The sequence below is a fragment of the Quercus lobata genome, chromosome 3 (assembly GCF_001633185.2).
Source record: "Quercus lobata isolate SW786 chromosome 3, ValleyOak3.0 Primary Assembly, whole genome shotgun sequence".
NCBI lineage: Eukaryota > Viridiplantae > Streptophyta > Magnoliopsida > Fagales > Fagaceae > Quercus > Quercus lobata.
In genome coordinates, this window is record NC_044906.1 from 26588748 (window position 1) to 26639260 (window position 50513).

The window sequence follows — 50513 nt, forward strand, 5'->3', positions numbered from 1 at the left end:
AAAAATCCACATGGCAGAATCTTAAAAGGAGAACCTAAGGAACAGCACCTAAATACTGTACCTAAGTCTTCCCCTTTCTATAATAATACCAAGTCAGGGTCTAAAGGTATGGTCTGGATTTTCCCATAATAGGAAACTTAAAAGATGAGAAACACATCTGTCTTTCCATCCTTCCCTCACACAAATTGGAGAACCTGCTTCTTTACTGAAATGGCAGCTCTAGGGCTTAGTTAATAGAATTGACTTTATAGACTGTTTGTAATGACATTTTAAGTGGTTCTTTGAGTCTTTTCTATGCTGGGGACTATGGAGACAGACAGATGAGAAGGAGATAGGTTGGCATCATTTTTGGGATATATGAGAAAAGGTTGCATTTTCCACATGGTGAATGATGTGGAAAGGTGGGAATCTGAATCTGCTTGGTTTGTTAAACATCGAACAGGATACCCAGAGTCAACCAGCTCATCTTTTTCATAGTGTAGAGAGGATATTTGTAGGAAGATGCGTTTTCTTTTTCTTTTGTGGTTGGATTTGTATAAAGGTTAGGCTTTCAGAACAGGGAGAGAGAGAGAGAGATATGAGGAGAACTGTGAATCTTTGTTAAATGGTCAAGATTGAGTAAGGGCATTTTTATCTAAAGATTTTTTCCTATGAGGGATCAGAAGAACTTGATATTGGTGCAGGGTGGAAACGTGTATGTAATAAGTAGTATTTTCCTTAAATGGTCAGGATTGAGTGATGACATTTTTATCCAAAGATTTTATCCTACAAGGGTTCGGAAGAAGTTGATATTGGTGCAAACATATATGTAATAAGTTGTATTTTCCTTGAAAAGCTGTGTAGATGACTGGGGCAACAACATTTTAGCTGAACTGACATTTTCTACCCATTCTTAAGAATTTCATTCTTGAATTAAAATCTTATTTGCAACGATATCCTCCCTCTGTAAGTTCATCCCTTGTATTCAGAAAAATAATTTTTGGGGAGGAGGGTGCAGGGATTGTTTTCTGTTGTTCAAAAAGGATGGGCTAGGAGTTCCAAAAACAAACATGAAAGAATGCATAAAATTTCACATCTGCTTCATAATCACTGAACAATTCATAGACTTAAAATAAATGCCTACAGTTTCTGTGAGCATTGATATAGAGGAGTGAAACTTAACCTGTCTACAAATGCTTAAAATGAATGCCTAAACAGAGTGACACATAGCCTATGCTCTCTGATGTGCAGCAAGCAATGTGCTTTGATATGGAATCATGTTGCAAGTTGCAGCTTTTTCCTTTTTGATTCCCAAGTTTAGATATACATAGATGAAGTTTCCAACTTATTATTGGCTGATAGTTCTGTGCCTTCTACCCTGGTAGCCTTATCTGGAAAACCCAACATATGGCCCTCTGAAGGACATGGTATAGAGGCTGAGAGAGAGAGAGATGCTAGTGAAACATAAAGGCCCTGAATGTTGTATTAGTGCATTTTATACTGTGTTATGACAACCCAGCTGCTGTTGTAATCTTTTGAAAATAACCTATACTGCAGGAGAAATTGAAAATGAGTTCATTTATTGTAATCAATATCATGCAATGCAGTAGTTAAAAATTTGTACTAAGTAAATGGTATGCCTCATTTAACTGCCAATTGGGATATAAGTGGAGAGGAATAGTGAATCTATCTTAAACCCAATGTGAATCGATTAGACATGATGGATTGATCAAGTTCCAGAAATCTCGCAGACATAAAAATAGTGTGTGGTTATGTACTAGTTACATACGCAATTGGGCACTCCACAAAAGTGGCAGAACAAAGAAACAAAGAAATTGATCTTTTAGGAGGCTTTTCCATTGACATGTTATTGCCCAATTGTCATTTCTTGGTCAAAACTTGATCATTAATCATTGTGCTTGCCACACGTGCTGAAAATTAGTGGAATCTGTATCATCCAATGTTTTTAGCCATTTTCTTGTTTATAATGGAAGTATTTGATTTTTCTGTCAATCTTGTAGGCAGCAAAAGAGTTTGAGTCTGAGCTTAAAAAAGAACCTGATTCCATAACAGAGCCTCCTGTCGAGAAACCTACGGCTGTCAGTGAAGAGGAGAAACAAGATATCAAGGTTTCAAGCACAAAGGAGAGTGTATGATATTTGTAGAAATGTCATTTGGTACACTGTTTCAGTTTTCCACTATTGTATTAATGGTTTTAGTAAAATTATTCATATCCAGTGTAGATCAGTCATGTAAGAAATTTCCTTCAAGTTTAAGATCATGCTTGCTAAGGCATAACTAGCTTATCTAGAGCTTTACATTGGGTTAGAAGACCAAGTTTTACATAGCAATTGAAGGTCGGCATAATCAACTACTCCATTATTTTCAAACCAATCAATTTTTCATTTGATTTTTCTCTGCTTCCCTAAGCTAATTTGTCTTCCAAAAAATATACTCGAGTATATTTTAGAAATAGTTGCCTGGATCAATGACGGTACAACCCAGTGGGGGGCACAAGTCTTTCTACTCTTGTAAATGTGTCATCTTGTTGTAGGGCATAATGATAATTATGTTGTACGGTCACAAAACACCCTCAATTTTCTTTATATATTATAATGTGCTACAGAATAGTGTACTTCTAATGTTACTTGAACATAAAATTGGTGGTGTTTTTGGTTTGTGATCATGTGCAATATCCGAGTTATTAAACTGGATGTTATATGTGTATATATATATATATATATATATATTTTGTGGATTAATAGAAAATTGGATGTTATTTAAACATAAAATTGGTAGTGTTTTTTTGGATTGAGATTATGTGCAATTAGGGGTGTTTATCAAACCGCACAAATTGTAAAAACCGCACCAAAATTGCTAGGAAAATGGCATAACCGCACCGTACTGCACTGCAAGTAAGTGCAGTGTAGTTTGTGGTTTTATAATTAAAAAAATCATACAAACCACATCGCACTACACTCTCTCTATATATTAATATAGTTATTTTTTAATATTAAATATATTATTAATAGTATAGTAAACCTAGTTTTCAAAAAGAAAAAAAAAAAGTTTATTAACCCTAGCAAGGGTTGACTAAGAAAGCCAACCGAAAATAAAGAAAAACTAGCTCAATAGTTTAAAACTTAGCCCAAAACAAAGGAAATAATAAGTTTGGACTGAGTAGGAAAAGCCAAAAATTTGAAAAATATATTGGTTTTAAACCATTCAAACTAAATACATGAGGTATTAAATTTGATAATGGTACATTATTTAAAATTTAAAATTTAAATGGTGTGGTAGATATAAAAACAAAACATTGACTATGAAATGAAGAGGATCCAAGTCCCTCTTTAAAGTATTATTTTTAGTTTAATATTAAAGGGTTATTGTTAAGCTTCTCTTTTTCCTATTAATCATTTTTTTGTGTGGAAATTAGTCAATACTCAATCCGTTTTTTTTTTACAACTATGGTTATTAGTGGCAATGGGCCTTGTGGTCCGTACAGCCCAGTTGCAAGGTAACATGGCTGAGCTTGGACAAGATTCTTTAGGCATCGTCAAGTTTTAGACTGGGTTCTGATTTGACAAATGTTGGTCTAAGCCGCTCAAGCTCGATTATAGAGGTTTATTTTTGCTAATTTCTTTTTATGTCCTTTGTTATTGTTTTATAACAGGGATTTTTGTTTTTTTTAATGTCCTTTGCTATAAAATAGAGACCCCTTTGCATTAGATCACAATCCAACAGGTTATATTGGTTAGAGATCAGCCCTTATGCAATTGAAAATGAATAAGGTTAGAGCCATAATTTTTTCTACAATATACTTAGAAGTTACAACTATCAAAAACAATTTATTAATGGTAATCAATAAAACGATTGAAATGATGGATCCATACAAGAATCAATAATAAATTTAAAAAATATTATACTCACAATATTATTCTTTAAAATTAGATCTAGTTGTCTCGAGCCGACATATTTATGTTCTTGATTTTTGAATCGGCCCGAATAAATATGCAAAGTAAAAACAAAAAACAAGAAGAGGCGAGAGGGTGGTTTTTGAGTACACTTTTAAGATGACAAACTTTTGAAGTTTTAACCTTCCACTTAATGGCAATATCATTTGAGGGTAAAGTTTGATAATACTTTCTTAATAAGTCTTAACCGCAGGATTAGTGTGGCCCCATTGGTTGGAACTTTCCAGAGGAATGAATTGAGAGGGGTTGTATCGGGAATTATGCACCCTCGTACGCACCATAAGTTTTTTTTTCTTCTAATTTTAGTAATAAGGAATGGGCACGACCACTAGCTGCACTTGGTGACAGAAAAATAATATTACCACTTTAAGAAAAGAAAATAAAAAGTAACAAAGATTGCAAATTTGTAACTTAGTATGGCTTTTCTCTTGCATTGTTTACAACACCAAACACGCGCTTTAAGAGTGTGTTTCTTTCGTTCAGCTAAAAAAACAAAAAGTGTGTTTCTTTCCTTCTCTTTAACAGGGGATGATATCTCTTTTGCCAGTCTTATACTACATTTCTTTCACCGACATATTATGGACCCACATATTAGTGAGAGGAATGCTGTTTAAAATCAGCATATATGAAACTTTCTCATGTGATAGGCACCAAAAGCATTCACATCCAAATATGTCACAAAGAAAAAAAAATTGCATTTTTAATTATCAAAAAGCTACTTTATTTATTTTATATTACTACTTTAATAATACATCCTATATCTCATGCTCTGTTCTTATATCACTCTATTTAAATCTTCTTTATTTTACTTTATTTTATGTTACAACTTTAACAATATACCCTATATCGGTTCTATACTTTATTCTTTTTGTGAGATAAAAATAATTGAGGGTATAATAAGCTAATAGACAAAGTTTGGCAACAAAATTAGTTGTAGCCTAAGGCTACAATTTTTTTTTTTTAATAAAAAAAATTAACACTGTTGCATATTTTAGAAATCTAATAGTTGGACATAATTATTGATTTTTGAACTTCTAGAAATTTTGCAAGGATGGAGGATATAAGAAGAAAATGTAATCTAATGGTGGATTTGTTGAAATTCACATTCAATAAGAAGATATTAAGTGAAGTTGTAGCCTTAGACTACAACCAATTTTGTAGCCAAACTTTATTCTAAAATAATGGTGTTTAAGATATAGATATGTTATTGTGGATATCTATTTTTAGATGCTAGCAAAATGCAAAAATCTCAACATGATTAGCACTGGCGGCTCCATGTATAGTCCATGGTGGTCACAGGATCACCTTAACTTGGAAAAAAAAAATTAATTATTATATGTAAATTTTAAAAATTTTATGATTTTTTATCCTTAAAAAAATATTTGGGACCACCCAAAATTTTTTTAGGCTCAAAATAATTACACTTCAACAAAATTTAGTAACAAATTTGGTTGTAGATTAAGACTACAACTCAACTCAACTCAACTCAATATTTTTTTATTGGATGTGAATTTAGGCAAATCTATTGTGGGGCCTAATAATTTGTGGCCTTGGCCCATTTTTACATTGGGGCCCAAGGCCCGAGCCGAGAAGGGATATAGCCGAGGACGTATAATAAAAGTCTAAGTAGTCTTGAGACATAGCCGAGGATGATTATGTCCTCGGCATTCCCAAGGTCCTTCTGAAAGAAAGGGTAAGAACGGTATAGGAACAGTTTTGGAAAAAATCTAAAATATCTATGTCAATAAAGAGGAGGACGCTGGATAGTATAATGACCAAGGACAAAGGGAAAGCTGTCATTACTGCCATTGAATACTCTGCACCTGACAGAATCATGCTCTTCAGCTTTTACAACCACCCCCAACCACTTTGGGTATGGGCTGATGGGACAAGTATCAGTCTTGGAAAGTCGATCCTACACGTGGACGTAGGATAAAGGGTACAGGCGAATATAAAAGGAGAAGCAAGCAATCCGAAGAAGGGCTGGGAAAAAAGGCCAAGAACCAGAGCCTCCCAGACCACCTCAAGGAGAAAGACTCCTCGAGCGAACACGGTTTAATTCTGTATAAACACCATGACTAACCACTGTCTGGTGATCAAGGCCTAGCCTTTCAAACCCACGCTCTACAAATGATATTGTTTGGGCCCTTTTACATGCGAATTCAGTATCATTTTGGGTCGTTACAAATCGAGTCCTTACAATTGGCGTCGTTTGTGGGAAAGGTTTGTGTCTTGGCACAGGTGGTGGGTTGAGACAATCCCCCACATCATTTCCAACAGCTGGTTGTAGTGTCCTAGCATAAGGTTTCACCAGGGGCTATGCCTCGTGGCGTCAGTAGTGCAGATGGTTCTAGGGGCTTGGCCGATGAGGTAATCCCCCTAAACCACGGTCCCACGCCATAGCCGAGGGGTTAATTCCACCAACTACGTAAAGCTAAGTTTTGGACAGAACCAAGGTATTGCATGGTACTCGGACTCAAACCTATGGGGAAACCAACTACTTAAAAAAGCTAAGTTTTGGACAGAACCAAGGTATTGCATGGTCCTCGAACTCAAACCTATGGGGAAACCAATTACTTAAAAAAACTAAGTTTTGGACAGAACCAAGGTATTGCATGGTCCTCGGACTCAAACTTATGGGGAAACCAACTACTTAAAAAAGCTAAGTTTTGGACAGAACCAAGATATTGCATGGTCCTTGGACTCAAACCTATGGGGAAACCAACTACTTAAAAATCAAGTTTTGGACAGAACCAAGGTATTGCATGGTCCTCGGACTCAAACCTATGGGGAAACCAACTACTTAAAAAAGCTAAGTTTTGGACAGAACCAAGGTATTGCATGGTCCTCGAACTCAAACCTATAGGGAAACCAACTACTTAAAAAACTAAGTTTTGGACAGAACCAAGGTATTGCATAGTCCTCAGACTCAAACATATGGGAAAACCAACTACTTAAAAAAGCTAAATTTTGGACAGAACCAAGGTATTGCATGGTCCTCGGATTCAAACTTATGGAGAAACCAACTACTTAAAAATCAAGTTTTGGACAGAACCAAGGTATTGCATGGTCCTCGGACTCAAACCTATGGGGAAACCAACTACTTAAGAATCAAGTTTTGGACAGAACCAAGGTATTGCATGGTCCTCAGACTCAAACCTATGGGGAAACCAACTACTTAAAAAAGCTAAATTTTGGACAGAACCAAGGTATTGCATGGTCCTTGGACTCAAATCTATGGGGAAACCAACTACTTAAAAAAGCTAAGTTTTGGATAGAACTAAGGTATTGCATGGTCCTCGGACTCAAATCTATGGGGAAACCAACTACTTAAAAATCAAGTTTTGGACAGAACCAAGGTATTGCATGGTCCTCGGACTCAAACCTATGGAAAAATTAGCTACTTTAGGAGAATTCTAAGTCGCTCAGTCCTCGGACCAAGTACTAGAAAAGACTAAGGCTACAGAGGTCATTAGGAAGATGGCAAAACGCCTTACTACTCAACGACCTGCAGGGGCTGTTCATTTTGGGTTACATATCCTCGGATGATTACTCCCTACACAGCACCGAGCATTCAGTCATCATCTCGTGCAGTATGGGGTATACAACCCTCTTTTAGGTCGGTCTTATTGTGCAAGATAGCTTCAATAAGTTCATAACAACATCTTTTTTCTTAATAAGGGTTTCGGCCCTAAGTATCGTTTTCTCAGGTCGGCATTATTATGCCAGACAGCTCTAATAAACTCATAATAACATCTTTTCCTTTTTTTTTTTTCTTAGTAAGGGTTTTTGCCCTAAGTATCATTTGTTCAGATCGGCATTATTATGCTGGATAGTTTCAATAAGCGTAGAGTAAAGTCTCTTTATTAACAGGGATTTCGGCTCTAAGCATCGTTCAGAGTATAAAAATGAAAAGAAGTCATACCGTAGTACGTCCATTCGTGGTATAACCATTGCAGGGAAGAAAGAATACATAGAATAAAACAAGGGCAACTTTTATTAATATAAAGAAGTAGTACAGCGTACAATGAAGGACTTAAACAAGCCTATATAGGAAACAAATTATCAGAACTAGAAAAAAAAAAAAAAACAACAACAACAAACAACAAAAATAAGAATTCTCGCTAAATTCTGCACTAGTAGCTACCATATTGAGAGGAGGACCTCTTTTGGTGGATGAGGAGAAGAAGAGAAGAAGGAAAAACACCAGGATGGATCTGGTGATGGGAAAGAAGAAGAAGGGGGGGCAAAAGGAGGCACCAGTGAAGGAATAGAGGAAGAAGCAGGGATACTTAGTCCCTGCATCAGCCCTGACTCCTAACACGTTGGTGCCATATTAGCTATGCTCATAGGAGAGCGGATGGTACTGATGATGAGCAACCCCAGCTCAATTGCACCAAAGGCTTGATGCGAATAGCTTCTGCTTCGGATTTTGGATGAAGGAGGATGAGAAATATCTTGAGTCTCTGCCAACCCTGTCCTGACCGAGCCATCTTAAACTTCGGAGGGACACGGTGCTTTTGGAAAGGATGTGGTCTCTTTACCCCCGTTTCTACCTCAGACATATCACACTATAAAATTTGAATGTGCTGATAAGGAAAACTTTGAGCGCAGCTTGAGGTTTAAGGCTTTAGAAACGTTAAAGGGTCTTTATGCAAAGGAAGTACCCTTCCATCTGGCTTCTTATATGGAAGGTAAGTTCAGTGGCATTTAATCCGTATAGATTTCCAAGAAGAGCTGCAAACGATATAGTGTCTGTTCAACTCCCCAATGTCATCTGTAACTGTCAGATTTGATTGGTCTCGTAAAGGAAATTTATTAAAGACGCGCCTCGTACACTGAAACGGCAGGGGCGCATTGTGTGTAAATCTAGAAGAATGTCTCGTAACCCGGCGCATTTCCTAAGCAGATAAAGAGACACCAACATTAATGAAGGGCAGAACTAAACGAATTGCAATAAAGGCTTGGCATCACCAAAACCCTCCTCTCCGACCTAGAGGTCGGACAGCAGGATTTTGAGGGGCTATTGTGGGGCCCAATAATTGTGGCCCTGGCCCATTTTTACATTGGGGCCCAAGGCCCGAGCCAAGGAGGGATATAGCCGAGGACGTATAATAAAAGTCTAAGTAGTCTTGAGACATAGCCGAGGATGATTATGTCCTTGACATTCCCAAGGTCCTCCTGAAAGAAATGGCAAGAACGGTATAGGAACAGTTTTGAAAAAAATCTAAAATATCTATGTCAATATAGAGGGGGATGCTGGATAGTATAACGACAAAGGATAAAGGGAAAGCTGTCATTACTGCCATTGAATACTCTGCACCTGGCAGAACCATGCTCTTCAGCTTTTACAATCACCCCCAACCACTTTAGGTATGGGCTGATGGGACAAGTATCAGTCTTGGAAAGTCAATCCTACACGTGGACGTAGGATAAAGGGTACAGGCGAATATAAAAGGAGAAGCAAGCAATCCGGAGAAGGGTTGGGAAAAAAGGCCAAGAACCAGAACCTCCCAGACCGCCTCAAGGAGAAAGACTCCTCGAGCGAACACGGTTTAATTCTGTATAAACACCATGACTAACCACTGTCCGGTGACCAAGGTCTAGCCTTTCAAACTCACGCTCTACAAATGATATTGTTTAGGCCCTTTTACATGCGAATCCAGTATCATTTTGGGTCGTTACAAATCGAGTCCTTACATCTATCATTGGATTACATTTTCTTCTTAAATCCTCCATATTTGCAAAATTTCCAAAAGATAAAATATTAATAGCTATGTCATCACTCAATTCTTTAAATTTCGAATTTTTGTTGTCTAAAATTATACATAAAAAATAAGTTTATAGATTAAATTGTAAACAACTTTTGATTGACACTAAATTTGACATGTGTTTTAAGAACATAAAGAACATAAAATTTAACATTTAAAATTTCAAAATATGTAACCATATTAATTTATTTAGTGAGAGTTGTAACCTTATGTTACAGTTTAGTTTGTAGTCAAACTTTTCTTTAAACTTTGATCCTTAACAATATATTAGGTCCTTACAAACAAAAAGAAAAAGCCTAAGAAAGATTTTATGGAACTAAAATTTTGAAAAAAAAATGTAATTTGCAGCATTGATAATGAGACTATCATGTAAAGATTTCAAAATAAGAAAATTTAAAAAAGAAATTGTAAGACTTTATGTCTTTGTGTGTGTGTGTGTGTTTTTTTTTTTTTGGCCAATATATGAAGTTTTATTTTTATTAAATTTTGTATAATTTAAGTTTCTTAATGATCACTCTGAAAAATATTCTTAGAGCTGTCATTGATGATTAGAGCATTGGATGTTTCGGGATTTTTTATTTTTATTATATAAGTAATTGGTGCTACAGACAGTGAGATGTAAAATAGCTAAAAGCCTAAAAACACGTTTTAGAGCAACGGATGGGAATGAACATCTCAAAATCACGTGCAAGAGGCATTACAATGACCTTAATATTTTTAACTTTCAATTATCTCATAAAATTATCATTTGTGAGTTTGTGATATCATGTATTTTCTTATTATATTACGAGAAATAAGTTATAATGGCCATTTGTTTATTGCACTAGCATTTTTCAACTCTTACCGCAAAGGATATGGTGCAACTTGCCAGTTGCCAAGCTCTTATAAGAATTAAGAAAGACTAAAACGTACAGTACTAATTTTATATCAACTACATAAGAATACATAATATATATATATATATATATATATATATATTTATATTCGTAAGAGTTTTGCTTAAGATTAATTGTACATCATGTTCATGTTATTATATTATTTAATAGCTTATTATATTTCTTCAAAATGGAGGATGATATATATAATATTACTGAAAATGAGTAATACTACAAGTACAAATTATTTTAAAATATTTTTACAAAAATGTTAATGTGACCAACCTTTTATTGGTTTTCATCTAGACTTACCATTAATATTACTTTTTCATTTATCAATAATCACTTACTACATCAGTAGTTTGTAAAAATTTTTGTAAAATAATTTGTATCTTTAGTATTATTCTTTATAATAACCGATCCATCTTTCTCTAACAAAAAGAAAAAAAAATTAACTACGTTAAGAGCTTTGCAGTTAGTGGTATTACTCGCTTATCTCAATTAGGAGAATCAAGATTCCAATCCTCCTTGCCAAAAGTTTTGTAACTTATGAGGAGAATGTGAGCTTAAATCTCCATCTTCCATTTATTGTAACAACTGAATAATAAAAAAAAAAGGTTTAAATCCTCTATTATTGTGAGGAAAAACAATAATATTGTGGTATAAATATCACTAGTCGCTAACCCGTGCGATGCACGGGAAATGTATTGAGTACAATATATAATTTAATCTTTGTTTATTTTACTACAACACCAAAATTGAATTTGTAAAATAAAATCATATAGCTAAAACATTTGTTAACAGCTATACCTTTCAGACATTTATTAAACTATATTATGATTATTATTATTATCAACTTAACAGTATTTTAATATATGATACCAACATGCTTCAAGAAAATGTCCAACACTGAAAACAATTTCGAAAGCAAACTCAACTAAACAGTTTGATGAATAAATATATTACAATCTATAATATAAGCCAAGAAATAAACTTTGAAACCAATATGAACAAAATCCACGTCAAACAAAACCATTTTGATCATTAAGAATATGACTCACTAAAGTCATGAAAAACACAGGATTCATTACCAAAAAAAAAAAGCATCTTTAGTCTTTATAGATTTTGCTTAAGTACCCAGATACGATGACACATACTCACACAAAAAGAGACATAAACACGGACAATTAAAGAAAAAATAAGAAAAACAAAAGAGACGTAAACACGGACAATTAAAGAAAAAATATAGGAAAAAAAAGTTAGGAATAGAAATATAAGATAAATATGGGTTAGCCTCAAAAAGAATAATCCATGGATATTCATTGAAATCTTCTAGATAATTTCTGATAATAGAAAAAATAAAACCCAAAAGTTATGATGTTAAAACTTCCAAAAGGCCAAAAAAAAAATTTTAAAAAATCAGAAGATTCAAAACTTCAAAAGTATTGAAATAAAACAATATATATACATATATATATATATATATATAAAATTACGCAATAGAGAAATACAATAGAAAGAAGGGAATCCATGATTATAGTTTTTCCACTTATGTATTGGACTCCTCTCTTTCTTCGGTCAATACATCAAGGTTAGGGTTATTTGATTTGTTCAATATAAATTTGAAGATTTAATTAAAAGATTCAGGCCCAACAATTAAATAAACAAAACAACAATTGACAAACTTATAAGAAAAAGCAACAAATCTATAATTTTTATTGAACAAATCAAATAATCCTAACCTTGATGCATTGACCGAAGAAGGAGAGGAGTCCAATACATAAGTGGAATATGTGAATTGTGAAGCATGAGCCGCCCTCAAAAAAAATCTTGAAGAAAAATAAGTTTTAAGGAGAAAATTTTGTTGCGGCAAAAATAAGTTTTTGGGGCTTAGGTTTTCTACGCGAGCAATTCTTAAATAGGAGAGAGTAGAGGCCGTGGGAGAGTGTCCTTATTTGGCTAGAAATCTAATTTGCATTGGAAAAGGAAAACAATGATGAGGTGGAAAATTTAATTTAATTTAAATATTGTGCTGACGTGGAAAATTGTGGGAGTTTCAAAAGTTTCGGTTTTATATATATATATATATATATATATATATATATATAGATAAGATATAGAATCTTTTCTACCAATTTTTCTTTTAGATAAATGTCGAAGGTAAATATGGAAAATGAATGACGGAGGTGGATATAAAAGTAAGACACGAAATATGTTTATTTATTTATTACAACAAATGGTAGAGGGTGGATATAAATGCTAATTCTATTAATAAAAGAATCCAGTGGATATCATAGAGTTACTAAACTCTTGTAATATCCATAATTAATTGATTTGTAACATAAAATGAAAAATTATAAGAGAAATTGAAATAAGTTTGAGAGAGGTCCAAATTATTTAGCCCAAGAGCAAAAATTATTGTCAAAAAGTGCTCAACACAAAAAAAAAAAAAAAAAAAAAAAAAAAAAAAAAAAACAAAAAACAAAAATTTCAAAAGAAATTTGTGAGTTCTAGTTAGCTTAACTGGTGAAATTTTTAGTTTTTGGACAAAAGATTTGGGATTGAATCCTACTTATTCCTAAAACATTTTAGTTCAAATCCTACCATATTTGCATATGAAAATTTTTTTTGCAGGATTTTTACAAAATAGGGTAAAATAAAGTTAACATCCCTAAGCCTTGGGCTAATACTAGTTAAGTCCAAGAATTTTTAAAATTGCTCAACTTGATCTCTGATTAATACTGTGAGAGAGATGAGAAAAATAAGTAACGGTTTAGGGTTTAAGTTGGATTTAGAAGCCAAATTAGTTAGTTTTGAAAAGTCTTAAACTTGGTTAGCATTAGCCTAAATTTGCTTAGCATTAGGGCATTTACATCAGCTCATGCAAAAATTTCTGTCTGTTTTAGCATAAGAACCTACATTTTCTATTATACATGCCCACTTTTCAAAACACTTAACATAAAATTATCTATTTTACACTATATTTTATTAAAATATTAATTTTCTTGATTTTTTATAATTATTTCTTTTTCTTCACACATAACAAACATCGCCGACTCTATTCCTTCATTGTTGAGATACGTAAAGAAAAAAAAACAATTAAATATAAAATGAATAATGCTAATGTAAATTTATAGAATTACTATAAAAAATTTGTAAATTTACATAATTATACATGGATTATTGTGAGTCATTTTTTTAAAACTATATAAATTCTACACTATTTTATAATACGAATTTTGTTTTACGAAATATTATGTAGATGTGAATGCTCTTAGCAATCGTGTCTTAAATATATTAGAGCCCATTTATTACCGTTGTTTAAATAACAATTTTCAGTATTTAAATAATATTACAAGTATTTTCACACATTTTTTCACTTATATATATTTTCAAAAAATATAAACAACATTACTAGAAATCTCTTATCAAACCCGCCTTGTACTATGCAAAATATAATTGAAGAAAAAACACACATCACGCTCTTTACAAGCGCGTGGTTCTATTTGTTACTCCATCGCACAGATAAAATAAAAATTAAAAAAAGAGAAAAAGAAAAGAAAAACAATCCAACTTTCCCATTCGTCTGTATCTGTGTCTCTCTTTTCTCTTAAAACCATATATCTATATCACACACACTCACACACACTCACACACACAGACAGAACACAGCAGAGAAACCACTCACAAGTCAGACCCAAAAGCCAAAAAAACCCACTCCCCAGCTAAAATACCGAGCGTTTTCACAACCAGAGAACATACTTCTCTCTCTTTCTTTCTTTTAAGACAGTACCAAATTATAAAACAAAGAAGAAAAACCATTTACAAAAACACTAATTCTTGGAACCCCAAATCCACTTTCCGGGTTATCGGGCTCCGGATCTGCCACCCATTTCCCCAACACCCACCACCACCACTTTTTCTCGGCCTCCCCAACCCCATATAGCCCCACCTTTAATTTCATCACTTCACAAACTTCCCTCCCAAACCCACATAGCAAAAACACACAACCTAGTAAATATACCAAAGCCTTGCAAAACCTACTGTTTCTGACAGGCTTATAGAGTATAAGAGTAGCGTTGGTTGGAATTCTCTTTCTTTTTGTGGGTGATAATACTGATAGATATTATGGCGGGCAATCCGCCAGAGGGCTTAGGTGATGATTTCTTTGAGCAGATCTTGGCTGTGCAGCCTACTTATACAACCAGTGAAGCAGCAGCAGTAGCTGGGTATGGAGGTGGAGAAGTGGGGTCCATGCCCATGGTTTTGCAGTTGGGGTCTGGTGGTGGTGGTGGTGGTGGTGGTGGAGGTGGAGGTGGAGATGGTGGTGGTGGGAGTGGTGGTGGTGGTGGCGGTGGCGGGTTGAGAGGGATGAACTTAGGGATGGGTATGGCACCACCTTTGGGGTTGAACTTAGAGCAACAACAACAGCATGGTGGGTTTTTGAGGCAGGAGAGGTTTAGAGAAGAGGTTGTTGATGGTAATCATAGTAACAGTCATATTAATAATGGTTCTTCTTCTTCTGCTACTCATGGAATCAATGTAAGTCTCTTTTCTTTTCTGGGTGTGTGTGGGAATTGGGCTATAGCTAGAGCTAGCTAGCTAGCTAGCTTGGTCTTGGTTCGGTGGTAGGATTTGCATGTCATTTTTTTAATTGTGTGAGGTTAAAAGTGTCATGTTAGTGGAACTGTCTGTCTTTCCCTATTCCATTCTCTATTTTTCTAGAGTTGGGGACTTGGAAGTGTCAATTGGATTATTGGAGATTGACTCCGAGAGAGTCCGAGTCCCTTGGTTTTAGTTGGATTAGCAACATGGCATGTCATTTTTTGTAACTTTGAGGTGAAACTTCCATGTCCTTGCTCTCTCTTTCTCTAGTGGGGAGTGTCGAATGGACTACACGGTACACACCCTTGTTTTTGACATGTCATATTTGTATCTTTTTGGTAAAAGTAAAATTGCATGCCCTAGGGCTCTCTCTCTCTCTCTCTCTCTCTCTCTCTCTCATGTCATTTTGTATTTGTTTGAGGGTAGGATTTTCATGTTGATAGAGAGCTCTTTCTCTCAGTGTCTCATGGGGGGTGTGATGGTCTCGTGAAATGAACCTGTTTGCCTGTTTGAATTGGCTTTTGGGTTGTCATTTTTGGACTTGTCTGAGAGGACAAAGTTGTGGTGTAAAGAGAGAATGGGAATATGGTATTAATGGGGGCTCTTTACTATTGTTTATGCCATATCTGGGAAATATACTGGGTTCTTAGGAGTGAGGAAAACCATGGAAGCTGGATATTTTGGCTGCTAAAAGAAAATACTGCTATTATTCGCCTTTTCTTTTACTCATAAATTTTGAAATCCTTTTCCGGGATTTACGTGAAAACTCTCATAAACTTTCAGCTGTGATCTGGCTGTGAATTTGACATTCCCATTTCTTTATCCTCTTGGGTATAGATGTGAAAGACTCTTCCCATGTTTCCCTTCACTTAAGTTTGTAGCTGGGGATTTGAAAATTTGTTCCCTTGTTTTCCTAGTAATTTAATTTTACGCGTTACCTACCATGATAAAAAAGAAAAAGAAAAATAATAATGGTGGGTCTTTGTTAAAGAGTATATGTTTGCAGAATGATGGGGTTTGGAGAATTTAGTGTTTTGTACTTTGGTTGTGGCAGGAAAGAGATTCGGTGCACATGACAAGTTTGTTTCCTGCGTTTGGACAAATGCAAGCTCAGTCACTCCGGCCAACAGCACCACCTCCATCCCAACTACACCAGGTAATTACTTTAGAAGTTAGAACCCAATTCCCCCCAAATTCTTTTTTTAACCATCAACTTTTTATTTCGTAATGCTCGGTTGGTAAGATTTGACTCTCGAGAATTTTAGATTTTCCTTAGTTTATATATATATATATAAAAGAGAATTTAAACACTGGAATGTTTTTATTAAAACTTTATTAAAAAGACTCATGGCCTATCTATTTGAATTCTTAAGGAAGGTGATTATAAAATTCGATAGGTTCTAAGAAATTAGGTATTAGTTTTAAAGATTTTGAGTGTTTAATGTAAAATTAATGATGATAAACCACTTCATGCGGTAATTATGGTTAGTATGACCTAATAAGGAATGTTAACCGGTAAGTGCAAGACATAGGAGTTTAAAAATTGTTAGTTTATTTTTTATGGAGATAGGTAGGTATAGGAGTTTAAAAAATTGTTAGTTTATTTTTTTGGAGATAGGTAGGTAACGGGGGAGGGAGAGGTGATGATTGAATCACGTATATAAGACTTTATAAAATATGGTAGTACCCAAAATATGTGAATTTTGTATCTCTCCAACAATAGGAATTTAGATATCTCGACATTTTTAAAGTCTCACAATATCAATCAACCAAACACCTATAATTATACTAACTTTCAATAAAATCTCACATTAATTTTATAATTTGTTAAACTAAAAGAGCATGAATCGTGCATCATTGGAATAACCAAAAACATAAATAAATAAATAAATTCTTTTGATTGTTTTTAAGAACTCAAACCAAAGGGTCCGTGTCCGTTTGATATGCGGAAATTTGGCTTTTTGCCTAAAGTTGGGTAAAATATAAACTTGTATTTGAAAAGGTCTACTTATAAAAAAAGTTGTAAAAAATAATCAAGATAAGTTAAAAAGCAAAATAATGAAAAAGTGGGTGCCAATTCACTGATTAAATTAAGTTCAAGTCTCCAATCTCACTAGGAATTGACTTTGTTAAAAATAATAAATTAATAGGTGGGTGCTTTAGTCCCATTCGAGTTTGAAAAGATGTTTTACCAAAAGCCATACAAAAGATCAAAGATTCAATCTAGGCATGTGTCGCGTAGAGTACAAAGTTTTGTAGTCTTGTAGTAATGTTTATATTCGATGCGTTTGTAAGAAGCATCTCGCATTTTGGTCAATCCTCACTTTGCACAAGAATATGACATTTTCACTTTACTAATGATAATAACAATTCTATAATTTCCAAAAAAAAAAAAAAAAAAAAATCAAGAATTAATGGTGCTTTGCCTGAATTCCAAATTCTTTATATTATTATTAAAAAATAGTCACTCTTTTATTCCATAAAAGCAAATTCATATATTTTATTCACTCGGAAAAAGGAGATTTATTTTCTAACATACTTTTTATCTTTTAAAATCCTTTTATACGGGTATGGTCGTTGAATAGTTATATTTATGAAAGAATATTATTGCTTTTAAAAGTTTTAATAATTGGCTGTGCTTTGAACGCGCTTAGAGGGAGCGTGGGGACCTCTCTTTTTCTAGTGGAAAGTGACGGAATGGTCTCTTACACGTGTGAGGTTTCTAAGCGTGTGGGGCTGTGAAATTTTATGTCATATACTTTTTGAGGGACTTTTTGGTCCTTTTGGGACTTTGTAGTGGTATTCATTGTCAATCACTATTAAAAAGGTTGATGATACTAGGAGCACCCTCTACGCGCCTCCGAAATTTTCAATACGCGTGGGAGCACGCGCATTTTTTAGGTTGACTATATTGCAATTTTCTTTGAGTCCTAGGAAATGGAATAGGCCAAATGTTTGACTTTTAAGGAGGACTTAAGATTGGTTCAGCCAAACTACTCTATGGTGTATACTATTTTGCGCACTTCCTTGCCAAAATTTGGGGTCTTCAATTTGAAGTTTTGAATATTTCAATATTTTTAATTGATTGGTACAACTTTTATTTATATAAATAAAAGAGTCAAAATTTAGTTTAATTTGAATTGAATGTGAAGGCAACTAACTTTTCTTATATTAGCTTGCAAATGCATTTTCTTTGCTGGGATTTTGGGTCAAGTATTAATAAAGTGGCTGAATATGTTCTTGTGTGAGATTGTATTGAATTTGACTGGTCCTATAATGGATTTGGTCATTCCAAAGCAATTGGATGCTCCATATTCAAATTCAAGGCAAAACCTTGTGCAAAATGTTCTGTTGCTTTTTTTTTGTTCCTAGTGTAACCATGTGATGGGATCTTACCCAAAAAGTTAACATGAACATGCTTATTGATTCCCTAAGATGGCTGTCCACCATGGTATGTCCATATGAACCTGATTAAAATCTATAATTGAAAGAATGTTTTGAAATGACTAGAGAGAATCATATTGATTCCATGATGTCAAATCACAATGGAATAAAAAATATAAACCGGAATATTATGATGAAGCTTACAAGTAATTCGACTTGTAATAATGTGAGATTTCATGAGAATACAATACTTCAGTTTTTGTGCATTAATTTGACAACCATTTAGTAATCAACTAGGGATGGATGTCTTTTGATCGGCCATGAACATTACTAGACTACATGATACCAATAACACCGCCCTATACACATAAAGAGTTAAATTGCTAATATAATTACTCAAGTATCTTCCAATCCTTTGGATTCGTCATGTATTTTAATCAACTGATTTTGAGTCTCCTGTGAATTTTATTATATATAATGTTCTCACGTTGATAAGTTGATGGCTTTCCTGTAATTTCTGCTTTATGAAGCTTGTAGGTCTTATTTGGTGGATTTTCTTGCATTTTACTTTTCATGTTTACCATTATTTATTATTTGACACAATCTCTATTATTGATATGGCAGTTCCATAGCCAACCAACACATGGGCCGGGTGTTGCTGCACCACATCCACCTGGAATCCGCCCAAGGGTGCGTGCAAGACGAGGGCAAGCCACAGATCCCCACAGTATTGCTGAACGGGTAAATTTGATTGCTGTTTTTAAGGGAACTATTCAATGTTAGGTTTCATTTTTGTCAAGAATCAGTATAAGTAAAGCAACAATTTCCACCACATTTAAGATGGAACATAATTCTAAGATGTCATCCTCAAAGAGCTGGTTGTTATTCACTTGTGGAATTTTGTTAAGACTGTAAAGTGGTTTCACTGTTAGCATAAGTACGGGGTTGACTAACTGCTTGTAGTAATTGAAAAATGCTAAACTTATTTCAAATGGTGGTGTCCCACGGTTCCTCTTTAATCTGAGGTATTATATGTTAAGATGAGGTTTATAAATATAAAATACAAAATAAGAAAAGCAAATAAGGTTAAAGAATAAAGATTGGAAGTTAGTGATGACACATAATGAAGGTTAATTCCATCCCAATTCTACAGCAATATGCATTACTATGTTGCTCCACAGTATTAAGATTGATATTACAATATTAGTAATATTGATGATATTAACAATATATCTAAGTCAAAAATTCATTATGACATACCAGCTTTTGCTTCTCTCTTCTATGCAGTTACGTCGGGAAAGAATTGCGGAAAGAATGAAGGCTTTGCAAGAATTGGTTCCCAGTGCCAACAAAGTTAGTGCCTTCTCAGTGCAGCTATTTATAGCCTCGCTTTTTATTTATTGAAAAATGTTATCTGCAATTGGTTTTAGAGAAATATTAGATTAGTTACTCTTATTGATAAAGAACTTAACTAAGCAAATACAATTAATGATAAGAAAAAAAGAAAAAGAGAGGCATTTTAAATTTAATGAGGCTCACTTTCATAAATGTGTTTTTTTAGGTTATTATTTTAGCATGTTCTGGAAACAATCTTGTCTTAACCAAATGATACTTTAACAGGAAAAAAATGATTTGCTTCTTTTGTCAAGATTTTATGTTTAAAATTTCTAGCTTAGATGTGCGAGTTTTGACCTTGACTATTGACACAATCGAATAATTTGCATATGCATGTAGAGAGTGCTCTGTCAATCGTATGGTATGGTAGCATCATTCTTTATAGAAGAGATGATCTGCCTGACTTCAGGAAGAGTTCAGTGCAAACTTTCCAAAAATGCTAATGACTATCTGGCTAAATTGTTATGTTTGTTTTACAGATTCATACTAATGGGGTTAAAACATCATCATATGATTCATAAGTTGATTACTGAAATTAAATTCACAAGAAATTTCCAGGATATGGTTCCTTTTCTTTCTCTTTTCTTGTAAAGTTAAAGGTGGACATAGTTCTTAGGTGCCAAATTGCCATGAAGGTAATTAACATCTAACTATCTGTTGGCAGTGAAACACTGGATTCTAGGAATGTGTGATTAACAGTTTGAAATTAGTGATGATTGGCCGGAAGATAAAATCATTAGTAGTTGGACTGTAACTGTAAATGTTGTAGATGTTATAGACATTCATGATTCATTTTATATACCTCACAAGAAAAGTTCAAGGAAGTTTTACTTCCTTTTCTTTTTTTCTCTCAGCCATATTAGAAATATGTGTTGCATTTGAGATATATTTACATACAATGATAGCCAATAATATGTTGTGCAGACGGATAGGGCAGCAATGCTCGACGAAATTGTGGACTATGTGAAGTTTCTAAGGCTCCAAGTCAAGGTATTGATATTAAAAATCAAAATGAAATTCCTATCTAGAGAAGATCCACTTTATTCTTTAATATTTCTCAAATAATTTCTGAGATTGGTTAAGCCTCAATTATTGTTAGGAATCTGGACAAGATACAGCTCTCCTGGATGTCTATAACAATTCCGTTTTTCCACGCATAATTAGAGCATTTATTGAACTTGTCATTGTTTTCAAAAACCTGTACCAACTTCCTAACTATTGAGTGGTGAAATCTTTCATAGTCTTTAGAATGCCTTTATTACAAGGTAGGTCCCAAATATGTTGACTATCTCAGACATTATTGAAGAATTTCAAGCCTTTTTTATATAAAGCTGTGACAATGTCAAACATGAGGTAACTTCTATGGTGTCAGAATCTTCAGTCTGCAATGAGGTCATTATTAAATAGGAAAGGATGTGAACTGTTACCACTTTCTTGATTCTGTAATTGACTAATTTTATTTTTCTTGATTTTCTTGTTGGTTTATGTTTCTTCATTTAATACATATCTGATTCCATTGACATTTTGACACAGGTTTTGAGCATGAGTCGATTGGGTGGAGCCGGTGCAGTAGCTCAGCTTGTAGCTGATGTACCCCTTTCATCAGTTGAGGTAACAAACTGGAAGAGCTGTAACTTCAAATTCTTGTTTATCTGATTTGGTATTCTTTCATTTGTATTATTTTTCTTGTTGCTTGTTGATACCTACTTGTACCATGAGCACAGATTTTATAGTTTGGTATTTACCTACAATGAAACATACATTGGTATTTCAATTTTGATAAATAATGATTGTCCCAAAAGCTTAAACTATTAGAAAATGGTGAATTTAAACATTAATCATAATTTTAACAATCCCTAGACTCCCCGTTAATAAATGCGGCCCAACACTTGAGATTTTTAACATTTTAAAGATAAGGTTTGAACTCAAGACCATCGGCTTTGATACTTTAATACATTGTTATTAGGAAAGAGTGAATTTGATCATAATTCTAACAGTTTAGGTGATTAATTAAATCAGTATTTGCATTTGATTATGCATGACCTACTTTGTTGTATATAAAAGTTTTTGACATGCCATTCTTGTCTGAATCTAAAAATGGTTCAATAAATTTTCTGCCTCCTTCTGTCTCTAGTATTTTCATGTTTGTTGCTTTCATGTATTCACTTTTGATATGCGTGTAATGCAGGGTGAGGGCATTGAAGGTGGAACAAATCAACAAGCTTGGGATAAGTGGTCAAATGATGGCACAGAACAGCAAGTAGCAAAGCTGATGGAAGAAGATGTAGGAGCTGCCATGCAATTCCTTCAGTCCAAGGCTCTCTGCATCATGCCTATATCGCTTGCTTCTGCAATTTTTCGGACACATCAACCGGATGCACCAACACTTGTTAAGCCCGAATCAAACACCCCTTCATAGACCCCAACAACAATGTGCAATTGCATGTGCCCGTCTTTGACTTCCAGTGTGCCTCTGGGTCCCAAATTCCTGTATTAGTCCAGCTTTTACTCATCACAATGAGTATTTTATAGTGTAGATTCTAACTCCTTGATGGAGAAACAATCAGGTCAGAGTAACTGTTCATTCTTTTTCCCAGTTTCGTCAAACTAGGAGTGCTTCTCATGCCTGGAAGAAAAAACCCGAGGCACTTGATGTCCTTGCCATAGTCAAGTCCAGGAAGGAGTTTTCCAAAGCTGAATGGATGTGCTCCTCTTCTAGTATCAGTGGTGGGGTTAGTGGTTGATGACCAAAATATTGGTGGTAGTGACTCCTTTATTTCTTTTTTGGATAATGGGTTGTGGGGCATTTAAAAGGGACAGATGGGTATGTGTATGATGTATTTAGAGAAATTTTTAATGCAAGTTGAAATAGATTTGGTTGATTGTCTCGTAAAGTTATGTTGGAAGCTTCTGGTTTCAAAAGAAGATATTATTGTTTTTCTTTCAATATTTATAGATGAGCTTGTTTTTTTATACAAAAGTGAATTGAGCCCTTTTTCAAATTTAGTGGATGATTATGGATCAAGGGAAAGTTATTGGAGAGTAGGAGAGAGAATAGAAAATTCTTTCTAGCAAATTGATGGTGTCATTTTCACTCCATGCGATTCACTTTTTACTTGAGAAAAGAAAAATCATTTGTTCCTGGACTTGAATGGCTGTAACCAAACAAACTAGTAGAGTTTTGAATGTTAATTTATTGGACATCAAATAGTTATTGTACAATTAGAATTGAAATTCTTGTTAAGTCTGCAATTGGTTTCCATGAATCAGTAATGAAAATACAGTATTGTGTTTGCTTTCTTGATGTGCTGAATTAGTGTCTATTGAGAAACTGTTCGAGCAGATAGAAAGTGCCAGGAAATTCATGAAACCTAGTTGTAAAATTTTTTAGAATGCTTTGCCTCTTCAGGGGAACCGGATATGACTTCAGCTTTCAAGGTCAAGGTATAAGATGCAAGTCATGTAACTGAGCTTTCTAACCTGAACCTGAACCCGAATCCAACCTAGGTGGTGCAAATGAATCATAAGAGAACCACTACATGTTATGCAAGTAGGGTGCACTCTATTGTGAAGGAGTGAGTACTGAATATTTGCTTATAAAGTTGCAACTTGCAAGTGCTTAAGCTACCTTGAAGGTTAAAATAATCCTTTGTAGGTTGCCTTGACAATAACATCTATAAGCTTCTTCTATTTGTTTCCTTCATCAATCCAACAAAATGCAAGGAAACTTTGAACCTGCGGGCTTGGCCTATTTGAAATAGGTTGGGACTAATATATATCTCACTTATTTTTTTGAATTATTCCCTTTGGTGTATGCAGTCCTTTTATCCCACACACACCAAGTTATTTTAGGAAGGAATTCCTTGGAGGTGGTTTCAAGATACCAGTAAGAAGTTTTGAATCCAAGATCTCATGGATATCATGAGGCCTTAGGAATCACTTAGCTAACCCCTTGAGGTTAACATGTACCTCTTAATGCACATATCTTGTGAATATATTTTGGCCTCATATTTCAAGCCAATGACCACTATAAATGGATTGCGCTAGCTGGACACTAGATTTGTATTTAAAAAAAAATGAAAGAAAAAACCTTGAATCAGAAGTGGTTACAGTGGAGACACTCCATGTGTGATATGTAGAAACTTCATTGAGAGTAAAGACCAGTCAGACCACACTCTCTTTGAGTGTTCTTTGACTAAAAGACTATTCTTTGGAAGGAGGTCAATCAATGGGGAATCGAAGATTTCAGGGAAACAATTTCAGTCATTCTTTGGAAGCTAACATTGGCTGCAGAAATTTATAATATTAGTTCTTGATGGTCATATAAAAAATAAGGATGCAATGCCACAAATGATCAGATTGGGAATCCAAAAATAAAATAAAATGATCAAGACTGGATGTGAACTGAGCTTGAATTGAGTTTTGTAAAGGGGTGAAGAATTCAATCTAAGAACAGAGTCTTTTGTGGTAGATGGAGTGTCCTTAACAATAATTTAGAAAGGAGGCTTAGCGTGCGTTTGTACAAGTTGTTGGAAAATGGTGTTTTAAGTTTAAAATAAACATTTGAAAAAATTATGAGTTGTGGTCGCAAAACATAGTTTTGGGTTTGGAAAATGCTTTTTTAAACTCTCAAAACATCTAACCAAATGGCTCCTTAATCCTGTTAAGCCAAATAAATCACTTAGAGAATAAGGCTACCTGTTATATTCCACTAAGTTGTATTTTTTTTGCTGTTGTTAAGTTCTGCTTGTTCATTGTACATTGGATTAGCTTGTAGTTTTGTTAATAAAACTTACTCATTCAGCAAAAAAAGAAAGCCTTCTCAGTAGTACAGCAAAATAGTGTTTTCACATAGGGTAATACTTCCATTTTTAATTTTTTTTTGGTTTACTAGAGTCTAGAGGTCTACTAAATTTGACACCAATGCAATTGGGCATGATTCTTCTGTATCTTTGTACTATAACCATGATCTTAGTACAAGAAATTCTATTGCTGAAAATACAAGACAAACAAAATAGTCAATAGGTAGGAGGATAAAACACAGTGAGTCATATAGAGTGGTCCGTCCGCAACTGCATATGTTGAAAAAGAAGATTTGATAGCCCAACGACAGTCCTATCACCGACACCTACATACATACAGGGATACCACCTTATTTTCAAACCTGGTGGCTCCATTGATTGCCACTCCTGAGGAGGATATCTTATGATAAATACATTTGGAATAATTAACACATCCAGTTACCCAATAAATAAAGATTAATGATAATATAAAACCTATGGCTTCTAAACAATTCCAGATTCTTTCCAATATTATTATTATTATTTCTTTTTTTTGAAGAAGTATGACTGTTCTCAATATATAAGCTATTAGTATTGTTTTATTTTTTATTTCTTAATGGAATATTAGTTAATTAGTCCATGTTATTTTTGTTATTTGAAATTTGAATGTACATTTTTGCCTTTCGTTTTTTACAACATATAAATTGTGAGCATCTTAATAATTTTTAAATAACATGAGTTATAACATTATTGCTACAAGTCTTAAAAGGGTGGATGAGAATTATTTAAACTAGTCACAAATCCACGTGACGTGTGAGAAACTGTAATATAATTATTTTATAAAAATGTAAGATATAATTTATAGATTAAATAGTGCATATGTTATTTAAAATTATTTTCTATTTTTATGCATTCAACGACAATACATAGTAATTTAATTAAAAAAAAAAAGAGTAATTTAATATTATTTTATATAAATGGAGAAGATATTATTAAAATGACTTTTAATATATATATATACCATAATTGGTTGACTAATTTGAACATATCCAAGAATATTAAAATAATTAAATATACACCCTCATTCCTTAGAGCGCATGTAACATATTATATTAAGTTTAAACTATTATATATTTTTATAATTATAGCATTTGGTTTCCTAATACAATTATAATGCCTATATTATTGAAACTTGAATATTTATCTTTTTTATTTCCTTTTAATGCCCCATTTTTTAATTTCTTATGCCTATTTTGTTTGTATTTTTTAGTCTAAAACTAAAGAGATTGGTCCAAATAAAATAAAATTTTTTACTTTTCAATCCAAAAATTAAAGAAAAAAAAAAACTTTTTCTGAGCCAAAAGCTCATAAGACAACAGAATAAAAAAAATCAATTCAAGGCCCAGGTCTCATAAAAAAACAAAAGATTAAGACCCAAATCCCCTGAAAAAGGCCCACCTAGTCCCAAATGGACCGATTGGACCAAAGTAGACCGAAAGAAATTTAATGGACCAAAGTCGATCAAATAGACCGAAAACTAAAATCTTTATTTAAAACATGTATATTCTTTAATTTTTTTTTCCCGAAAACTAAAATCATATATATTCTTTTGGGCCATCTTTGACATGAAGAGTTAGAATGGCTGTGGACTCACAAGGCAAAACTATTCATACTCATACCAGAAGGCAGAAACAAATGCAATATTTTTGCAAAATCAAACGTACTTTTCATTGTATCATTTCAATGCCACAAGAACTGTACATCCATGAGAGGTTAAAATTTTTTATTCTTTTTTCCTACTAAGGAAAAGTATATCCAATAGGCAATAATCCAATCCAAGTATTGGCTGTAAAATATTGGCAAGCAATATTTTAGAGTTGATTAAAATTTGTGGCCCAAGTTAGTGTAAATTAGGCCAGCGGCCCAGAAAGGCTCCAAATTAGAACTTTTGCTCGACCAAAACAGGGAAAATAAGGCCCTTTTGGGATTTTTTTTTAAAGAAGTAATTTTTTTAATTTGTGGTAAATTACATTTTAAATACCATAATTTAAGTTTAGTTTCAAATTAAACACTGTACTATTAGAAATTTCTAATTTCAGCCATTAAAAAAAAATGCAATAAAAGCATAAATTCATTATGCATGATGCTATGATTTATTTGTCCTATTCTAAAAAGTTCCAGATATTATAAGACCATGTTTTATCATCTTCAATAGCATGGAGATGGTGCCTTGGCGCCACGCCACCCCCCCCCCCCCCCCCCCCTCTCTCTTATTTCGGGAGAACTAAAGATACATAAGAGATGATCATATTTACTACGTGTCCACGCCTTATTCCCTTATCCTTTACCCATTAACAGTTTATTTATTCTGAGGATAAACGGCATAATTTCATTAATAAACTTAATAAACAAAAGCTAGGTTAAAATTATGGTTAATGTTAGAATTATTATGGTTAAATAATTAAATTTACAATTTCCAATAGGTTAAGCTTTTGAACAATCTGTATTTTATTATGGTATCAAAGAAGAAGATCTTAAGTTTGATCTCTATTTTTGCTCTACCTCATGATACCAGATTTGTAAGGGGCAACCTAAACTTAATTGATATGATAAATGGAAATAGGTTGGATGAATATATTTTTTATTTTCTGGTTTTATGAGATAAGAAAAACATTCAATAATTTAAAGAATAGTTAAGCTCACCACAAAAGTAAACCTAGAGGGATACAGATAACACCACCCAAATGAATTTAACTAAGGATACATAATTATTTTGGCTCACCATTCTATGGGATACAAATTAACACCACCCAAGAGATATAGAAACTGATACTCGCCGCCCAAAGGAATCCACCCAAGGGAATCCATCCAAGGGTTAAGAGATAATTTAGAGGGAATCCATCTTCTGGAAAACAAAAGATTTTTTTAATTCTAAAAATACACTCTGAATTTTACTTGATTCAGCCAAAGGGTTAAATAGAGCTTGGAACAGCCCCCCAAGCATAGGGAAACAAAAAAATAATAAATACATTCACTTAACTTGACCAAAGTCAGATATGACTCTTAGGAACTTAGAAACACAATAAAGTATTTGTCTGCTTAGGAGAAAGAAAACATAAAGTCTGATTCATCCTGGGAGACACTAAATAAAGACAATTTGACTTAATTAATAATAAAAATGTTTTATAATAATGGGTTGTTATTATGATCTTCAAGGAAAGCTTTTGGGCATGGATTGACATTAGGTTGGGCTTGATAGATCTTGGGACACTCTAGTGTCATACTCCCCTACTTGAAAAGGACTTGCCCCCAAGTCCACTTGGTCTTCTTGATCTTCATACTAAGGAGAAAGATCAGATACATTGAAGGTTGCTGAAACACTATAATCTTTAGGCAGATCAATCTTGTAAACATTTTCATCAATCCGTTGCAACACCTTTAAAGGTCCATCAGCTCTAGGTTTCAACTTAGGCAATCTTTTGGAGGGAAACCTTTCCCTCCTAAGATGAATCCAAACCAAGTCACCTTCCTTGAAAGTTGCTGGTTTTTTATGCTTATTTGCTTGCTTGCAATTTTCTCATTCTGCTTCCCAATCTTATTTTGGACTTGTTCATGCAATTTCTTTATTTCCTTTGCCCTTTCTTCAACATCACCACTGAAATTCTTAGTAACAGGAAGTGGTGTCAATTCAAGTGGTCCAGTAGGATTAAGGCCATAAACTACTTCAAAATGACTATGACTAGTAGTTTGGCTAGTGGATCGATTATAAGCAAACTCGGCTTAGGCCAAAAGAAGTTCGCACTGTCTAATGTTCTTCCCCACAAAGCTTCTTAAAAGATTTCCCAAACTTAAATTCACAACTTGAATTTGTCCATCTGTTTGTGGATGGTAAGAAGAGCTGAATTGCAGTGTAGTTCCAAGCTTTCTCCAAAGAGTACTCCAAAAATGACTTACAAACTTCGAATCACTATTAGAAGTGATAGTTTTTTGAACACCATGAAGCTTGACTATTTCTTTGAAATACAAATCAACAATAGAAGATGCATCTGCAATTTTGTTACAAGGAACAAAGTGAGTCATCTTTGAAAATCGATCAACCACCACCATAATAGAATCCTTGTTTCTTTGAGTTCAAGGCAAACCCAAAACAAATTCTGCTAAACATGATTTAACAATTCTTGTTAAACATTATGTTTAACAAGAATTGTTATTTAGTCAAATTCATCAAAAAAAGTCTAAGCTAACATCTTCCCATGGAGCCTTGGGAACTGGTAATGGTGTGTGCAACTTGGTGTTTTGACTGTGACTTTTAGCAATTTGGCAAGTTCTACAACTTCTCATAAAAGACATTACATCATGAGTCAACTTGGGCCAATAGAATTTTTCTTGCACAAGAGCTAGAGTTTTATCTCTTCCAAAGTGTCTAGCAAGACCTCCCCTATGAGCTTCTTGAATAATTGCTCATCGTAAAGAACATTGAGGGATGCACAGTTTGTTGTCTTTGAATAGAAAACTTTCTTGTTTCAAGAAATGATTAATAGAACCCTTGGAACAATCTTTCCACACATCACCAAAGTCTGGATCATCATTATACAGTTCCTTGAGAACTTCAAAACCTAACACCTACACCTCCATAGTGTTTAGCAAAGAACGTCTTCTACTCAAGGCATCTGCCACTTGATTTAGCTTTCCAGACTTGTGTTTGATAGAAAAAGAATAGGGTTGAAGAAATTCAACCGATCTAGCATGTCGACTGTTGAGTTTCTGCTGACTATTCAAATACTTCAAAACTTCATGATCATAATGAAGTAGAAACTCATTTGGAAGGAGATAATCACTTCAATGATCCAAGGCATGAATAATGGCATTGAATTATTTATCATAAGTAGAATATTTTTTCTTGCATTCATTCAGTTTCTCACTAAAGAAAGCAATAGGCTTACCCTCTTGGCTGAGCACAGTACCAATTCCCACAACTAAAGCGTCACAATCAACTTTTAACATTTTGTTGAAATCTAGAAGTATCAGAATTGGAGCTTCTGCCACCTTCTTCTTGAGCAGCTCAAAACTCTTTTGGGCTTCTTCATTCCACTGAAACTTTTCTCCCTTTAAACATTCAATAACAAGAGCAATACATGAAGTTTTTGATAAAATGCCGATAAAAAGAAGCAAGCTCATGAAAACATCTAACATCATGGAGAGACTTTGGCATGGGCCAACTGAGTATAGCCTCAATTTTTCTTGGATCCATCTTGATTCAATCACCTGAAACAACATAGCCTAAGAACACAAGGCTGTCAGTTAGGAAATGACACTTCTTAAGATTTGCATAAAGCTTTTGCTCTCAAAGAGTTCAAAACACCTCATGAAGATGCTTTATATGCTTCTGCTAAGACTTACTATGCACTAAAATGTTATCAAAATACACAACAACAAAGTGACCAATGAATGACTTAAAGACATGATTCATTAAGCGCATAAAAGTACTAGAAGCATTAGAGAGTCCAAAGGGCATTACCATCCACTCATACAACCCTTCTCTAGTTTTGGAAGCTATTTTCCATTCATCACCTAGCCTCATCTGAATCTGATGATAATCGCTGCATAGATGATCAATCTTTGAGAAAACCATAGCTCCATAAAGCTGGTCAAGAAGATCATTTAACCGCAGAATGGGAAAGCGGTATTGAATGATAATCTTGTTTACGGCTCTACTGTTAATACACATATGCCATGAGCTATCCTTTTTGGGAACAAGGAGGGCTAGAACAACACAAGGACTCATACTCTCTCTTACAAGGCCTTTTGCTATCAACTCTTCAACCTGCCACTGGCTTTTCATGCTCTTTTGGATTCATTCTATAAGTTGGTTTGTTAGGAAAAATAGAACTAAGCATAAGATCAATGCAGTGCTACGTCAAGGAAAGGGAAAAGAAAAAGGAAGAGGTAACGTGCCCACTGCCTAGGAAAGCACAAAAAAGGGAAAAAAAAAAAAAAAAAAGAGAGAGAAAGGAATTGGATGAATTGTCCATGTGTAAGTGCATATGGACATTTTTATCCATTGAGCAGCCTCATTTTCTCCCTTCAAATTTCTCTCCATTTTGAGGAAAAAAGTTTTTGGTGGGCTCAGGGTGAAAATACTCGAGTTCCACCATTTATTTTCCTTCCTCCTCATCCAACCAAACACATTTCAAAAAAGTTTTTCTTCTCATTTTCTTTCCAAAGTTTTTCATCCACCCTATTTTACCTCCAAACAAACACACCCTTAATACTACAATAGTACAATAGTGTAGTCAGGTGAGGAGATAGAAATTTTGGTTTGGTGTTAGGTGGGGGAGGAATATCATATTGATGCATCAATAATGAGATATCTAAAACACAAATACACACATGTTATTAAAAATAATAAGTTTTTAAAAGAGTTTATCATCTTTATAAACTTTGATAAGTGTACACAAATTTTTTATTTTGGTATAGATATATATGGGAAAAAATCACCAAAATTTTATTTGTGTGTGTAGTGTGTACTATCACTCTTAACATTAAATCTCATCTATTTAAGATTTTCATTTAACATTTCAAGTATTGACTAACAATTAGAAATTTAACCAAAAAAAAAATTAGTCTCAAATAATAATTATTTCTCCAAGATAAATTATTATTATTTTTTATTGTTAAAAACTCATCACTTGAACTCAACACCCATAACTCACCTAATAAGAGCATTTACATTGGTAGTGCTAAAATGCTCTTTTAGCACCCAAAACACACAAAAAAGAAGAAGAAGAAGCTACATTAATGGTGGTAAACCTATAATTACAGTGAATTGCTAGAGATAATAGATCATTGTAGTTACAAGTGATAAAAAAAAAACCTATTATTTTATTTGTGTCTCTCTCTTTTCTTAATAAAAATTTTTATTTCTCCCTCTTCTCTCTTTTTTCTCTCTCGCCAAACGCCTCCCTCTTCTCCCTCTCAACTAAAACCAACCCTTTCCCTTTCTTTTTCTTTGATCTTCTAAAGGTACAAGGACGCACTAAAACTAAAAGTTGAAATATTGGGTTTGTGATTTAGTTATGATTTTGGTGGTTGGGGGTTGCGGTTGTGGGTGATGCTGATGGTGGCAGTCGTTGTTGTGGCTGTGGTGATGGTTGAGAGGCTGGTGGTTTAGTGGGTTTTATGGTTAGTGGGTTGTGGTGCTGGTGTTATTTTTTATTTATTTTGGTGGTTGTGGGTGTGGGTTTGCTAAGTTGAGAAGAAAGATGTTCGAGTTTGTTGGTTGTTCTTGCTTCGGAGAAGAGAGAGAAAGAGACATAGAGGAAGAATAAAAAAAGAACAAAGAAAGAATATTTAAATTAAGTGGTAAAAAAATAGAACTTTTGATGTTGGGTATATTGTAAAGTGAGTTGTTAAAATAGATAAAATAACTTTTTGAGTTACTAAAAGCTAGATTATTAGCACCACCAACGAGAATGCTAGGATAAAGCTAAAATGAAAGAATTGTTGTAAATGTATGAAGTTGCAAGGGTTTGTGATGTTACTTTCATAAAGGGATGAAGTTATATTCTTTAATGCATGGCGTTGCATTCTTAAGAGTTCTCTCCATCTGATTCTTAACATGTATATATATGTGAGCTAATTACAAAGGAAGATACACTTGTATTCAAGATAGATAATAATTTATGTGGATGGCTACTTAAAGAATAAAGTTTATATACTATCTTCTCTATGCATTTCTTTATCTTCTTAATATTCATTTTAATTTATAACATGTTATTAGCACGAGGTTCTACCCAATTTTGATAAGGAAGTTGTACTTATATTGTTCTCCAAACATCAAAGATTATTTGTGTAGTTCGCTCAACTCATTGTAAGTTTTCTTTCTAAGAATTAATAATTATCCTATTTGTCATCACATTATTTTATGCTTAAAATTTTTAGTGTTTACTTAATGGATTATAATCTTATTGGTTTCTTGCTAAATATAAGATTATTTTTATTTTTATCTTAAGCATATTAAATTTATATGTAACACATGTCTATTAATTTTGGATATAAATTAATAAACTAATTATGTATCAAGGATCCTTGATGAGATCCATGTTGATATTATAAATCTTGGAGATATTATTATGGATGGCAACCATGAATCCTAGTAGGATCATGTATAAACAATGATTTTTATTCAAAATCATCTCCATGAAAAGTGAGTACTTTATAATAAAATATCCCATAAATTTGTGGGAGAAATACAAATTCCAAAAGAACTTGATCTTTGTAAAAGCTCAATATGATGTGCACTTGAAGTTGCAATAATCCAAAAGTGCAAGTGATTTATAATTTGACAATTTAAAATTAGCCCATAATTAAATTATGTTACCATGCCTCAAATGTGCTTTTACAACAACAATTTTGAGAGCATAAGTTAAAAAAAGTATTATGAACTAATAGTCTTCTAGTAGCTGAACAAGACAATGAGCTTTTGCTATTAAAAAAAAACCCATCAATCTCACCCAATCAATTATACCTAATTCCCTGAAGCGAATGAAACCTTGTTTGAAAAACATGGAGGAAATAATGATCGTGGGTGTGAATGTGGACGTGGTTGGAACAACCAATATAGAGAGTGCAGTAATCATAATTCTTCAAAAAGGAATAACACACCTTACCATTAGAAGAATAAAAATGGAAAAGTTTTATAGATTAAACCATCAAAAGGCGATGAAAATAAGTGTCATAGGTGTGGTATGGAAGGCCATTGGTCACGTACTTGTCGTACTCCTAAACATTTGGTAGATTTGTACCAAGCCTCCATAATAGAAAAGGGAAAGGAATTGAAATGAACTTTGTTGATTATAATGATTTTGAAGATCCTATGAATTATCTTGATCTTCCAAATGGAATTGATATGACTCACCTTGATGTCTCTAATTTCTTTAAGGATGATGGAAAAATTGGTAATTTGATTGATGATGGAAATGTCCATACCAATTAATTTTTTTTTTTCCTATATTATCGCATTATAATAAGTATTTTTATTTTGACATGTTTTATTTACATTTAAAGTAATAAAATTTAATTTATGTTTTGCATAGATAAAGTGGCATGGGTCTTACGAGTAAAAATTAATTCCAAGATGACTACTAAAGTATTTTGTCTAGCAGACAGTGCAACAACTCATATGATTCTTAAAGATAAGAAATATTTTCAAAATTTAATATTATGCAAAGCCAATGTCAATACCATATCAGGTTCATTGAACTTAATTAAAGGCTTTGGAAGAGAGATTATTATGTTGCCAAATGGCACAAAACTTTGTATTGACAATGCTTTGTATTCTTCTAAATTTAGAAGAAATTTACTTAGCTTTAAGGATATATGTTATAATGGTTATCATATTGAAACTAATAACGAAGGCAATGAAGAATTTCTTTATACTACTTCAATAATATCGGGCCAGAAGCTCATATTAGAAAAACTGCTTATTTTCTCTTATTGGTTATATTATATTACAATCAGAATAGTTGAAACAAATATTGCAATACACCAGAAGTGTTCGGACCTAAAAGTTTTTATGCTTTGGCATAATCGTCTTGGACATCTAGGATCAATAATGTGTCGAATTATTGAAAACTCTCACGGACATCCTTTAAAGTACCAGAAAATTCTTTTACCTAGTGATTATCCAAGTAGTGCATGTTCTCAAGGTAAATTAATTACCAAACCATCACATTCAAAGATTGTTGTTGAATGTCATCTTTCTTAGAAAGAATTCAAGATGATATATATGTGGACTTATACACCCACCTTGTGGTCTATTTAAGTATTTTATGATTTTAATTGATGCATCAACTAGGTGGTCACATGTGTGTCTACTTTCTACTAGAAATGTTGCATTTGCTAGGTTTCTTATTCAAATAATTAGGTTACGAGCACAATTTCCTAATTATCCAATTAGGAAAATTTGTTTAGATAATGTTGGTGAATTCACACCTCAAGCTTTTGATGACTATTGCATGTCAATTGGAATTGATGTTGAACATCCTGTTGCCCATACACATACTCAAAATAGTTTAGCTGAATCACTTATTAAGAGACTTCAAATTATTGCTCGACTTTTGCTTATGAAATCAAAATTACTAGTTTCTGCTTGGGGTCATGCTGTTTTACATGTTACATCATTAGTTCGCATTAGACCAACTGCTTATCACAAATTCTCACCATTGCAACTTGTACTTGGCCAACAACCAAATATTTTTCATTTGCGCATATTTGGTTGTGCTGTATATGTACCTATTGTACCCCCACAATGCACTAAGATGGGTCCTCAACGTAGACTTGGAATTTATATAGATTTTGATTCCTCATCTATCATTAGATATCTTGAACCTCTAACTGGTGATGTTTTTAAGGCACATTTTGAGGATTGTCATTTTAATGAAACAATCTTCCCACCATTAGGGGGAGAAAAGTCGTTGTTTAAATCACAGTGTGAGATTACTTGGAATGTTTCGACGTTATCTCATCTTAATCTTCATATAAATCATCTAACTAAAAGTTCAAAGGATTATTCATTTGCAAGGAATTGCAAATCAATTACCAGATGTATTCATCGATAATAAGAAAATAGTAAAATCTCACATTCTAGCTACTAATTCTCTAGCATGGATTGAAGTTCCAGTAGGACAATCAGTTAATACAATAGCAAATGAATCAAAGCCACACCTGAAGCGTGGAAGACCGCCAGTGTTAAAGATAAAATTCCTTGGAAGAGAAAAGTATAAGAAAAATAAGTCGCAAGCACTAAAGAGGCTATACCCAGGAAATAGGTCACAAAATAATTAATCTATCCAAAATTTATGAATAAAAATCTCCTGAAAATGAACCTTCAGATGAGTTATTCCTTGAAGAGGACCAGGTACCTAAAAATAACAAGATCTTGATACATTATGTGTATACAGGCGAAATATAGGATAGAAATAAAATTGTTATCAACAACATATTTTCATATAAAGTTGCCCTTGATATTACTAGAAGTAATGATAATGAATATGAATTACAAACAGTCGATGAATGCCGACATATAATTGATTGGCCAATGTGGAAAGAGGCTATTCAAGCAGAATTAAATTCACTAATTAAACGTGAAGTTTTTGGGCCTGTAGTTTGAACGCTTGAAGGTGTAATGCCTGTTGGATACAAATGGGTATTTGTGCGTAAACGAAATGAGAAAAATGAAATTATAAGGTACAAAGCGCGATCTATAGCATAATGTTTCTCGCAGAGACTTGGTATTGATTATGAAGAAACATTTGCTACCATAATGGACACAATTACATTCAGATTTTTGATTAGCTTGGTAGCAAAAAAAAAATTTGGATATACGATTAATGGATGCTGTTACAACATATCTGTATGGATCATTAGATAATAATATCTACATGAAAATCCTAGAAGGATATAAAATGCCTGAAACATATAATCCTATATCTCGAAGTATGTATTCTATCAAGCTACAAAGATCCTTATATGGTTTAAAGCAATTCGGACGCATGTGGTATAATTGCCTCAGTGAATATATTTTGAAAGAAGGATTTGAGAATAATCCAATTTGTCCATGCGTTTTTATCAAAAAAATTAGAATCTGGATTTACTATCGTTGCAGTATATGTTGATGATTTAAATCTTGTGGGGACTCCAGAAGAGTTAACAAAAACAACAAATTGTTTAAAGAATGAATTTGAGATAAAAGATCTTGGTAAGACAAAATTTTGCCTTGGCTTGCAAATTTAACATCTTCCAAATGGAATTCTTGTTCATCAATCAACGTACACAGAAAAAGTCCTAAAACATTTTTACATGGATAAAGCTCATCCTTTGAGCACTCCAATGGTGGGTCGGTTACTTGATGTCTAGAAAGATCCTTTTTGACCGCAAGAAGATGATGAAGAAACTCTTGGTCTTAAAGTACCATATCTTAGTCCAATTGGTGCTTTGGTGTATCCTGCAAATTACATAAGACCTGATATAGCATTTGCAGTTAACTTACTAGCAAGGTATAGTTCTGCACCAACTTGAAGACATTGGAATGGAATTAAGTATATATTACGTTATCTTCGTGGGACAACTGATTTGGGATTATTTTATCCAAATGGATCAAATCCATATTTAGTTGGACATGCTGATGCAGGTTACCTTTCTGATCCACACAGGCCGATCACAAACAGGATATTTATTTACTTATGGAAATATTGCTGTTTCATAAAGATCTATTAAGCAAACAATTTCTGCTACTTCCTCAAATCATGTAGAGATTATTGCAATTCATGAGGCGAGTCGTGAATGTGTTTGGTTGAGATCAGTAATTCAACATATTCGTGAGAACTGTGGATTATCAACAATAAAAAATAGTCCAATGATATTATACGAAGATAATGTTACTTGTATCACTCAAATTAAAGGAGGCTAGCTGGTTAATTCCTTTTTGTGGGGAGGGTGGATTTCTTACTTTTTGTGAGACAAACTCTTAATTTTGGTGTCAAATTTTGTGGAGAGGGTGGACCATGGCCCCCCCCCAAAAGCCCATGTTTAGTTTTGTCGCATATAGTCTAATGGAGAGTACAATAATACTAGATTAAATTGTAATTTACACCCTCAAAATTTGAAGTGAATTTGATTTTACCTCTTAAAGTTTCAAAATTCAAATATATATTCTTAACTTTATATATCATTTTGTAAGGTTGAATTTATTCAATCATGTATTGGCTTTATTCCGTACCAAATTTGCTTGTATTTTAGCAATTAGATACCCTGTATTTATGTGGGAATTATGTAAGGGTTGTGTGTGAGAGAGTGTGAAGAAAACTAAAGATGTGTGCAATCAAAGAAGTCTCACGACTGGATCTTGCGACTAACTCGCGATTGGCAAGTCGTCAAAGTGGCACACGTGTGAAGCATGTAGGGAACTGAAGGGTCACGACAGCTAGAGCACTATAGGACAAAATGTACAGTCTGGCCAGGCAGTTAACTTGCGACTCAAACTCACAACTTGTTCCACTCGCAAGGCTGAGTCGCCAGAATACCCTATTTGGATGAAACCTGACCTCACATACACTACTATAAATACCCTTATAACCACAAAATGTAGAGAGCTTCTAGAGAGAATTTTGAGAGAGAAACCCTAGAGAAAAACAAGATTGATCCATCCACAATCTTCATAAATTGATTCTCTAAATTCCTCTACTCTCACCCTTTCCATTGACATATCCTTGAGAGATACATTTTGTCAAATCCTTATCTCACTATACCTACATCAATGAAGAGGTTTTTTGGTGCTTGGGAAGTAGTTCGGAGATGACCAATTTACTTGGTTGATGTAATGGGCTTATTGCGGGAGCTGGGAAGCTAAAGAAGACAAGGTTAGGCGTAACCCTGTTGGAACAAGAAGCTTGGAGGGTTTAGGTGCATTAAGTAGATTAGGCTTGGAGGGTCTTCTACTATTCATGTATCCCAACTTTATTCTTTAGTGGATCATTTGACCACTTAGAGGGCGGCAGAGAGGTTTTTTGCCGAGGTCTTTAGTTTCCTCTTCGATAACACGTGCCAGTGTTATTTTTGTATTGGCATCGCTCTTCCCTTACTCTTTACCTTTTAATTACTGTTGTGTTTGTGATTAATTATGGTTTAGAGTGTTTTACCTATGTGGTTATAGCTTATATACATCATTCCGCACATATATTGTTTGTGTATAAGCTTGTGTTGGTATTGTTAAAATTGAGGGTCTAAACATTTATTAGTGTTTTACACACTAATTGAACTTTCACATTTGGATTTAAATTATTCTGTTCCTGCATTGTGATGAGATGTTTATTAAATGCTACTTGAATTCAAAATAATATAGTTTTATAAATCTAAATTTCGAAACTTTAAAGGGCAAAATAAAAAAATAATTTCAAATTTTAAGAGTGTAAATTATAATTTAGTTGGCATTTAATGGAAACCTCATCATGTCACATTAACAAAAGGACTTAAATTGAAACAATTCGTAATGTTAGTAGTATGAATCTAAAATTTAAAATTTTAGAATACAAAATCAAAAAATTTCCGAACCGTAAGTGTACAAATTGCAATTTAGTCATAATTGAACCCAGTAATATGCTTATAGGCATCGAATTGTTCACATAATCCATATATATATATATATATATATATATATTTTAACCTTTGTATGATAGACTCAAGTGACGTGAGTGCTAACGAGTAAGTGCATGCGAGAGAGTGTGAAATTTTCTACGAATATTTTGATATATGTATCATAATTGGTTCAAAAATTAAATAAACTAAGAACAAACTTTAGCATTTACGTGTTTCTTGTCCCTTAAAGTAAGAACCAAGGAAGAAAAAAGAAAGCAAAAGCTCGGCAAGTGGAGGCGAGGGACCCGCCAAGTCTACAAATTAATTTGTTAAATCTAAGAGTTCATTGAATGAGTTTTAATGTTTTTATTTCCTTCCTTCATGTACATTAAAAAAAATGATTCTAATTAAATTGTCAAAAACTAAAATAGATTTGCTTTTTAGAATCAAAAACAAAAAGAGATTTGGTATCCGTTTGGTTTCGGCATTTATTGCATTTCAGCGTTTGCGTTTTGGACATGGGATCCACGCTACAGTTGCATGTAGTAAATGCGTCTTTCCTTTTTTTTTTTTTTTTAGCCATTAACGTTGACTTTTCCTGTGAACAGTGCACCCATGTATTGTTCATGGGTTCTACAAACTTCACTTTTCAGCAACTTTTTCATTAAAAATGGGTCCTACAATACTATTCACATATTTAAAAATTATTTTGCTACAGTGTTTTCAGTTTCAGCAAAAATAAGCTCAATCCAAACGGACCCTAGGTATACGAATTTTTTTTGAGAGATTAGGTACACTTATTAGTGGTTAAGTTAAAATTTAGGACCGTTTGATACGTGTGTTTAAACAATAATTTTCAGTTCTTTTGAAAATACGTGTGGGTAAAAAAATATGTAATATTGTTTAAAAATTGAAAACATATGTTTAATTATTTGTGATGACTTTGCACTTGACTATCTTACCCATTTAGAGGCCAATAATGCTGCTTATCCCTTTTGCAAAAGGGATAAGCAGCATTATTGGCTTCTCTATTGACACAAACCACCTCGAAATGATCAGACCTTGATAGGATTTCTCAAGCATCATCAGCACCAAAATTCAGTTACCTCAACTGTGTTGCTGTAGATTGGTTCTTTAAGGCTTCCATACAGTTCTTATATAGAGTCTCCTTCTTTAGTGAAGGTGCAAACCTCTCTCGATTCTCCAGTCTCCACCACCCTTGTTTACTTATTACAAGCAAAAATGGCTTACAATTGGTCTGTACTACTCTTGACAACGGCTTTGATATTATTAGTACTGCTTGTGAATTGTGAGGAGTCTTTTGTGAAGCCATCATACGAAACAGATGCGTGTCCCTTCTGTAGAAGGCGTGTCAGCACATGCTGTGGCGGGGCTATTTCTAACTACTTCCGGAGCTCACAGTTTGAGAGCATTTTCTCAAACCGTAACTCACTTGAGGTTGATGCCCATGAAGTGGGCTTCTGGGACTACCAGTCCTTTATCACTGCCTCTGCTGATTACCAGCCTTATGGCTTTGGTACCACCTACCGGAAACTCTTGGGAATGAAGGAACTTGCAGCTTTTCTGGCCCATGTTGCCACCAAAACGTCCTGTGAGTTATAACAATACTGCCGACACACTCAATTTCACAACTTGTTAAAGATTGACAGTAAGTAGTGAGTGAAAAAAAAAAGTCTATGTAAAAAGTGGTAGGCAGTAGGCAGAACTAGTCATCACTCAGAGTCGTCTACTTCAGTATGATGTGAAACTGGATGCAGGGACGGAACTAGGATTCGAAGTCGAGGGGCAAATATAATTTTCTTGAGAGGGGCAAATATAATTTTTCATGGACTTATTTTCTAAAATCTTAAATATATACCTATTATTTAATATTTTAAAATTTTTTGGAGGGGGGCCACAACCCCCTCTGCTTGTATATGATTCCGTCCCTAATTGGATGTGTTGTTAGATTTATTGTATGAGATAAGAGTTTCTCCTTTGTCAAAATATACGTTTGATGACTTATTTTGTGTCTGGGTTTGAGTTCATAGGCTTTAAATTGTGAGATAGGAGTTTCTGTTTTGTCCAATATATGTTTGATGACTTATTTTGTGTCTGGGTTTGAGTTTATAGGCTTTACATGGTGACTGTTTACTTTGGATTTCTTCAAGTAGAATAAATCTTAAAAAATATGATAAATGTTTTTTTTTAATCCCTCTCTAATTAAATTTAATAGTTTAATATATAGTTACTTAAGATAATTAAGGTTAACATTAAGAGTTTTTAATACTGAAATACGAATAAAATCTTATTGAAATGAGCATCATAATTGATAATTTGATAATAATAAAAAAAGCACTTTCAGTTTGAAATATCCAAACCAAGCAAACTTTAATTTGAGGAAGTTGTGTTCAAAAAGGTGGGCAAGTTTTAATTCTTTCTTGGCGTTTACTTAATTAATCTGTTAAGAATTGATACTACAAGAGGTATAATTTGGGCTTATTACGTGTTAATTTGATGAAAAGATTAACAATATATACTGTTTATGGCTGAGTTGGGATGAGAATTATGATTCAAGTCAACTCTTAATTTAGTTGTTGATTCTGTTATTTTCAAATAAAGAGAAATAAGCATTAGGCTTAAACTGAATCTACTGACTGATAGTGTTTTAAGTAGATTCTTTTCTCCTAAGGAAAAAAAAGGGCTTGAGATTAAATGAATTTTTTGGAATACAACGTATGATGATATGGCCTTTTATAATTTTGTATATGAGTTATAATCAATGACCCTTTGCTCACTCAATCTCTATGCAATGTAAATGTGGATGATATTTTTTTAGGTGGATCTAAAGTGGACACCAGGGAACCATTAGCTTGTGGTTTATGCTAAAACAAGGAAATGAATTCCAGCTCGTATTATTGTGATGAGCACTACAAAAACACCTATCCATGCACTCCTGGAGTTGCATACTATGGCCGGGGTGCTCTACCTATCTATTGGTATTTACTTATTTAATTCTGATTAGCAATGATCAATATATCCTTTACATCTTTGCATATCAACTTATTTAATCTCATTGGCGATGATCAATACATCCTTTAAATCTTTGCATTCGAATTATTTTCACATCTTCAATTTTGTCCTAAGTTAAAACTACTTTGGAAGTTGTATTTATATTTGTTAAAGAAACATTAAAACAAAATCCATTTCTATCACAATTCAAATAATTACCTCAGCCATGCATTCTTCATCCGAAATCGGTAACAGATTGATAAAAGCATATGCAACCAAATATTTGGTAAAACTGGATATGGGCATTTCGTTAGTTAAAAGGCGTAAACATTTTTGTCTACAAAACCCCAAGACTTGTATGTACGTGTCTTTCGTTTCCAATCCTTGAAGAATCTGTTGTAAGTTAATTCATAGTTACATATATACCACAATCCAAACAATTTTCTATCTTGGTGATTTCAACAGGAATTACAATTATGGAGAAGCCGGTAGGGCCTTGAAGGTGGATTTGTTGAACCATCCTGAATATATTGAACAAAATGCTACCTTGGCCTTCAAAGTTGCAATTTGGAGGTGGATGACACCAGTGAAGAAGCATCAACCTTCAGCACATGATGTTTTTATTGGTCACTGGAAACCCACTAAGAATGATACTTTGGCCAAGCGGGTTCCTGGTTTTGGCACTACCATGAATGTGCTTTATGGAGATCTTGTTTGCGGCCAAGATGATAACGAGTTCATGAACAACATCATCTCCCATTACTTATATTACCTTGATCTTATGGGTGTTGGCCAAGAAGAAGCTGGGCCTCATGAATTGCTTAGTTGTTCTCAACAGGTTTCTTTCAATCCATCCTCTTCCTCCTCCTTGAACGGTTGAACCTACACGTATTTTGTTGATAGATAGCCCCTTCTTTCTTGAGCTAATCCTTTTGTAAGTTAAAGCATTAACTTTGCCTGTCAAACTGTCTTCCTTGGTATGAAGCTATAGAATCTATCAAACTGTCTTCTTTCGTATTAAATTACAAAAGGAACGGTTCAAACGTGAAGGTGGGAATAGGATATAAAATCTATCAACTGTCTTCCATATATCGTATGAAGCTAAACTAGTTTGGAGATCTACAGTTGTGTTGACTTTGCCTGTCTCTTGCTAATGTTGTGTAATTTTTGAGATATATTTTTGTTTTCAGTCTTGGAATATTGCATATGAATGCATGAACCATTGTATGGTTGTGAACTTGTAATTATTCAATATGCATTTGGTTGTGAAATCTTGGAATATTATATATTTCAAGCAATCCCTCTGATCCCCCACTTCATCGCTTATTTTGGTCTAATATTAAGAGAAAAGAAAAAAGAAAAAAAATGAAATAATGCTATTATTGGAGCTCTTACATGCCCCCAATTGGCAAAAGAAATCTTCAAGATTTCTATGGAATGCTAATTAACGGGTTTATTCATTGTTGGAAAGGTATTAAAAAGGGAAAAAAGAAAACAACAAGAGAAAGGTCCTTGAAGGCTTAGGGAATTTTCTTCGTGAAGATTTTCAAAACTTTCTGACTGAGATGAGATTTTTATTTAGTGTAAGTATTTTTTTTGTTTTGTATTTCTCTAATTCCTATTTTTTAAAACCTTAGAAACTGATTTACTTTCGTATTGGCCCATCGAATAATTAGAATCCCTACTTCCCCTTAGAGAAGAGTTATTGGTGGTAAACTGTGAATTCCATATGTGAATGTGACTGAAATATACCAGTTGACGTTGACCATCACTCCCCAAGTCCACTCTGGCACAGAAGCACATATTGGTCTTTCTCTGTGTCTCTCTCTGTTTTAATTACGGTTTCCCTTTTATTCTAGTGAAATATAGGGCCTTTTGTTTATTAATTTATTTAATTGAAACGAAAATTGGATTAAAAATATTTAGAATAATGCTAAGGACACCCCTCTTCACGAGAAAGTACACCATGTTTCAGTAATACCAACTCAATATTTGTTTTGGTATTTCTTACTTAATAAATGAGTGACACATGTTTCAAAAAACCACATCAGACTACTCTAATAAATGATTAATTTATCTTCCTGATAGTATAGAAGATTGTGATTAATTTATTGGAGTAATATGATGTAGTTTTTTGAAATATGTGTCACTTATTTATTAGGTAAGAAATATCAAAACAGAAGCTGAGTTGATATTACCGAAACATGATATGCTTTCTCCCTCTTCACACCTAAATTTATGTCTTGCTTAAGAGTAGTCAACTTGTGATTGGTGCGTAAGTTGATACAATATGCTTAAGTATCAATGATGAACTCTTGTAGAAATACTGAAATCCAATTATGAATTGACACTTAAGTAGACTGTGAATTTGTGTGTGAAAAGGAATGTGTTTTAAGCGAACTGAAAGCTTTATAATCATATAAAACCATATATCAAACAATAACTACATGGTCACTTAAATAATATCTTTAGGTGTTTTAACATCATTTTCTTTGAACAATATTTTTTATTTTTTTTTAAGGGAAAGAGCAAAAGTTTTCACTCATGAATTTGTAATGCACCCGAAACTAGAATCCACTAGGCATGTGTTTAAAGTTTAAACACTTAAACCTTTCCTCTTGTAATGTGTTGAATAAAAAAAAAAAAAAAAAAAAAAATCTTAACCTCAAAAATTTTACTACGGAACCCTGTAGTTTGGATGGTACTTCTGTCTCCCTCAAATGGGGAGAAGACAGGTTTGATCCATGGGGTCATAAAAATTTTTATGTCCATGATAGGGTCAATTTTTATTTTTATTTCATATTTAAAAAGAATTATTAAATTATAAAGTTAAATAATTATAGGTTTACATTGTTCACATTTGTTTAGTCTACCATATAAGATTTAAATTGCAAGTACAATGTAAACTAAGAATTTTTCCATAAGGTTAATCAATGAATGAACTGAATTTGTTAAACAAGGTTTTAGGGTGTAGTTACTCAAAACAAACATGGTTAGGATTTTGAGGCCCCAGTCGGGTTAGATTAGGCCTGTGACCTAGCATAACACCGAATTAAACCTCTGCCCCAGTGAAGAATAAAGAAAGACCGCTTGGGTTTTTTTTCTTGCAAAAATTAAATAGTTAATTTAAATTATTTTCTTTTTGGTGTGCGCATAAAATTAATTAAAGTCTAGAATGCAGAATTCACGTGTTGCTTGCTTCTAACTCTATTCCTTCTCAAGTAAAAGATTTTGCAGTGGCGAACCACTTTAGGACGGGAGGGACCCGTGAATTAAGTCTCTGGTCCATTGCTAATACTTGTTAGTTGTTCTTACTCCTCTACATCATCCAACTATCAATATTAATATTTGAATACTAATTTATGGCCAAAATCTATAAATGGACCTCTTGTAGATATAGAATATTCAAATTTACTTAATAAAAAGAATTTTTTTTTTTTTAAAATTCAAAAGGTGATGTCTTTATTGATAAGATAAAAAGTATAAAAAGATAAAAACAGATTAGGTATGGACTAAATAGTGACTAAATTAAATCAATAATTTATGACTTGCAATTTGACTATCTTTCAAAAGGTGATGTCTTCATTGATAAGATAAAAAGTATAAAAAGATAAAAACAGATTAGGTATGGACTAAATAGTGACTAAATTAAATCAATAATTTATGACTTGCAATTTGACTATCTTTCCATTTCCTTCTCCCAGCAGCCAGCACAGTACGTACTCAGTTTATTATAAACAGCTACTTCTTCTTACAGCCCCTTAATAAGTGAAGGTACAGACTTTTCTCCAGTCTTTACTATTGTTAATCAATGTTACATGCAAAATTAATGGAGTATAAATTTAAATGGTGTGTACTCTTAACAATATTGGCATCTATGTTAGTGCTTGTCAATTGTGATGAGTATTCTGTGAAGCCATCGTTTGTGGGGGCATCTGGAACTATATTTGGGCGCAAGTACTGTCCTAGATGCGGCAAGTATCTGCCTAATTATAACCAGGGCCGGCTGAATGATAGAGCAAGAGATGCGGTCGCCTAAGACTCCAAGTAAAAAAAAGGCTCTCAAATTTTAACTAATAGGGTTATTTATAATCAATAAATAAAATAATATTTTTTTACTAGATGAAAAAAAATAAAAAATTGAGAAAAATGCAACGTTCACAATATTTTTCATAACACTTTTACAACTAATGCTAAGTAGTAGGTTGTTACAGCCTGTTATTGATGGCAAAAAAATAATTATTGTGATATTTTCAAATAGAAAACAAAAAGAAACTTAAACCTAAGATTTGTTGTAAAAAAATATTGTGAATGTTGCACTTCTAAAAAAAAAAAAAGAATAATAATAAGAGTTTAGTTAGCAAACTTTTACTAGTTCTCATCTAAGTCTACCACTAACACCACTCTTTTACTTACCATTATCAATTTACCATATCAACAAGTATGAAAAATTTTGTCAAATTTTTTGTCTATAAAATTTCTAAAAAAAGAAAAAATTCTACATAGTTCATGTTAATTAGTAGTAATTGTTGAGGACAAATTTTGCACACCACATGGCTTCATTTCATTGGCGACCCGCATCACGTCAACAATATCATGGATTTTGGGAAAATCTCTTCTAAAACCCAAAAGAGCTCATATTTATACAAAAAGGGGGTCAAAGCCCATGGTTTAAGCTCATAACACATCATCTCATTTTTTGGCTCATGATCCAAACTCATGAGTTTCATCGGGGGAATTTTGGGAGTCGTGGTTTGGAGGGCCAAGAAGTATGTTCAGTAAAGTTCCAGTGGTTTAAAGTTGATAAAGGAAAGCATGTTGCTCGGCGTGTCTTCCCCAATTCCCTAAACTCTGACGGGTCAGTGTGCAATAGGTAACATTTGGGTAAGCTTCTCATATCACATAACACTTAAAATAATAAAACTTTCCATGCTCTTTACATAAAAATTAATGTCCATCATATAATATAAGTTTTAAAATATAATTATATCATTCCATATTAGTTATATTATTATTTTCATATAAATCAATTCCAAGCACATGGCTAAATATATATTAATATCTCATATCTAGTATTAAAATGCTCTCCTTACTCTCCAAGATTTGGTTAAAATACAAAAAGACAATAATTACATTTCTAAAACTTTATCAAATATCAACCAATTAGTCTATTACTTACCAAAATTATATATAGACTAAACATATAATTTTTCCAAGAGAGGAAACTTAGTTGAAAACACCAAAAACGGTTCCAGCGAGAGCTGTAATAACTTCTGCACAAGCTGTAACAGCTTCAGCGGAAGCTGCAACAGCTTCTGCAGAAGTTGAATCGGCTTCAATGGAAGCTGCAAATAGCTTCTATAGAAACTGTGACAGCCCAGCAGAAGCTGCAGAAGCTCCAGCAGGTTGACACATGTCCTAAAATGATGTCATTCGCTCATTAATGCCCAATCCCAGCAGCTGTGGTACCAGAAACAAGAGGATCTCATAAAGATTATCTTACTATCTTTAGCCAAATCTTGAATTTAATGCCAAGTATTGTCCTCCAAGCAAAAGATGTTATCAGCCAGCTGTGACAACTGTGACAGTAGTTCCAACACCATTAAGTTTCTAGCTTTCTTCTTTTGGTTAAAAACAAAATCCCTCTAATGAAATCACTTATCTTATCAAAGACTTTTCCTTATTTGCTAATTTTCCCTTCAACTAAGTTCTGATCTAGTTACATAACTTGGCTCTATATAAAAAGGACCAAGCTACACACTAAAAGGGGGGAAACTGATCCATCCCTCTCTCACCCCATTATTTTGAAACTTCATCTTGCTGCCATATCTCTAAAAGATCTTCATATCTTTCTTCATCTTACTTACAAAATCCCTCTTCATAGATAACAACACAAAACACATATTTCAACACCATTATCCATTACCCATATTTCCCACCCTCCATTATTCTGAAATATCATCGTCTTGCTACCCAAAAACACATCTCTATCTCATTCTTCATTTCTCATACAAAATCTCCTTTCTTAGAAAGCAACATAACCCATGACATAACACAAAAACCACTCCAACAGAAACTATAATCTCATCTATTTACTATATTTAACCTTCATATCATCTATCTCACACTTTCATATATTTTACAAACACATTCCTTACAAAAGACCCATACATACTCCCTATGTATCTTTAAATTCCATGTCTTACAAAGTATACATATACAAGATCCATGTCCAACAAATTAAGTATCTACATATAGTTCCTATACACATTACAAACATCATATCTCACAATACATATATATTTTCTTACCATTTCTACACATCTCAAAACATATCAAAATACTCTTCTAAGAACACATCACAAAAGCCCTCTCTCATGGGAGGCATATGAACATCAATACTAAGACATTTCTCTTAAAAGACACAAAGACTTCATATTAAAATCTTTCACATTGAAGACATACATTTCTAATACTTAAAGTTTTTCTTATAAAAGACAATATCACTCATACTTGACTAAAAACTAAAAGAGCTGAAAGTTCAAAAACGTGTATAAACACCTTTGAACGTTTAGATCCCCAAATTACAACTTAACCAATTCAAGCAATATGTCAAACAACTAGTGTGCGGAAACTTAACATACGCTATAATATGAAATTGGTAAAAACTATCTAAGCCAAAACAAATCACAATCTACAGCAGATAACAAAAAGGCAAAGATAGAGAGGAAGGAAGATGCAAACACAAAGACAACACGCGATGTGTTATTGAAGAGGAAACCGAAGCCCTCGGCGTAAAACCTCTCCGCCGCCCTCCAAGCGGTAAACAATCCACTAGAAAATACAGTTGGGATACATGGACAGCAATAGACCCTCTAAGCCTAATCTACCCAGTGCACCTAAGCCCTCCAAGCTTCTTACTCCAACGAGGTTGCGCCGAACCTTTTTCTTTTCTAGCTTCCCGGATTCCGCTACTAGACCGTAGCATCAACCAATGAAGATTGGTTCCTTCCTAACTGCTTCCCAGAAATCCAAACAGCTGTCTCACAGTGATGATGATGGTGAGAACCAGGTTTGGTATAACGCCTCTCAAGGATTTGACAATGGAGAGGAAGAGAGTTGAGGAATTTGAAGAGATTCTAATGTATAGATTGTGGGTGAATCAATCTTGTTTTTCTTTAGGGTTTATCTCTCAAAATTCTCTCTGGAAGCTCTCTTACAATCGTGGGTAAAAGGGGTATTTATACTGGAGTGGGAGAGGAATGTGAAACGTCAGGTTTTACAAAACAAGGGTGGCTCGCAGCTTGACCTCGCGGCTTGACTAAGTCGCGAGATCCAGTCGCGAGATAACCGTATGGCCAGTTGTCCTGTTTTGTCTTGTAGTGCTCCAGCTTGCATGACTGTTCACCTTCCAGCATGCTTGGCACGTGTGCTACGTCTAGCGGCTTGCAGCCGCGAGTCACCTGCGAGGCCTAGCCGCGAGTCTCTGTTTTCTTGCACACTCTTGAGCAATCTTCACTCTATCTCACTCACTACCCTTACATCAAACCCACCTAAATACAGGGTTACTAAATGCTGAATTACAAGCAAATTTGACACGGAATAAAGCCAATTAGATGGTTGAATAAATTCAACCTTACAAGAGCATTACATGGGGAAAATCATTTAAGTGCATGATTAAGGGGACAAACTTAACCAACTGATGCACATGGCTGGACATGCTCTATCTCCTTCCAGTTGCATCCATTTTCCCCTTTCAAATATGAAGGTTGCTGAAATGTTAAGTCCATTGATGTGATACGGTTGGAGCTGCAAAACATGAAGATAAGTCATCATATTTTTGTCTTCAAATTTATATTATTAAGTATATTTTATTCATCATCATTATACCACTCGACTAATGTCATTATGCTGCTAGACTCCTTTTCTCGTGTTGCTGAAATGTTAAGGCCCACTGATATTATACGGCTGGAACTACAAAATACGAAGAACATGAAGGTTATCAACCCATTAATGCTAAACGGCTAGAGCCACAAATCATATAAAGAATGAAGTGCTGCTACACAGCTAGGGTCAGAAACATAATAGATAAGTCAATGTTTTCTCCATCTTTGAAATTACATTATTAAGCATATGGTAATTCATTATTATTTTACCATTGGATGAAAGTTATTATAATATCATCTCACTATTTAATGAACATGATCTCGCTAATACTTCATTAATGAACATACATATTAATAAATCGATCTACCATCATCACACATATATTATTTGGACATGAATCACCCTTGAACACATATTTTTTGGAAATGAACTACCATTGGACATATATCATTTGGGCATGGACCATTGCTAGACATACCTTATTATGTTGAACATGAACCATGAACCGCAACTAGACATGGACTATTGGACTCATTCCATTGGTGGACATTAGACATCTAATTAAACACTTTCTAATATTGGACATCACTTAATAAACATAATAATAACGTATCAACTCACCATTTAATCAAAGTTATCATGCTAAGCATATTATTTATTTATTTCAACCATTATCATGATTCTAAGACTTTGGGTTTTATCTATTTAGTAGGCTTA

General features: G+C 33.6%; 4 protein-coding genes across 4 annotated transcripts in view; all 4 read left to right on the top strand.

Annotated features, from left to right (window-relative positions):
• The window catches only part of LOC115981804 (sec-independent protein translocase protein TATA, chloroplastic-like), a 5200-nt gene extending 2807 nt beyond the window's left edge, over nucleotides 1-2393 (top strand). The window contains exon 2 of the mRNA XM_031104162.1: nucleotides 2001-2393. Coding sequence (XP_030960022.1) covers nucleotides 2001-2135 — 135 coding nt within the window. The 3' untranslated portion in view covers nucleotides 2136-2393. The remainder of the gene's footprint in view (nucleotides 1-2000) is intronic.
• An 11856-nt stretch (nucleotides 2394-14249) lies between these two features.
• On the top strand, nucleotides 14250-22872 carry LOC115981755 (transcription factor UNE12-like). Its single transcript, XM_031104101.1, has 7 exons — nucleotides 14250-15141; nucleotides 16259-16360; nucleotides 19213-19329; nucleotides 19876-19941; nucleotides 20908-20973; nucleotides 21517-21594; nucleotides 22172-22872. The coding sequence occupies exons 1-7, from the start codon at nucleotides 14728-14730 to the stop codon at nucleotides 22400-22402; spliced, it is 1074 nt and encodes a 357-aa protein (XP_030959961.1). The 5' UTR covers nucleotides 14250-14727; the 3' UTR covers nucleotides 22403-22872.
• A 17040-nt stretch (nucleotides 22873-39912) lies between these two features.
• Nucleotides 39913-43195, top strand: LOC115979219 (chitinase-like protein 2). The gene is made up of 3 exons (XM_031101199.1): nucleotides 39913-40509; nucleotides 41737-41896; nucleotides 42375-43195. Exons 2-3 carry the CDS (start codon nucleotides 41796-41798, stop codon nucleotides 42787-42789), a joined length of 516 nt encoding a protein of 171 aa, XP_030957059.1. The 5' UTR covers nucleotides 39913-40509; nucleotides 41737-41795; the 3' UTR covers nucleotides 42790-43195.
• Nucleotides 40140-40520, top strand: LOC115980653 (chitinase-like protein 2). Its single transcript, XM_031102887.1, has one exon. It carries the CDS (start codon nucleotides 40140-40142, stop codon nucleotides 40518-40520), a length of 381 nt encoding a protein of 126 aa, XP_030958747.1.
• Nucleotides 43196-50513: the final 7318 nt, after the last annotated feature.

Coding starts and splice junctions, on each gene's coding strand:
- LOC115980653 (XM_031102887.1), top strand. CDS start 40,140: ATGGCTTACAATTGGTCTGTACTACTCTTGACAACGGCTTTGATATTA.
- LOC115981755 (XM_031104101.1), top strand. CDS start 14,728: ATGGCGGGCAATCCGCCAGAGGGCTTAGGTGATGATTTCTTTGAGCAG. Junction 15,142..16,258: donor CTGCTACTCATGGAATCAAT/GTAAGTCTCTTT, acceptor TGGTTGTGGCAG/GAAAGAGATTCGGTGCACAT. Junction 20,974..21,516: donor TTCTAAGGCTCCAAGTCAAG/GTATTGATATTA, acceptor ATTTTGACACAG/GTTTTGAGCATGAGTCGATT.
- LOC115979219 (XM_031101199.1), top strand. CDS start 41,796: ATGAATTCCAGCTCGTATTATTGTGATGAGCACTACAAAAACACCTAT. Junction 41,897..42,374: donor GGTGCTCTACCTATCTATTG/GTATTTACTTAT, acceptor TGATTTCAACAG/GAATTACAATTATGGAGAAG.